The sequence below is a fragment of the Symsagittifera roscoffensis genome, chromosome 4 (assembly GCF_963678635.1).
Source record: "Symsagittifera roscoffensis chromosome 4, txSymRosc1.1, whole genome shotgun sequence".
Lineage (NCBI taxonomy): Eukaryota > Metazoa > Xenacoelomorpha > Acoela > Convolutidae > Symsagittifera > Symsagittifera roscoffensis.
The window spans coordinates 75,609,742-75,681,830 of NC_087065.1; the positions used below are offsets into that span (position 1 = coordinate 75,609,742).

Here is a 72,089-nt window from a genome sequence, read left to right on the forward strand (position 1 = left end):
TTTCTGATATAACCAATATGTACTAATTTGAGGGGGAAGCGCGCGCCGAAAAAACGCAATTTTTTGGTCAACATTTTCCAAAAAGTGCCTAAAAACGCCTTTTTTGGCCTGCTGTTTCAAAAAAATTGCCTGAGCGCAGACAATTTTGCCAAATTAGGGTCTTAACAGTAATTTGTGATCAATTTGGTCTATCTAAAAAAAGAAAAATCAAGTCAAGTGAAATTATAAGTTGCAGGAGTAAGTCAACGCACTAAAAGCAACTACATGAAAATTGCGTACAGAAAAAAATCTGAAGACTAGGCAACAAAGCCGAGAAAAGATAAGCAGATAAAATATAGGCAGACAATTTTGTTTTGAAACGGAGTTTAGCCTTTGAAAAAAACAAATCCTGGTCAAATTCAAACCCACGACTTTTGTCGTCCCACGTGTGTTCGTTTCCTCAAGACTACGTGTGCGGGAGACGCTTGTAGGGTTGAATTCATAATGAATCAAAGTACCAAGTGAATCGGTTTAACAAGTTAAGCAGAAAAAAGTCTATCACGTCTTGATAAGTCAAGCATTAAAAAACTTTAACGCTAAATCGTTCTTGTGAAGTGGTTTGAGTTTGTTAATGCTCTGTACTACTCAATTGTCGAATACACACAACCCCTATACAAATCAACTTCTTCGTTGGCCCAACCCCCTAGAAATTTCTACCTCTGAAAACTTTCGCAAATGTCAATTCTTCTGGGAACTATTCATTATACGGCTCCTTTCAAGGATTATTGAAAATCAATGCACACAGTGAAGACGTTTGTTAAGGTCGACTTGATTTTTTTAGGTTTTTTCAGGAAAAAGGTAGTTTGCAGTGTAGAAATTTAATACATCTTTAAAATTAATGAATCCGTTTTTTTTGTCACGGTCTTATCGCAAAATATTGGAGGAACTGCGAGCGAGAATTAATTGTCATTGTCTGTGCTAGCTTTTTTCGATAGAAGCAAGCCAAAAATCATGCGAGTAGATAAAGGCTTGAAAGGCTCTAGTGCAAGGCACTATTTATGCTGGTCATAAAATAACTCTTTCACTATCGTAGAAAATAGTATCAATCTTAGTCTATGGATTGATTTTACAATATCTTTATAGTACTGCAAGCTATTATCACGGCAATTTTTTCCAAGAGAAAGGACCAACATATGAGCAGTTCGGCTCGTAACGGATAGCCGCTGCTGTGCCACTGCTTTAGAACTAATTGCATTTTTGTGTTTATTTTCTGCGCTCAGAATTAAAGAACAATGCTTGGGTGGAATGAGGGAAGGGATCGAACAAGTAGCGTGTTTCGAACAAGTAGCTTTTAATTCGATTGAGCTGTTGCCAGCTACAGCCAATGTGTCCGTCAACTTCCTATACTACCCCGCAGGCAGTGGGTTGTTCCGAGAGGGATCTGTGGATGTGCTTCGAAGCTATTTCTTGTGCTGGAAGGGTAAGCAACAGCGAGAAAATCATCGAACCAGGACTACAAACATTGAAATGTTCGTCAAATGAGAAAAAAATATCCTTTTAATCCATGGGAGTTGAGTTATTCTTTTGTCTTGTCCGAGAAGAGCATTTTTAAACAAGCATAGCTTGTGTTATAGTATGAACTTTCTTTTTTTTCCATTCTAAATCGCAAATATTGTTGCGATGCAATTGTTGCGACAAGATGTGTTCATTTTGAAAGTGTTCATTTGATACAGCTATTAAGTACAGCCAATGCCAAGGACATTAACACAGATTATTATATTACAAATAGCATTTCAGCTTCAAGGTATCATGGCTCTAGAGCGAGATGTAGGGAAGGCGACCAGCAGCAAAATAAGAGGGCTCGAACCTGGGTAGGTTCGGATGTTTTTAATGAACTTTTTCGTATACTAGTTAAAATGCGATACGAAAGTAACGGAATATTTGTGCTCGGGGTGGGTTTTTTCTTCAGACAAATTTAACTAGCCATTTTTGACGGAATTTTTTTTATCATTGAAAAAGTATTGTTGTTCTGAGCTCAAATTTGAAAAGATATTTCACCTGTGATCATTTTTTGTTAAGTTATGGGGGTTTAAAGATTGCCATTTTGGGACAATTAACGCGCGATATATTTCGCGCTATTAACGCGTAAGCGGAAAGTTAATCCCTCTTAAAATCGTTCCAAATTGGTCGAAAGAAGCTTATTTGCTATAATTGATTTGTAACAAGGAGCTAAATCTATCTTTTTGTACTTTAAATTGGCTTGTGGGGGGATAATTTCTATTAAAAATTTCAAAATTATTTTATTTTTTTTTACATTTAATTTTTTAATGTTATTACTGCTCCATAAAATCTTAAAAGGCAGTCGGAACCTTCAGGGCTTCGCCCTGATACGAGCAGTCTTGTTTAGTTTCCCCAGTAGCATTATCGGTCATATTTTTGCTTGAGTATGCGAAGTACAACTTCGCCTCTGTGTAGAAAATTACGAATTCCTTGTCTGTTTTTTTTTGCGTATAATAATTTTGCGTAAAATCTAGAGCAAATTATCATATTGATGGACTGTCTCTACGTAGGAAGTACACAGAGGGAAGCCGCGCTTCGAAAATACTAGCGATAACACGACAAAATCAGCTCTAAAATGCAAGGTAAAGTAGAAATTAGCCTCAAATTAGTTAAAATTCGGCTAGGTGTCGGATTCGATCTGCGACATACGGCGACTATGAGGGTATGAGTCTCACGCAACCACGGAAGCTTAGTTAATCACAATCACTAGCCTGAAATAAAGCAGAGAACAGTTGCTATGAAATTTCCAATGCTACTGATCGTGATTACAGCAAAAGTGCCAACAAATAATGAACACTTTGGCACCAAATAATGAACACTTTTATTTGCGAGTTAGGTTAGAAAAAAAGAAGGTTCGTTCTAACTTACTAACGCTAGCAAGTGAACTAAAATTGTACTAAAGTCGACATACTTAATTTTTTTTTTACTGATACAGGATTGCCGCCAACTGAGTCAACTTTTTTGTTTTAGACTATCAGTGTCAACTGTTTCCTTTATCCAATCTCAGACATTTTTTGTTCTAAACTGCGCCTTCGCTACTTTCGATGTGTCTTTGAGAAATACTAATATCGTCTGCAAACATAGTTATTTTACCTGAAGGCGTTACATTTGGTGGATCACTAATAATAAAAAAAATTGAGAGACCAAGAACTGATCTTTGTGGTACGCCCCATTAGTAAAATAGATCATTTTCTTTTTACTGGTCGGCTTAAAATTTCCCGCAGCTATAATTGGGACAATTCAAGTATTCGCGAATTTCATCCGCAACCGGACCACTCACAAGTTATTTCGTTTGCAAACCTTGAACAATAGTCTATAATTTAGACACACTGAGCAAACTTTCATACACAAAAGTCAAATCTCAACACTAAATTTTATTCAGTTTAAATTACTGGCGTACTGTGACAAAGAAAGAAATCAAAAACTAAATCGACACAAATATCAAGTACAAAAGGAAAGCATTGAAAAATACACTTAAGAATAAGTTTGATTAAGAACTATATTTGTTTTCAACTTGAAATGACTTCAATCAACTCTTGTCGAATTTTCCTCTCTTGATTTTTTGATCAGCATATCTAAATAAGTTAGAAAACTCAGTATTATAATTAATTAAGATTACGTTTCAACCTTGAAAGACACAATTACCTGCTTTTCGAAAAACAGACTAATTGCTACGACTTGGTAGCGATTTAGAAATTTTCTTTCCCACCATAGAACGTTATTCTTAATAATTGGTTGCCGTCCATTATGATGAAAAATTTTCACTGGCATCAACTGCCAAAATCCAGGGTAGAGGGTGGTGATCCAAAATGCCCTGCAAAAAAGACGCCTCTTGATGAGGAAAAAGAGGGTCGTTTTTTGACCTCTGTGTAAAGTGTTGCAGTAAAAAAAGTACGGGAGAGGGAGTCTTATTCAAGACCTCAGAGTAGATTGATACTCACGGATTCATGTCAGCTGGCGAGTGTGATTGGGGCGCGACGAGGGGTTGTCCAACTGGGCGCTTGTGGGGCGAAGAGGAAGAAGGGGCCATGAGGGAGTCCCTGGAGGCATCTTGCAGCCACCTCACTTGTGTTGCAGGACCATAGCTAGACATACATAAATAGCCGTAAAAACATTAACACGGGGAGCGGCCTACTTGAAAGCGTGTCGCTTAGCATGCGGCTATTATCGCAATTAGAATTGAGATTGCTTGCTCACCTTTGCGGGGAACGTAACTTAAGCATATACATACATACATACATATACACAAACTTAAATGAAAAATCTGGCAAGTAGCTTTGACCGATTTTCAGCCAATCAGATTTGAGATAATAATATCAGCTAAAACTTGAAATTTTCACATTATAAGACATGAGAAACTTTGAATTAATTAAGCGTGGAAAAGGAACAAACTTAGTATTTAATGACTTTTCAAACGCTATAGCAAAAATTCAAAAATATATACTTTGTTGCTCAGAAAAAATGTTCTTTTCGTCTTTCTACCAATGTAAATGTTACCCACATTCTTTATGACGAAAACAGTCACAACCATGAACCACAATGGGAAAAAATTGCAAACGAAAAATTCCACCAACAACTGTACGAGGCTATTGAAAGAGATTCAACACAATCTCTCAAAAACTTTACGATAAAATAATCAGAGAAAATTCATTAACAATTCATCTGCCGCCTAAAAATGAAAAAAAACTCAAAAAAAAAACGCGTATTTTTAGTAAAAAGAAGAAAAAAAGCAGCTTTCCGCAGTACTGAAAAGCATAAGAGAACTTAAACCAGATAAACAAAGTTGGAGTTGAATTTTGGAACGTTTTTGACCGCCCAAACGATCTCCGAACTACGAATACATGCGAAACTTGGCATTCAACCTGGAATCGGCAAATTGGCAGAGTCATACCATCCTTGTGGACCGTAATTTAAAACCTAAAATCTCAAGAAAAATCATCTCGATGTTCTTTTCGTCGATTGGAACAGAGTGAGCCAAAACCGGATAAAAAAATCAAGTGGAAACAATTAAATGCAAAAAATGACCGACTGAATTATCTTTATCAACTGGGAGTCATCAATCTGGAAACATACTGGACCAATATGGGCTTAATTTATTGAAAACTTTGAAAACAGAGCCTATTTAGTTATATTATGATGATAAATTTTTATTTTCAGTTTTGGTAATGTATTATTCTGCACTATGTTCATTATAACTTATTCAATTGAAAAATTTCTCCGATTAAACGATCCGTTTTTGTTTTGCATGTATATTATGACAAACACTTCCTGAATAAATTATTCAATTCGTGTTTTGTTTGTTTGACAAAATTTTGTTTGTTTGACAAAATTTTGTTTGTTTGACAAGCGGCATCAGTTAAAATGGCCGTTTTCGACTTCTCAACTTCCGTCGATTTGAACTAATTATGTTTTCTGAGATTTGCGATGAGTAAAAACAGTATTCAAAATATTTGTCGGCACTAATGTACTGCCCCATTCGGATGCACAAAAAAAATCAAAATTTGCATGTAATAAATTAGAACATAAATTATGCATTTCAAAAATTAGAGATATATATTGAGTTGGAAAATTTCTGAAATGGGATTTTAATTATCATTATTTTGTATGAAATAAATTTCTTTTTCCGGTTCAATTGATGAAGTAAAAAAGCATCAGCTGTAATAACTTGTTACCAATCAAATGTCTAAGCGGTACAAACGTGATGAGGGGTCTGCGTCTGGCTAAAAACCAAATGTGAGAGAGGGGTCCCAAATCAAATTAATTTCAAGCAAACACAGTAATTAACTTAATCAATATGCGCCGGTCGGTCGTTTCAAGACTTTTTCTCAAGCGTAATTAACCTACCTCATTTGCGCTAACTTATTCCAGACTTTAGTTGATATTACCAAAGCAAAAAAACTGAACAGTTTTTAGTCAATTTTTTTTTAAACATAAGGGACCCGGTTAGTTTCTTGGGACCCCTCTATCACACTTTTACGGTCAAATCACATGTTACTAGGTGACTCCAAATAAACAACTATTTGGAAAAACTGTGCACCAGACCTGAGTGAGAACGTGTGCGCATTTGCGTGAATTTCGCAGTCAACATAAGATTGCATACAATTTTACATCACTCATTGTCTCTTTGCCAGATTTGAACATTGAAAAAGAAACATAGTCCCGTTAGCTTTTTTGCCGATGTTTCTTTTTCAATGTTCAAAATGGCGAAGAGACAATGAGTGCAGTTCTCCTAGGTCAAACCGCCAACCAAATGTCGAGAGTAAAATGGAAACTTACCCTTTTTCGTTTCTTGCTGCTATTCTGAAGATGATAGATGGCTTGGTGCTGTAGTCTATGTGGGCTGAAACCAGGTGTGAGTTGTGCACTGTACACGCAGGAGCAGCCCCACAATATACTCTTATGAAGGCCATCTGCTGGCCGGTTCCTGATCCAGCCCCTCCTCTCGACTGGTCGGCAGATCCAGGAGTGGTGCCACTGTTTCGCACTGCGAGGTAGACAGAGTACTCGACGATTTTGCCGGCCGTGTTTTGAGGGGGCTCCCAGCTTAAGTTAGCTCCTTCGGGGCTCTGAAACGAACCAAATTAAAACTAACTTACATTTTGAGAAGCCTATTTTCAACAAGATCAAGATTTGAATAATCACTAGAAAATATAACGTTCACTTGAAATTCTTTAAAAATGAAAGCAGTGCAAATTGTTTAGTTTTTTTGAAAAATATGGACATTGACAAATGCCAAAGAATTGATAAATGATGAACTCTAAAACCCCATTATTCAGAAGAAATCATAGTTTCAAATTCTTATGGATCAACAATAACTGCTTCAATTGTCAACACAACGTTCCATTTTAAATTTATTTTCCTTGGTTGCGGATGCTCACGGTATCGTTAATTAGGAATTGCATTGCGTTTGTTAACAAACCTTGCTTATTTTGATGGAAGATGGGGCGCCGGGGAAACCAGGTACGCATGTTTTGAATGCTGCCACCTCGCTGAATGCGCCCCTGCCACATGCATTAATGCCTGCCACTCTCAGTTTGTAGGCAGTGCCTGGCTGCAGATCCACCTGCACACAGTTGCTCACATCCAGTCCCATCTCGTCCTGGATGCAATAAAACTTATTTCTATTTTGACTCAGTCAAAACGATAGACAGTTTCAAAAAACTCAATTACTATTTCGAACATACCGATTCAGAAAAAAAGCCAACTAATGAACGGCAAAAAGTCACACAGAAGAAAAATTTCTCTGGACGTCACATCTATACACCGAAAAAAAACAAACAAACCACTAAAACACACTTTAAATACTGTATAAGAGATCATTTCGAAAACCTGAACGAGGGACAAAAACTTCAGATGCCGGGAATTAACCACTGCGCTACATAATAAACACAGGGGCGAAGCTTGGCTTCGCAAACATTATTGAGAACACGATAAAAAAGCAGCTCTATAAAGTGCAATAAGAAAAACTAGAAATAAGCCTCGAATTAGCAAAAAATTCGGCTACGTCTGAGATTTGAACGTGCGACCTAGAGATTAGTTCGCCTAGACCACTCAGCCACGGAAGCTTAAAAAGCATTAGCCAAAAACTTGTCACAAATAAAGCAAACAACAGATGCTATGCAATTTCCAACGCTATATTGAAATTTTTAAATAAAAGAACACTTTTAATGAACACTTTATTTGCGAGTAAGGTTAGAAAAAAAGGCTCGTAACAATACACTAGGCTGACGCTGGTGTAAAAATAGCCAACAGACACTACATTTTTTAAACTCGAATTTCAAAGCAAAAAAAATAAATTTATCGAATTCCAAGAACAATTTATCATTCGCATTTTTTTGATTATTTCTTTATTCACACTTTTTTGACAAAGAGGCGAAGCTTCACTTCGCAAACACTAGACAAAAAGTAACTCTATGAAGTGCAATAAAACTAGAAATCAGCCACGAATTAGCAAAAATTCGGCTACGTCTGAGATTTGAACGTGCGACCTAGGGATTAGTTCGCCTAGACCACTCAGCACGGAAGTTTAAAAGGCAATAGCCAAAAACTTGTCACAAAAAAGCAAAAAACAGATGCTATGGAATTTCCAACGCTACATTGAAATTTTCAAATTTAAGAACACTTTTAATGCACACATTTATTTGCGAGTTAGTTTAGAAAAAAATGCTCGTAACAATACACTAGGCTGACGCTTGTGTAAAAATAGCCAACAGAACTGCATTTTTTCAACTCGAATTTTAAAGCAAAAAAAGAAGTTTATCGAATTCCAAGAACAATTTATCATTCGCATTTTTTTGATTATTTCTTTATTCACACTTTTTTGACAAAGAAGCGAAGCTTCACTTCGCAAACACTAGACAAAAAGTAACTCTATGAAGTGCAATAAAACTAGAAATAAGCCACGAATTAGCAAAAATTCGGCTACGTCTGAGATTTGAACGTGCGACCAGGGATTAGTTCGCCTAGACCACTCAGCACGGAAGTTTAAAAGGCAATAGCCAAAAACTTGTCACAAAAAAGCAAAAAACAGATGCTATGGAATTTCCAACGCTACATTGAAATTTTCAAATTTAAGAACACTTTTAATGCACACATTTATTTGCGAGTTAGGTTAGAAAAAAATGCTCGTAACAATACACTAGGCTAACGCTTGTGTAAAAATAGCCAACAGACACTACATTTTTTAAACTCGAATTTTAAAGCAAAAAAAGAAGTTTATCGAATTCCAAGAACAATTTATCATTCGCATTTTTTTGATTATTTCTTTATTCACACTTTTTTGACAAAGAGGCGAAGCTTCACTTCGCAAACACTAGACAAAAAGTAACTCTATGAAGTGCAATAAAACTAGAAATAAGCCACGAATTAGCAAAAATTGGGCTACGTCTGAGATTTTAACGTGCGACCTAGGGATTAGTTCGCCTAGACCACTCAGCACGGAAGATTAAAAGGCAATAGCCAAAAACTTGTCACAAAAAAGCAAAAAACAGATGCTATGGAATTTCCAACGCTACATTGAAATTTTCAAATTTAAGAACACTTTTAATGCACACATTTATTTGCGAGTTAGGTTAGAAAAAAATGCTCGTAACAATAAATACACTAGGCTGACGCTTGTGTAAAAATAGCCAACAGACACTACATTTTTTAAACTCGAATTTCAAAGCAAAAAAAAATAAGTTTATCGAATTCCAAGAACAATTTATCTTTCGCATTTTTTTATTATTTCTTTATTCACACTTTTTTGACAAAGAGGCGAAGCTTCACTTCGCAAACACTAGACAAAAAGTAACTCTATGAAGTGCAATAAAACTAGAAATAAGCCACGAATTAGCAAAAATTCGGCTACGTCTGAGATTTGAACGTGCGACCTAGGGATTAGTTCGCCTACACCACTCAGCACGGAAGTTTAAAAGGCAATAGCCAAAAACTTGTCACAAAAAAGCAAAAAACAGATGCTATGGAATTTCCAACGCTACATTGAAATTTTCAAATTTAAGAACACTTTTAATGCACACATTTATTTGCGAGTTAGGTTAGAAAAAAATGCTCGTAACAATACACTAGGCTAACGCTTGTGTAAAAATAGCCAACAGACACTACATTTTTTAAACTCGAATTTTAAAGCAAAAAAAGAAGTTTATCGAATTCCAAGAACAATTTATCATTCGCATTTTTTTGATTATTTCTTTATTCACACTTTTTTGACAAAGAGGCGAAGCTTCACTTCGCAAACACTAGACAAAAAGTAACTCTATGAAGTGCAATAAAACTAGAAATAAGCCACGAATTAGCAAAAATTGGGCTACGTCTGAGATTTTAACGTGCGACCTAGGGATTAGTTCGCCTAGACCACTCAGCACGGAAGATTAAAAGGCAATAGCCAAAAACTTGTCACAAAAAAGCAAAAAACAGATGCTATGGAATTTCCAACGCTACATTGAAATTTTCAAATTTAAGAACACTTTTAATGCACACATTTATTTGCGAGTTAGGTTAGAAAAAAATGCTCGTAACAATAAATACATTAGGCTGACGCTTGTGTAAAAGTAGCCAACAGACACTACATTTTTTAAACTCGAATTTCAAAGCAAAAAAAAATAAGTTTATCGAATTCCAAGAACAATTTATCATTCGCATTTTTTTATTATTTCTTTATTCACACTTTTTTGACAAAGAGGCGAAGCTTCACTTCGCAAACACTAGACAAAAAGTAACTCTATGAAGTGCAATAAAACTAGAAATAAGCCACGAATTAGCAAAAATTCGGCTACGTCTGAGATTTGAACGTGCGACCTAGGGATTAGTTCGCCTACACCACTCAGCACGGAAGTTTAAAAGGCAATAGCCAAAAACTTGTCACAAAAAAGCAAAAAACAGATGCTATGGAATTTCCAACGCTACATTGAAATTTTCAAATTTAAGAACACTTTTAATGCACACATTTACTTGCGAGTTACGTTAGAAAAAAAGGCTCGTAACAATACACTAGGCTGACGCTTGTGTAAAAATAGCCAAAAGACACTACATTTTTTAAACTCGAATTTCAAAGCAAAAAAAATAAATTTATCGAATTCCAAGAACAATTTATCATTCGCATTTTTTTGATTATTTCTTTATTCACACTTTTTTGACAAAGAGGCGAAGCTTCACTTCGCAAACACTAGACAAAAAGTAACTCTATGAAGTGCAATAAAACTAGAAATCAGCCACGAATTAGCAAAAATTCGGCTACGTCTGAGATTTGAACGTGCGACCTAGGGATTAGTTCGCCTAGACCACTCAGCACGGAAGTTTAAAAGGCAATAGCCAAAAACTTGTCACAAAAAAGCAAAAAACAGATGCTATGGAATTTCCAACGCTACATTGAAATTTTCAAATTTAAGAGCACTTTTTGATGCACACATTTATTTGCGAGTTAGTTTAGAAAAAAATGCTCGTAACAATACACTAGGCTGACGCTTGTGTAAAAATAGCCAAAAGACACTACATTTTTTAAACTCGAATTTTAAAGCAAAAAAAGAAGTTTATCGAATTCCAAGAACAGTTTATCATTCGCATTTTTTAAAATTTTTCTTTATTCACACTTTTTTGACAAAGAGGCGAAGCTTCACTTCGCAAACACTAGACAAAAAGTAACTCTATGAAGTGCAATAAAACTAGAAATGAGCCACCAATTAGCAAAAATTGGGCTACGTCTGAGATTTTAACGTGCGACCTAGGGATTAGTTCGCCTAGACCACTCAGCACGGAAGATTAAAAGGCAATAGCCAAAAACTTGTCACAAAAAAGCAAAAAACAGATGCTATGGAATTTCCAACGCTACATTGAAACTTTCAAATTTAAGAACACTTTTAATGCACACATTTATTTGCGAGTTAGGTTAGAAAAAAATGCTCGAAACAATAAATACACTAGGCTGACGCTTGTGTAGAAATAGCCAACAGACACTACATTTTTTAAACTCGAATTTCAAAGCAAAAAAAAAATAAGTTTATCGAATTCCAAGAACAATTTATCATTCGCATTTTTTTTATTATTTCTTTATTCACACTTTTTTGACAAAGAGGCGAAGCTTCACTTCGCAAACACTAGACAAAAAGTAACTCTATGAAGTGCAATAATACTAGAAATAAGCCACGAATTAGCAAAAATTCGGCTACGTCTGAGATTTGAACGTGCGACCTAGGGATTAGTTCGCCTAGACCACTCAGCACGGAAGTTTAAAAGGCAATAGCCAAAAACTTGTCACAAAAAAGCAAAAAACAGATGCTATGGAATTTCCAACGCTACATTGAAACTTTCAAATTTAAGAACACATTTAATGCACACATTTATTTGCGAGTTAGGTTAGAAAAAAATGCTCGTAACAATACACTAGGCTGACGCTGGTGTAAAAATAGCCAAAAGACACTATTTTAAACTCGAATTTTAAAGCAAAAAAAGAAGTTTATCGAATTCCAAGAACAATTTATCATTCGCATTTTTTTGAATTTTTCTTTATTCGCACTTTTTTAGAAAGAGTCGAAGCTTCACTTCGCAAACACTAGACAAAAAGTAGCTCTATAAAGTGCAATAAAACTAGAAATAAGCCTCGAATTAGCAAAAAATTCGGCTACGCCTGAGATTTGAACGTGCGACCTAAATATTAGTTCGCCTAGACCACTCAGCCACGGAAGCTTAAAAAGCATTAGCCAAAAACTTTTCACAAATAAAGCAAACAACAGATGCTATGCAATTTCCAATGCTACATTGAAATTTTCAGATAAAAGAACACTTTTAATGAACCCTTTATTTGCGAGTTAGGTTAGAAAAAAAGGCTCGTAACAATACACTAAGCTGACGCTTGTGTAAACATAGCCAACAGACACTACATTTTTTAAACTCGAATTTTAAAGCAAAAAAAGAAGTTTATCGAATTCCACGAACAATTTATCATTCGCATTTTTTTTTTATTATTTCTTTATTCACACTTTTTTTACAACGAGGCGAAGCTTCACTTCGCAAACACTAGACAAAAAGTAGCTCTATAAAGTGCAAAAAAAAACTAGAAATAAGCCTCGAATTAGCAAAAAAATTCGGGTACGTATGAGATTTGAACATGCGACCTAAAGATTAGTTCGCCTAGACCACTCAGCCACGGAAGCTTAAAAAGCATTAGCCAAAAACTTCTCACAAATAAAGCAAACAACAGATGCTATGCAATTTCCAATGCTACATTGAAATTTTCAAATAAAAGAACACTTTTAATGAACACTTTATTTTCGAGTAAGGTTAGAAAAAAAGGCTCGTAACAATACACTAGGCTGACGCTGGTGTAAAAATAGCCAACAGACACTACTTTTTTTAAACTCGAATTTTAAAGCAAAAAAAGAAGTTTATCGAATTCCACGAACAATTTATTATTCGCATTTTTTTTGATTATTTCTTTATTCACACTTTTTTACACAGAGGCGAAGCTTCACTTCGCAAACACTAGACAAAAAGTAACTCTATGAAGTGCAATAAAACTAGAAATCAGCCACGAAATAGCAAAAATTCGGCTACGTCTGAGATTTGAACGTGCGACCTAGGGATTAGTTCGCCTAGACCACTCAGCACGGAAGTTTAAAAGGCATTAGCCAAAAACTTGTCACAAATAAAGCAAACAACAGATGCTATGCAATTTCCAATGCTATATTGAATTTTTCAAATAAAAGAACACTTTTAATGAACACTTTATTTGCGAGTAAGGTTAGAAAAAAAGGCTCGTAACAATACACTAGGCTGACGCTGGTGTAAAAATAGCCAACAGACACTACTTTTTTTAAACTCGAATTTTAAAGCAAAAAAAGAAGTTTATCGAATTCCACGAACAATTTATTATTCGCATTTTTTTTGATTATTTCTTTATTCACACTTTTTTACACAGAGGCGAAGCTTCACTTCGCAAACAGTAGACAAAAATAGCTCTATAAAGTGCAATAAAACTAGAAATAAGCCTCGAATTAGTAAAAATTCGGCTAGGACTTGGATTCGATCTGCGACCTCCTCCGACCTGGAGATTACGATTCTAACGCACTAACCACACGCTTATTACGTCACAAAAACTAGCCACAAATAAATCACAGAACAGATGCAATGAAGTTTCCAATGCTAGATCGTGATTATAGCAAAATTAGCGCCAAACAAGTGAACACTTTCTACTTTTAATGAACACTGTTATTTGCGAGTTAGGCTAATGATAAAAGAAGGTTCGTGCTAATACACTACGCTGATCGCTATTGTAGAAACTTTCGACTTTCGAAGAAAAAAATCAACCGTTATAGCTCTTTGAATTTCAACAACAATTCATTATTCCCACTTTGCTAAAACTAACCCAATATGAGAAAACTGGGTCATTAGATATTCTTTTAATTTCGCTGGGAAACATATAAAATTAAAGTCCACTTGGAAAACTAGTAGTCGATCACGTTTATTGTGATCTTACTCTTTCGCTGCTCGATAGTTAAGTTTGCCTCCCTACCCAAAGAAAATGAACTTAACTTGGAAAACTATTGCAGCAAAACATTCGACTAAGAAACACCAATATTAAACCAGGTTTAAAAATTTACCGAGCGGTCATTAAGCAGAAAATACGTGGGCAGAGGTCAATTGAGCCAAAAACAAAAAATTCCAAAAGAAATTGTCGCCACAATTGTTTTAGCGATTAAGTTTTAAAACTTTAATAAACTTCAGACAACAACCAACCTGAATTAAATTGTTGCCTTCAAAAGACCAAAAAAAAAGCTGAATAATCCGATAAAACACAACTTGAAACTCAGTTAGATAGAATAAAGCTATTTAAGCGGGAAAAAAATGCTCAGTCAGGGCTATTTGGACAGCTAACCAATAGGAGTAAACCAACAACACTTCGTAAATCAGCAGCCAGCAATTACAATGAATATTGCTTACAGCACCAGAAAAATCTATATGCGGCAACTAAGCCGACAAAACATAAGCAGACAAACGAAAGGCCGACCTTTCAATTTTCCTGAATTTTTTTTTCACTTTCATACATACTGACCTTATCATACCACGTTACATCTCGACCAAATGTAAGAAAATTTTTTACAGGAAAAAACTGTAGTTCCCGATCACAAGACAATTGTAACAACGAATTAGCATTCTGCAAATATTAGGCGATCAACTGTATCTTTGAAGTAAAAGCAACGCAACACTCTTACATCGACATGAGGCGAGTGGCTGTTGTGTCCTCCTGAGCCTAGTCCCGCCTGTGGTAGGAGATAATGAGTGACAACAGTAGTAGTGCCCTTGATGATTCCCACGTCCATCCAGTTGGGGTCCCTCTTCTGATGCAGAGGCACCACACCCTGCTGAATAGCAGCGGCAGATACCAACCCTGTTACAATTCCTGAGGAGTTAGGAGCAGCAGATGCCATCAAGAGGTCCGTTGGCACCGGATGAGCTACTGGTCCAGAATTTGATGAGAAGGATGAAGATACCAGAGATGAGTTGTAATTGGTTCCTAGTTGTGAGTTGGAAACACGGGTAGCCATGGTGCTGTTCACGCGGGTAGTTCCATTCGAAATGTCTCCTTCAAGAGTCTGATAAGAGTCAAAATAAAAATACAAATTATAAGCAAATAATTTAAGTAAACCGAAGAATTCTTCAATGGAAACACTAAACCTTCGCAAAACTAATAGCAAAGAAAACAATAATCTCCGTACGACATAACTTTTAAGATCGGAAAAACAAATAACGTTTCAAAAATGTCAAAACGAGATAAAAAGGCGATTTTTTTAGCAAATTATACAAGTTACAATGATCATTAATCAATTGATTTTCACTTACATTTTGATGTTGGTAATGAGCGATAGGACCTGCCGACACAGTCGGAAGACTCTGTGGGTGTACTGCACTGTTCATATTAGAGCCCACCACTGTGGGGTTAAGTGTGTGGGGAAGGGAGGGGGGCGCTGCAGATGATTGGTCAATGAAGTTGAGTGCTTCCTGCAGCAGTGCACTCTCGGGATCCCCCACCCTACCACTGGAGGTGGACGAAGGGGGTGCAGTTGTTACCAAGTGGTGGTGATGATGTGAAGAAACGTTGGCCAAATTGGCCAAAGCACTGGCTGCCTCTGAGTCATCCATGCTCTTCGCATATTGCACCTAAACCGTAAAAATCATCCCGACATTTTAAAAAAAAATCAGATAACACGCATATTAAAAATTTTAAACCATCTCAAATTATCAGCCAGGTCTTAATTTGTACTTCTTCTATTGCTGCTTCCTTGACAATATTCTCCTGTTATGGACTCGTAGTATGCTTAACATAGCATGTTTTAAAAAGTACGTAATAAGCCGGTAAACGGGTACCACTGTTGCTGATACGGGAGAGGAATCAAAAACTTCGCATCTACTAGACTAGGATTACCTTTTTTTTGTTTTATTTCAAAAACATATCTCATTATAGAGGGAGTTAGCCATTATAGATAGTTGGAAAATGAAATTATTTTTAATCGTCTAGTCGTTTTTAAAAAGGTACTCTACTCTTCATTTACCATTGAATGCTGAAACTCTGCCAACGCTGCTGCGTCCATCGTGTCTTGCTCCTGGTGAGAATGACTGGACACAATAGGGACCGAGACCACCTCGTCCATCGCCTCATTTTCACTTCTTTTCAAATGACCACTGCTGCTTCCCTAAATGGAAGGAAAGTTGTTAGTCCTACGAAATCAAGTATCGTACAACAAGTAGAGAAAGCTAAATAAGTAATGAACCACTTCTATCAATAGCACTTAAAACATAGCCAACTAACAGTTGGAAAAGAGTAATGAACGCAAGGAAACTGACGTGTTTTTTCAAGAGCCTTCAACTTTTGAATTTCGAAGAAAAAATAGATGGCCCTAAAGCTCTTTGAATTTGCAGAACAATTTTTGGTGGACACTTTTTTGTTACAATTAACCCAATTTGGGAAAACTGGATCAATGCGTAAAACTTTTATTTCGCTGTGAAATCTGATAATATATTTAACCCAATTTGGGAAAACTGGATCAATGCGTAAAACTTTTATTTCGCTGTGAAATCTGATAATATATTTCCATTTTCGAAGTCAGAAGTCGATCACGTTTTTCGTGACCTTTACACTTTTGCTGTTCAATGCTGGAGTTTGCCTTACTTTTAACAATGGAAATGCACTGAACTTAAAAAGAAATCCCACGAGAAAAAGCGAAAAATCAAAATTGAGCGAGAGCAAATTTTACACAGAGGCGAAGTTGCACTTCGCATACACAAGCAAAAATATGACCGATAACGCTACTGGGAAAAACTGAATGAGTAAAACTTCGACTGTACAAAATTTCTTAAGTGACGCACGCCAATTATGACGCATTAGCAGTACTAGTCAATTTGAAAAAAAAAATCTACCAACTAACATGCCTTATAGAGCGGACGCATTTTAACTAGTATACGAAAAAGTTCGTTAAAAACATTCGCCCCTGCCCAGGTTCGAACCCTCTTATTATGTTGCTGGTCTCCTTCCTTACCTCTACGCTACAGATCCATGATACTTTGAAGCTTAAGTGCTATTTGTAATATAACAGCCAGTGTTAATATCTGTAGCATTGGCTGTACTTAATAGCTGGATCAAAATGAACATTTTGTCGCAACAATATTTGCGATTTAGGTTGAAAAAAAAGAAAGTTCATACTATAACACAAGCTATGCTTGTGTAAAGACTTTTTCCTGAAAAAAAAGTAAACAAAAAAATCAGCAAGACCTATATAAGATCCTTCACTACGTTCATTACTCTTAAACACAATGAGTAAGGACTCAACAAAACAAATCATATTCAATCTCAACATTTTGAGTAATGATTTCTGCAAGAAATCAGAATGATTATTGACAGACAATTAGATATAAAACATGTTTTCATTCCAACCTCGCCCGTCGGCAGCAGAAACTGTTCAACTCCTTCCTGGACTGCCGATGACGTCACATCGTCGTTAATTTGAGACCTAAACTGAACTAATCTTGATGATTCAGGGTTAGTTTCAAACATGTCACCAATACCATTGGAGTTTTCTTCTTTGTAATCTTCATTAAGGTCTTGTTGTTGTCGGTTATCTGGTTGCTGGTCCAGTTCATTCTTTAGTTCATCTGCCTGATTAGACGTTGTTCCTAACTCCATGAACTCTGACTGGTCTAATATATCACCCTCAGCCTCTCGTTTCTCATCAACGTTATCTTCTTTCTTGGGGATCTCCAGTTTGTTCTCAAATTGGTCTAAGATGTCAGATGATACTGCAGGCTGGAAACCAGAAGCACTTCCAAATTGATCCAAAAAATCCTTTTGTTCTTCTTCCTTAGAATCTGTATGTTCCATTTTACTGGGCGATACTTGCGTTGCGTGAATGGAAGTTGCTTCAGTTCCTAACACGGGTTTTTCCTCTTTTACATCCCCGTCGCCACCTAGATTCTCTTCCGTTTTCAAATCTGACTCAACCCCTTGCGAGACATGCGATGCGTCTTGTTCGCTCTTCACTGGCGAGCCATCGAGTTGTTCGCTTGTTACAGGAACATCGGCGCCCAGCTGGTTTTCCGGAGCTGCTGCTTCCACTGCACTCTCCACAGGAGTCACTTCGCCCGTCTCCTCGGCACCCTGGTTCACTTCGGGAGCACCCCCAATATCGGGCTCATCTCTACTTCCCCCTTGTTCATCTCCTTCACCTTCTTCGAAACCTCCCCCGTCCGCATGGAAATCAGGCGAAAGTGGAGCAACTGCGCCTACAATTTAAAACACTTAATTATGACGAAGAACAGCATTGTAAAATCTAATGAGATCACTTTATTTCAGTTATTGAAAAAATGGTCCATAAATTTTAAGAAAATGGACAATTCTTGGTGACCTGTTTTGAACTGTTTTTGCTGCTGATGATGAGAAGTTGGGATATGTTCTGTCATCGGGTTCTCAGGGGGCATTTCTTCATCTAGATTTGTCAGCACTAAACATTGTCAGCACTAAACTAGATTTGTCAGCACTTACATTTAACTATTTGACAATAAAAACAATTCGTTTCAAGCAGAAACATTCCGTTCAATGAAGAAGAAGAATTTATTTCTCCATAAGTTACAACAAACAACACCAGCATACAACAAATATACATTTACTAGAAATTAAAAAACTTATGCCAACATTATGAGCACCAGACTTTGGAGTATATAGACAAAGGGCAGAGATTGCCCAATTAGAGTCTACCCATTAAGCATTTCCATGAAATTTTTTTGTATATTATCAGTTATCGAAACTATTTTAGTTATTATTAAAATTTTCGCGAAAACTACAAGGATTTGAGATAACAAGTTTTCATCCGTGATTTGCAAGCCTAGTGCAATTGTCTAACAGCATTATACCAAACGGTCAAAAATTTCACATCAATAAAAAAAACTTTCAAATTTTAAGTATCCAGAATTTCTTGAAAAGTTATAAAAAACCGCGATATCTCGAAAACTTCAAGGATTTGAGACCGCAATTTTCAACCAAGATTCGCAAATGTTTAAGAGCATTTAACTAAATGGTTAAAAATTTCACTGATAAATGAAATTGTTGTTGTTGTTTTTAGCCTTGAGGGGGCGATTCTGGCATGCTCAAACCAAGCCCCAGAAATTTCGGTCGGACGATGCTACAAGTCTATTGGGGTTTAAAAAGTGGTGTTCTGGGAACAGTTAAAAATGCGGAGAGCGGTATCATAGAAACACAAAGGTGGCAATTTGAGGGGACGTTGCGGGTCAATACGGTTCAGGTACATATTGAGGAAGGGGCTGTATCCGGATCTCAATTTCCTAACCCGATATGTGGATTTGCTTTTGAGCGGCGCCGGTTAAGGGTGAAAATCAAGGAGTATAGAAGTCCCGCCCTCAAGTGGTGAACGCGACGCTGTGTGTATACAGCCGCAAATGGCACAACCATACCCTCCCCACAAAAGGGCCAGTCTCTTTCGTAACTAAGAATCGCAGTCCCTACCTTCAGGAGTGGATCTTTACAATTTAAAATGCGTTCGCAACGAAGTTTCGTTAGATAATAAGTCAAGGTACACACACGAAAGCGTCGAAAAAAATATATTATTGAAAATGCCGCATGTTGAAAAAAATAGGTTTTCCATCCAATTCTTGCAGCCATGCATTCTAATCGATAAAAAATCAGAAATTGATATAATATGATATTGATAAATAATCGCAAACAGAAATAGCCGCATTTTATCTCAATTTCATGTCGAATTTTTTGCGATACAGAACAAATATAACATAGCCAACAGGCAGTTGGAAGAGCAAGTAAACAAAAATACTGACTTAATTTTTGAAATATCAACTTTCACAATTCCAAAAAAACCGATAAACAAAAAATACTGACTTATTTTTTGAAATCTCAGCTTTCAAAAGTCAAAGGAAGATTAAGAGTCAATGAACTACGTTCATCGACTCTAATCAAGGCAAGCTATCCGACAGAAAATTAGACTAAATCGGAAAATTAGTTTGCAAAAGTGTCGAAAAAAAATGGATGCACTTAAAGTTTCACACATTAAAACATTTCAATTGCCAGCTATAATAAGCATTGAAACAAAAATACGAAACCGATAATACTTAGGCAAACACCTGTTCAGCCGAACAAAACTGCCATGAAAAAACTTCAGCGTAGAAACAGTTTGAAACTCAAAATTAGAGTACCCCTCGAATCACACAAATATAACGAAACATACATTTTTTAAAAGCCGAAACCCTTTAGGTCTAATAAACCTTTTACGCAAAAAACTATAACTATACATCATCGGAGTTGTTGGTTTCATAGCAAAGGTAAGAGAAAACAAATTTCGAATAGATTGGATATTTATAATGCTCAAAATAAGCCTGTTGGTGGACAATAGAACAGAGCTCACGGAACAGCCGCAAAATCATTTAGTGAGTTTGTTTAAAATTGTTTGCATAAAACATAATCGCATAGTGTGAAAAGGATGCTAAATGACAACTTAATCAATTACAATCTTGTTCACGCCACTTCACTCTTTCGGTACTTATTGCAGCATTTCATGTCTTTTTCTAAAGATGAAATAAAACGACCTCTATTAATGTCTTTACTACGTTCATTGACATATGAGCTGAACAGAAAATGTAGGCAAAACATTTTAAAACAATTAACTTTTTTTTGATTTTTCGTTTTGTGATTTTTTCAGTGAGATCGGAACATTCTGTGCTACTGACTCAGCAACTGTCTACTTTTTTAAACACAAAGACCAAGCAGACTTTCGCATCAGTGCGACACAACGCAATCAAAGCATTGCAAGCTAGCGAACAGAGACGGAAACAACTAAGTCAAAAACCGTTGGAAACATTTAATTTTTTTAAAGATTTTTTTAAACCGAAAAATGAGAGATTAAACGACCGTTGAGCCGAAAATCTAAAAAAAAAACATCATAAAAACGTTGAGCAGTTAAAATTCAAAACTCTCAACTTTCGCAAGACCGACCTGAATTAATTAAATTGACTAAGCCAATTCAACAAAGTCGAAACCAAGTAGGCCGAATGAAACTTTAAAGTGAAAAACAGGCCAGGGCTAGTAAATTTTGTAGAATTTGTAAAATTTAAAATCAACAATACTTGCAGCCGCAGGAAAAGTTGCCAAGAGCAAAAGAACAATCCGTAATGTGGCAAGTAAGCCGACAAAACAAGCAGACAACCAATAGGCGGACAAAGCAAATTATCCCGAAAAAAAAATCAGATGGATGCATACCGAAAAAAACAAGGTCCGGCGGGACTCAAACCCCAGAACGTACAATGCCGAGGCAACCGAATTACCCGCAGACCAAGTAGGAAGGATACTGGAAGTTATCGAGTTTCAATAATAAAGCAAATTCAATTTCTAACATATTTGTAAGAAAAATTGTTTAGGGGGAAACGTCTAGTTCCCAATTAAAAGAAATTCGCACTCTCAAAAATTATTAAAAACTTGAAATTCAAAAAGCTTGAACCAATAACGGAATGCAAACTATTTGTCGTTCAAAAATTCCATTCCGCGGCTTCCAACCTTGTAGTTTAAGAAATATGGTCAATTTTGATATTAAAGAAAATCTTAAAAAACAAAACTTTTTTGATTTATCTTCAATTGAGCTACTCGTATGTCTTATTTCTTTGCTATTCTGTGGCTTAAGTAGGACTTTACAATACATCGTAGTTTAAGAGATAACCCAATTGCGAATTGAGAAAAGAGAGAAAATCTTGGAAAAAAAACTTTTTGTTTACTCTCCTGACAGGGTATAGGAAGCGTGACCTAGTAAAACACTTTAACCTATTCCGGTCCCGTTTTCAGTTCTTTCCGAGTCTCATTTCTAGCGTAAAATCTAACTTTAAATTGATTATGTCATTTTAACACATGCGAAGCGGAGCTTCGCATCACTTGCGATACAAAAATGTATGACTATGATTATCAGCAACTAAAAAGACAAATCAAAAATTGAAAAAAAAACCTTCAAATATCGCATCCTTCAAAAAAGTAAAAAAAAAATGCCTAACAGGATAAAATGCCTGAAACAAAATTACCTGCACAATTAGAAACTTTACAAAGAGCTTTCAAAGTGTTAAAACGAAGCCGAGCCTTTCTGCGGGACCCAAACTGACAAAAACTAACAGACACGAAAGTCTAGACAGAGGCGAAGCCGAGCTTCGGAACACTTGCGATACAACACAAACACAAAAAAAACACAAACCGAAAAAAAATTCTAAGTGTTGAAAAAACCTAGGCGAACCAAAATTTTCGTATGTTTAGATCGAAAACAAGCAGGCATCCAGCGAAAGCTGGAGGTATGTGTTTTATATTGAATGAATTTGCTATACTGATGCGGCACGACACATGTGTTTTCAAAAATTGGCCCAAAACCTTTAGTTGTTTCTCTACTAAAATAAGTGAGAAGAGGAAAAAAAGTTTTGATATAATCAATTTTTGAAAGGAGATAAAATTTCTCTTATAAGAAATAAAGAAGCCGCCGCTTCTGCAGAAACCATTATCGCAACCAGTTCTCTTAGATGAATCTTTCATCTCAGATTTGATTGTGTAAATTTTAAGAATTCAAAAAGTTTCTATAAAACGGTCAGAAGTTCTAAACTGTCAAAAGAATTTCCAAAAACCCTGACATTTTCCTCCAAATTGCAGGTTGTGGCCGCTGAAGCAGAGATGATTCCCAAAACCGGGTTACTCGATTGAAAATAACCTGAGAATTGGCACGGTAGTTTTCGCGTAGTCAAAAAGTTGGCAAAAACCTGCTAAAGTTTCAAAACTTCGACTTGTTTGAAGGCCATAACTTTTTCTCAAACAAACTGGTCAAAACCAGCTAAAATGTTGGTTTTCAACAACCTGTTGTTTAGATTATACCTATGATATCAGTTTTGGCAGGATATTTAGCGCGAAAAGTCCAAAAACGGTCAACTAATCAAAGATTTGACATTTCCGAGATCATTGCTTTTTAAGTGATAAAATAGGTCGTAGCCGCTTATACAAAAGGAATTCACTCAACCTGTATTTTAGATTGAACCCAAAATCGTAGATTTGGGAGGGTAGTTCTCGAGATGATATTTTGATTTTTCCGAGGGCCATAACTTTTGGTGTCAGAAAAATTTGGGAGTAGACGCATAAGCAAATGACCTTCCCACAACCCGTTCTTTGAATTTAACCAAAAAATCTCAAATATGGCAAGGTACTTTTCGAGAAAATTATTTGTAAAATTATATGGAAAAAAATTGCAGGGAACTTTTTGAAACCGTTCTACTCATTGAAGCTAAAAACTCAGATTTGAGAGCGTATTTTTTGAGAAAACGAATCAAAATAGCGGTCAAATATTCCCCCACAGACTTATTTGAAAGTAAAGAAAAAAGAAACTCAAGGGGAGTATACAGGCACACAGTTAGAGTAGGCTGTTTTTCAATTAATACCTTTTTTTGAAAACAGTAGAAGTTTCTAAGAAAAACTAAAATTTTTCAAATGAATTTGGAAATTATTTCTTCCTTACCCAAAATTAGGTCATTATGCCGATAAAAAATAGGCTGAAATGAATGATTTGGGCCGAGGAATGTTTTTAAGCGAAACAAAAACAAACAAACAAGGAAATACGAAGTCAAGGTAAGTAAAATTACAAATTGTAGGAGTAAATCAAACACTACGAGCAACATTAAAGAAAAATGCGCGCAGCTAAAAACTATTTCAAGATTTGACTACTAAGCCGACAACAGATAGCAAACAAATAATTGACCGACAATTTTATTTGAAACAGAATATTTACCGTTTGAAAAAAAAACAGGTCCTAGTCAGATTCGAACCCAGGACCTTTGCCGTCCCAGGCATATTTGTTACCTCCAGGCTAAGTTGTTCGAGAATGCTTAGAAGTTAGAATACATGATGAACCAAGATACAAAAGATTCTGTTAAACAAGTTGTAAACCCGAAAAATAGCATAGGTGTTATCACTGCACTAAATGCACAGAAAACTCCTTGAAATTATAAGAAATCAACTCCCAAAATTTTTTAATGAACAGCATGAAACAAACTCAAAAAAAAAAATAGGCCGAAATTGTTGGAACTCAATTACTTGCCCGAAACCGGAGTACACTAAAAAGTTTTTTGTAATTAGACTAAGAAAATCCCAACCTTTAGGCAAATGTGGCGCGGCGGTAACAAAGCCGACAAAAAAAGCAGACAAACAGAAATCCGACAAAGATTTTTTGACCAGCGGACAATTTTCCACCACAAAAAAAAACAGGTCCTGGCGGGATTCCAACCATTGACCTTTGTCTTTGAAGACAGGTGCGTTACCTCTTCGCCACATACGTGAATTTACACCTGAGTTTTGATTTGATATAAGCCAAAGATAAAATGATTCAAGTGATTCCGTTAAATTAGTGGTTAAACCGAAAAAAGTCTATATTCCGGTTTGGTAACGTTTGCCTATCGCAAGCTTAACTATACTTTCATTGAAATGGCTTATAAATATATATGCGATTGATCTGAAAAAAATACGTGGCGGAGGTTCGCTCTTCAGACACTACTGTCTGTTAAATTGCAATTAGACAATACAAGAGCACTAACAGAATATCTCATCCGAATCGAATGATAACGGAAGCCTCGTCTAACAAAATGTTCTCAGGTAACGCATCCTGAGAAACTAATTGTACATAATTTGCTAACCGTTGTCATCCATGGAGGGCAGAGGATTCATGATCTGAGATGGTCCCCCCACGTTAATTGTGGCTCCTGCTGGGATCCGGATGATGTTTGCAGAGCCACTTCCCACTACACTGCTGCTCGCAACAGAGGAAGACGAGGCCAGAGAAGTGCCGGAGGAAGAAGCACCTCCCAAAACGACCTACACACATCACCAGCAGTTTCAACCAAACATTTATCTCATCCGAATCGAATGATAACGGAAGCCTTTTTAATTGAGTCACAATAAACATAATGGCCACACAAAATTCCTCGAATATAATCATCTCATGTTTTAAAATTGAGGACACGTAATACAAGGGTAAAAATAGCCACCGCAGCTGAAGTGTTCCTGAACAAAAACGATCAAAATTTTCGTCAATTTTTCAACTTTCGAGTTTCATGTAACTCACGCGGTGCGGTTGTTGATTTGACTGTAGGACAACTGGGCTTCGATTGGCTCCCAATTGGCCCACTCCAGCGACCCCAGTCTGTATGCCTCCACTCAGGGGTCTCACAGCCCGAATGATGGTGGGCGCTGAGCCGCCGGCACCTGCGAGTCCAGAGGCTGCCCGCACCACTGTTGGACCTGCAGTGCCAGTTGTCACTCCTGACGCGCCACTTTTGATCACTTTGATCACAGTTCCAGGGGGGAGGGAGCCGCGTGCCTACATTCAATTTACCTTTTGATGCCAAATTACATTCATAACATGATTTCTAAGCAATTAAACAAAAAACGTTCGAACTCCTAAGAAAAAACACATGGCCTTGAAACTCTTTGAAATTCAGGAACATTTATTATTGACACTTGTTTGCTAAAACTAACCCAGTTTGAGAGAACTGGATCAATTGGTAAAAGTTTTATTTCGCTGGGAACAAAAACGAAATCTGAAAATTAAATTCCATTTTCGAAACGAGAGGTCGATAACGCTTTTCGTGACTTTCACGTTTTTGCTGTTCGATAGTGACATTTACCTTCCTTTCAACAAAGGAAATGAAGTGAACTTAAAAAAAAATCAGAATTCAAACCAGGAAAAATCAAACTTGAGCGTGAACAAATTCAGCGACATTCGTGAAAAAAATCATCACGACCTATATAAGTCTTCACTACGTTCATTGACTCTTCCAAAAACTTGTCATTAACTTGCATATACTAACTGATTAATAATGTCTCCCTAATTTCATATATTGGACTGTTTTGACATCACACAGCCTCTTTATTTGTAACCATAACTGTAAGGGAGCTACAGAACGTGAAACTTAAGCTTGAATTTTGATTTTGGTAATGACAAAAGATGCACTTTGATAAGACGAGGAAAACTTTTGTTGCCACTGCATGTATGCCCAACCAATGATTGAAGCCCCTTTTGCAATTAACAAACTTTTCAACAAATAAGCTCCCTTTTAAAAGTCAATTTTGGCAGATTTGCCAACTTCGTTCCTTGAGATTTTTAAATAGTAAACTTTGATTGAATTTTCAGGCATTTTGTCCTTGTGACATGAGGCATTTCACGATAGGTAAACATAGAACAACAACTCACTTTGATTTGTCCGGCTGTAATGGGCTGTTTGTTTCCACCAAGTGTCACAATCTGGGCCGGCTTCACCAGAACTCCTCCTGCACCACCCACGGAAGACGAGGACACTGCCACTTTCGGCACCACTTTGGTCATCATCGGCTGAGAGATCTAAAGCACTAAGACTCAGTTAGCTGACAAAGCAGAGAACAAATCAGACTCATATAATTTGGAGCTCTTTTTCTGTTCTTCTTTTTTTCATAACAAAATTCGATATCAAATTTTTTTTCGGGCTATCCAAATGTAATACATTAAAACATGATATCGATGTAATGAACGACAAAATGAAAAAGAATCTAGTTTGTTGGTATTATCACTGTTAAATTTAAACGAAGACATTGCACCCAAGAATCTATTAATCAGATATATTTTGATTTGAAATAGAAAGACTTGAAAATTTTACGTAATTAGGGAACTTGTTTAGACCATATTTTGAAAAACGTCAGGGTATTGATAGTCTACACAAATTTCTCCCCTCATTCATTGCATGACTTGGTGCGTGAAATATACGGTAATTGAAGGAGCGGCGAAATGTACTACATTTGAAGTTGATATCATGTGGCCGATGCCTGAAAATAGTTCAACTAGCCTGCTGCTGCTGAAGATGAGCGGATGAGATGATTGCGGGCTTCACCAGCGTCACTGGTTTAGATTGCAATGCTCCTCCTGTATGGCTCTAAAAATAAAAGAGGAGACAATTTTCTTAAATTGCGTACATATTGACAAAACAATCATTAAAAAATGTTTCGCCTATTTCAAGGCCCCGAATGAACTTTTTTCTAGCTGAATTGAATCTTGTAAATAAAATAGAAACATATAGGGGAAGTTTTAGGTGATGAACAAAGTACACATCAACTATTGACAGATAGATTGAATTGGTTCCAGTTCATTTTTCAGACTCTCCGACTTTGAGATAAAGGGTCCGAAAAAGCACCATGTAAAATACATTTCAACCAATGATATGCTCGCATTTCGACTGTTTTTACTTAGGGTCATAATATCATTATAAAAACGACGTAGGCGAAAATAGAAAGAAACTTAAACCGACAGACATATAAAAAAAATTGAAAAATATTTCGCGCGAATTAATTATCAAAAATTGTCAAATCGCAACCCCCATATCCTTACGAAAAATGGTCCCAGCTTAAATATTTTCTCAATCTTAAGCTCAGAGGCAGAGCATCCATTTGTTTCAAATTGCATGAAAAATTCCGTCATGCACGGATAGGTGAAAAGTCGATATTTGTCCCCACTTTGTACTATTTTGAGATATCCATTTTCGACTGACGGACCCTAAAATTTTTCAATATACTAATTTTGAGGGGGGAGCGCGCGCCGAAAAACCGCGATTTTTTTGGTTAAAAAATTCCAATAAGTGCCTAAAAACGCATTTTTTGGCCTGTTTTTTCCTCGAAGTTTTGCCTGCGGCATAAAAAACTTGGCCGAAACAGGGTCTTTTTAGTGCTCTAGAAGAGCTCGGAAAATCATATTGGTCGACCTAAAAAAAAGGTCAAGAAAATGTTCGAAAATCCGCCCCCTACGAGAAAATACTAGATCCGCCCCTGACTTAGCTTATTAAAAGTTAACTCATATTATGACAGAACCATTTCTTGAGAATCGTTCTCTTACCTCGACAGAGATTGCGGCTGCATTGGCGGGAGTGGTAGAAAGTCGGTTCGAGACCAAATCTGACACTTCTGAAACAATTTCAACAAAAAAACCGAAAACTCTTTAAAATGCATCCTTAAACACAAATGCAAAAACGATTTATTTTATGCAAAACTATAAATAAAAAACTTTCATTGCCAGTCAACTGCCCTGAAAAACTTCGGCTATAGCTATAGTTGATTCCTGTTTACATAACTTTTCAACGACTCCAAGCATATGGTAAACTTTTCACTCAGTGTCAGGTGCTCATGAAAACAAGCTCGGATTCCGAAAAAAACTTCTAGATAGTTCAATAAATTTAGTTTTCAGCTCAATTTAGCAAAGATCGGATGAACATGCAAGTCTCTAACGAAAATGACATTTTTCATTGCTCTATTTTTATGGCATTCAAAACAAGTTAAAATCTTCCGTTGAGCTTGCACATTGACTGTCTACACTTCAAATCTTTTTTAAATCTAAAACCACTAAATATAACCAACTCAGAAATACTAAAAAGTAGCAATTCTCTTAGCTTTCAGATATTTACCAGCTTTGCTGTTGCTGTACAAAGCAGACAAGGCCAATCTCTGTTTCTCGTTGAGCTGTGCCTCTCCAACTGGAGTCCCCACCCCCACTGGAGTGACCGCCGGGAGGGGAAGGGGGGTTTGGTCGTACTTCTGGATCTGGAGTATGTAGGCATCTGCCGTGGGAACTGGACTCCAGCTGATCTCCAGACTGTGTGTGCTCGCTCTCACCAGATGCACTTTTCCAGGGGCCACTGGACGCTCTGTCTCCAAGTACCACAGATCTTTGCAGCACACCTGCAGAAACAGTCGAAAAGGTTTCCAAACGTTCCAGTTATTTTTAAAATTGAAATCTGGCAAACCTTGAAAGATGAGCACGAAAACTCTCGATTTACCCGCTAAGCATCAGGCCTTTCCAAACATTTCGAGAAAAAAAAACAGTATAAAATTTCAAGTTTTTGGACCAATTCAGGTCAAATGACAATTTTGAGTAAAAAGTCACAATTAATACGACTAAAACAAAATGTTAAACTCGAAAGGTTTTCAAATAAGCAAGTGCAGCTGAACTGCGTTCCGAACGTTCTCTGATGCTTGAACGATAATTACATAGTCTTGATTAATTAGTTTCTTTTTTCACCTGGTTGTTCCATGCCTTCCTGTAGCCATCTCGTCCACTCCACACGTATAGTCTGGAGTTGATGCCCACAGCGCAGTGTCCTGCCCTTGCTCTAGGAGCCACATCTGCCTCGTGGTAGCCCCCGCCCCCAACCATCTCTCCCACACTGACACTCTCCCACCGCATAGTCTCTGAAATGAACACACCCACCACTATTAACCACAAAGTAAACAGACAATTTGAAAAAAATATATATAAAAGTTAAGGAGACTAAAAAACATTTATTCTTTCCCCTTTTATTTGCCACTTTTCTAAATTTACCGAATAAATTTCATAACTCTCACTTTTAAAATTTTCAACGTCAAGAATATTTGAGGGTTAACCCTTTTCGGGTGAATTACACCGTTTTGAGACCAAACCTTTCTCGGAATAGGGGCACTCTCAAATGCCTCAAACACGCTTAAATACTTTTTTTTGGCTTTTTTGCTCTCGAAGGCGTCGTTCTGTCAGCCTTTCCAGGATTTTTTAATTGTTAATTCCAAATTGTTGGTATATCGGTGAACTTGAGCAGTTAAATCGGTCAAAAACTATAGCATTTTAGGTTAATTAGTTTTTCGGAAACCATTTTTATGTGTGGAAATCAGTAATAAGATGAAATTCGACGTCTAAATGAGCAGTTTTAGGTCAATGAACTTCGATCAGATTCGCTGACCGAAAAGATATTGCCATCAATTTTGGCACTGACTATAATTTGAACGATGCAGCTTTAAAACCTGTGAGAACCCAGTTGCATTTGGAGGCGATAGCATTGAGCTTCAAAATAATGCGGGTACTCACTTTTCAGTACCATGAACAGAATTTTAACTTAAAATTATAGAAAAGACAATTGCGTTCTTTTGGTAAATAAATCATTTCTTTATTTTTTACTTAGGAAGTTGTAGCCATTTTGTTACATATATTCAGATATTCGTCTTCAAAGAAAAAAATCATACAGAAGAGGGTAAACATAATTTCATATTCCCAAGTTTTTCAATTAAGTTCAAATTAAGAGAATTTTAAAGCAGTAGCGAGTTTAGGATGCAGATTTTTGGTCAAGCGCTTCAAAAACTTTCAAAAAAATTCGAAGCGTCATAAAACTCATTTGTTTGCCGGAAAAAAAGATAGACGCCAAAAAACTCAACATTTTTGAGTAATCCGCCCCTCCTTCGAGGAATAAAACAATAAACTCACTTATGTTGAGCCTTGCCAGCGTGTTAGTACACTTCCACTCCTTCTCTTGAGCAGTCGCAGATGGGCCAGCGGATCCTCCATTTCCACTCGGACTGTTCTGCTCCTCCGACGACGAGAGTGGCATGTATAGAGGCACCCATCCTCCGAACACGTACATGTAGTCGCCTATCAAGGTCGCCGTGTGCAGACTACGGGGGGAGGGACATATGCCCTGGATCACTGGTCGACTCCAAACGTAGTTCTCTAGATGGCAAAATAAATTCATTATTTTTGAAACAAATTGTCCATTTTGAGTTATATTGCGAGTCATTTACTGAGCTTAACAAACACGCAATCAATCTGTCTATTTGGTACTTTTTAAGAAATCCATTTTTGGCCGACTGACATTAAAACTTTCCAAAAAGTGCCCAAAAACTTTTTTTAACCTATTTTTTCAAAAATTTGCCTGCGGCGCCGAAAATTTGGCCAAAACATAGTCATTTTAGTGCTCTTTAGGAGAGCTCGGAAAATCAATTTGGTCGACCTATAAAAAGTCGAAAAAATTTTGAAAATCCGCCCCCCCCCCCCCCCCTCGAGAAAACCCTAGATCCGCCCCTGAAAAGTTGTTTGTTACACACACAATTGATTTAGAGGCGAAACCCACACGCACATAAAAAAATTTCGCTCATCAAACAACCCAATCAGTGGCTACTAAGCCGATATAACATAAGCCGAAAAAAAAATTGAAAATGAAATTTTAACAAACCGAGTTGGTAAAATTATAACCAATATAAAAATGAGGAGGGGAGCAAAAAATTGTATTTCCCTTTATACGACCCAAAAATTCTTGACTACGCCGATAAAAAATAGGCCGTAATAAATTGGGGCGATTAATATTTTTAAGCGAAACAAAAAAACAAAAACAGGAAATACGAAACACTACAAACAAATTGAATAACAATTGCGGCAGCAAAAAAAAAATCGATTCTAATATGTGGCAACTAAGCCGATAAAACACAAGCAGATAATTAAAAGGCCGAAAATTTTACTTGAAACAGAATATTTCCCGTTTGAAAAAAAAAACATTCTGATCAGATTCGAACTCTTGACCTTTGCCGTCCCAGCCGTATTCGTTACCTCCAGACTAAATGTGCCGGGAATTCATTGAATATGAAAACTGAATATATTATGAACCACGGTAGATGAGTCGTGTGAACAAAGTTATTTACGGGAAAAAGTCTAGTACTCGATTGCAATACCCTTGCTGATCGCACGGGTAAAAAAATGTAACCGAGTATATCTCATCGTTGTCCTCACCTATGTCGAGTACCCACAAATCGCCCAGTCTGACTCCACTCATACCGCCGTAGATGAATATCTTGGTGCTGTTGTTGGCCTCGTCCCAGTGCACCACCCCCGAGTGTGATTCCCGGGCGGGGGGAGGCTGGCCGGTGACGTACGGCAACTCCCATGAAGTGGCTCCACTACTGGGTCGCAATTCCAGTACATACAGATCATTCAAGTAGCTAAAAAAACCTTCGCTCAAGTTTCAATCACGTGGACTTCGCTCAAGATTAAACAACGTGGAATCTATAACTTTGCCATGAAACTAGTTTATTTTTGGAAAATATAGACACAGATACCTGGATCTGACAAGATGGATAACTGTTTTCATTTTCATTGCTTATTAGATTATTAAATTGCAGTTTCTTTATTCGCAGTTTCTCTATTCGAAGCGTGCAACCAACTATACACGATATATTGACATTTTCTAGATAATAAACAAAAAAGGCCTCACCGAGGTATGTTATTCTTGGGATCGTCGCTTTCGTTAGACAGTCCGCCGAATAGAAAGCATTTGTGGCTGTGAATGTTGAAGCTGTGGCCCAGCCGGGCACAGGGAGAGGGCGCATTCCTCGGTGGTCTGGGTTTGAGTCGCTTCCACTCCCATCTGCTTGCCTGCAGTTCGTAGAGGTCATTTGAGTACTTTCCAAACTCCACCATACCTTCAGAGAATGCAGCAAAAGTCAATTTTCTTGCAGACAAAGATCACCATGATGTTACGGATCTCAAATTTCAGCAAAAAGAATAAAAACTATCATTTTTGTAGGTCTACTAAATTGACGTCGCAATCTTCAAAATGCAACTAAGACATATTCAAACAAGACTTTTTGCAACATTTTTGCATATTCATTTTTGTAGGTCTACTAAATTGACGTCGCAATCTTCAAAATGCAAACAAGACATATTCAAACAAGACTTTTTGCCAACATATTCGAGCCGCGGGCAAGTTCCCGAAAATTTTGCAGAAAATGCTGTTTTCAAGTTCTCCAAACATCATCGAATGATAATTAAACACAAGATCATGTTCCCAATTGGCAGCCCTGCTGGTGTGCAAATGTTTATCGACTCTATTATATCTGAACAGGATTACTCACCTCCAAAAATGAGAAGTCTGGTCCCTTCTACAACAAATCCATAAGCGGCACATCCTGGGGGAATTTCGCCTCTCACGGCAGGAACAAACCACTGGTTAGACACTAAAACAAACAGTTTCCATTTAACAGACCAGGATAGCAGGTCGCTGTGCAAGTAGCACGTAATTTACCGACCACTCTGATTTCCGAAACAAAATTCAAAAAAAAAACTGCAAACATAGCCGACTGACAGTTGGAAAAGAGTTATGAATGCAAAGAAACAGAAAAAAAACTGACTTATATTTTAAAAAACAGCCTTCGAACTTCGAAGAAAAAAATAGATGTCCTTCAACATCATTGGATTTCTTGAGCAATTTATGAGTCACAATTTTTTCATAAAATTAACCCAATTTGAGAAAACTGGATCAATGCGTAAAGATTACAAAAATTTGATCACACTTTTTAAGATCTTTACATTTTTACTGTTCGATAGTGGAGTTTGCTCTCCTTTTAACAAAGGAAATGAAATGAACTTTAAAAAAAAACATGTCAATCTGCAAAAGTGAAGTATGAGCGTGAACAATTTTTAAAGTATATTTCCAGAAAAAAAATTGGCAAGACATATATGAGAGTAAAGACTACGCTCATTACCCTTAATAACTTAAGAAAATCGAGAAAATTTTTTCTTTTTTCAAATAATTATTTGTCCGAATTTCCGGTTAATTTTTTTTCTCGGTTTGTGGACTAAATTTGACTCAAAAATGTAGTTGGAAAAGGCTCTAAAATGTAGTTGGAAAAAGTGAAGAAATGCTGAATGAGTGTTACCAAAAACTAAATTAACGTTAAACTTGCAAGTCGAATTCAAATAGTTGGAGGTCAGCGTCTATTCAAATTTAGTCCACAAGCCGAAAAAAGATAAATTTTCCTTGACACAGACAGCCATCAATGCTACCCCTCTTAAATAAAAAAATAAGGCACACTAAAACGGCGAAAGCTGGCTGCACCATCAAACAAAACCCGCGCTTTGAAATTAAGTCGACAGAAAATAAGCAGATAAGATTTCCAGACAGACAATTCATGTTTTCTCAGTCAAAATTTCAAACTTCAGATATGAAAAACAAGGTTCAACCGGAACTCGAGCCCCAGACTTTAGGCGCACAAGCCAATCCTTTCACTACTGGTACCAAAAAGAAGTTCTGGGAAAATACTGGGGTTTCATAATATAGCGAATTTACTTTTCCAGATTTCTACGAATAGTTGTTTATGGGATAAAGTCTAGTGAACGATAGTCTTTAAAGACAAATAAAAATCAATAAGATAGATTTTGAAGTTTCTCATCAATACCGTTCCGATTTACAAATGGTCGCATCAATCTTCTTGCTAACAATGCAATTCAATGCATTGCAGGCAGGCAGAAAACCAGCCTGCCTGCTATAATTCTTCTATAATTACTTTCGAATCTTTATTTATTTATATGTTAAAACGTAGCCAACAGTCAGTTGGAAAAAGTCAAGAAACGCAAGTAATAGTGACTTCTTTTTCTGAAAAAATCTCAACTTTCGAATTTCAAAGAAGAAGGATGGCTTTAAAGAACATGTATGGTGACCAGTGGATTTGCACTCAGTGCCAAGAAGAGGAGACTGTTCCGGCCATTAGGGAAAAAGCAAAAAACTGTAGACGATATCTTGAGATCGGCGCAGAGTGACTATCGACAGCATCTTAGACAGGGTCAACACGCTTTATCACAACTTGGAATTTACTATCGAAAGGTCGAGAGACAACGGTATCCCTTTTCTGGACATGTTCGTAAAATGCCAAGATGCATGTGTGAGTTGGTATCAGAAACCCACAGATACTGGACTGATCCTTTCCTTCAGAGCCTTTGCACCGAGTGGTTACAAACGCAATATGATTTAGGGCTGTATTCACCGCATCTTTAATGCCACATCGACATGGAACAATTTCCATACCGGTACTCAAAAGGCAAAGAAGATATGGGAAGCAAACCAGTATCCACCCCAATTCTACGAACCCATCGTCAGAGAAACTATTGATAAACTGTTGGGGCCGAAAATCAACATCACGGACAGGCAGAAGAAAGACAAAGGCCTGTCAACAAGGTTCACTTTGCAATACAGAGGCACTGTGAGTGACACGTTTATAAGACATTTGAACAATATGTCTTATATCCGAGCTTCATAACTTTTTGTGTAAAAAACATTGTGCGTAACTTGTTCTACCCATTAAAGCTAAAATCTGAGACTTTGGGGGGTAGTTTTCGAGAAAATGTAAAAAGTCCAAAAATATGGGTAAAAAATTCCCCCACAAACTTTTTCAAAGGCTGTAGAAAATGGGGTAAGGTAAAAAGAGACTAGGGATTTATGCAGGGACCTAGATTAGTGGGCGCACTTCACATTGTAACCACTTTTTTTAAAAAAAATCGGTTGAGTAGTTTTTGAGAAAACTAATTTTTTTGAAAGTGAAAAATTTTTGCAAAGCGCCTGAAAAAAAATTAAGACCCGATCCCAATAATTTTTTAATTATACCTGCTTTTATCAAACGTAAATCTTTTCAGTTTTCAGGGTGTTGCAAACTGCACAAGTGCATAGCACTTGCCACATGCATAAGTAAGCCTCGTTGATTTTTCTCAGAAAACGTTTGATATAGATTGGTGGTTGTGATTTTGTCGATTACACATCTGTTTTAAACTCCTCTGTACAATATTCACTAGTTTGGGGGCTCAGATCCAAAATTTTAAGACTATTCCTGGAAAAAAAAAACGAAATAAAAATCACGACCTATATAAGAGGCTGAACTTCGTACATCGACTCGTAAAAACAGGGGAAACAAGAGGGGACATGATTGTAAAATGTCTGTTAGTTGACAAAAGAGGTCTACAGAAATATCTGATTGATAAACAAGTTGTGTACCTGGAAAAAAAATAATTAAGAGCTTTCCCATACTTAAAAATTCAATTAAAATTGCCCTTTTTTTTTTTTTACCATTTTTGGGCAATCGGCTGATAAAAAATGATTTTTGTCAACTGATGCGATGTAAAAAAAAAAATTCTCTACAACCCAAAGGCATTTTCAGTCGTGATGCAAGTTAAATTTATTTTCAGTCGTGATGCAAGTTAAATTTATTTTTAATCGACTTGATCAAAAATTCACTGAAACAGTTCAAAAAGTTTTGCAGTAATTTCAGATTGATTGCCATTGAACGTCATCTTCCCAAAATGAAAAATCCTACAGCAGTGAGGTTGAACTTTTTTTAAAACTGAAACACCTATTGGAAAAAATCTATATTGGTTCATCCATTTGTGCTACAGCAAAAAGGTCAAATCTTTCTTTCCTAATTGCAGGGGAAATGGGTTGAGGAATTTCTTCAGTTTCGTTTAATTGAAGCTACCATACCTAGGACAGCCGGGTGAGGAATTGGTCTTGTTTCGTTTAAATAAAGCTACCATGGCGTGGATAGCCGGCTGCTATGCAACTAAAACAAACTTTCCGACGAAACTGATTTTCAGGAAAATCAAAAACAAAAAAAATTAATTTTCAAAATTCGAAAAACTTATATTTTATGCGTTTTGCAACTAACTACATTTCCTAATTTTTTTTCGAAAAAAAATATAGAAAAAAATGATCAATGCAAGAAAAAGCGGTAGCCAAAATAACGATATCATAAAAGAAGAATTAGAAATTTTGTGCACCATTGAAACAATTTCAGTCGTGATGCAATTAATATTTATTCTGTAAAACAGCGAATCGGCATCGCCGTCCAACTGGGAAATGCTGCATGCGTTGCCGAGGCGCTCGAAATATCAAAGTTCAACTCTTAACTTTTTATTTTATTTTGTTTATACAAACCCTTTTTTTAACTTTTGTAATTTACTTCCATATTTGATTGAAAAAAAAATTCTGTATCTATTTTATCACATAATTACTCAAACTGTTTACTGAAAATTACGAGGATTTCAAGATACTTGCCTTTAACTGACCACTTTAACGCATTTGATAATTTCACTGCCTGAGTTAATAACTTTGCTAAAGGTCATCGAAATCATAGATACAATTGAAAAAAAAAACTATTCTCTATCGGATCCTCCCCCCACGCAAAGTATAGATCCTCACAATACAAACTGGTGGGGACTGAATATCGTTTTCTTAGTTGAATAAAGTTTGTCTATAAAAAATCATTTCAAGCAAAAACTGAATAAAAGTTACGCTATCTACCTGTATTGTAGACATGCAATTCGTCCACAATTCCCTCATTTCCTCCACCAAAAACTATCATTAATTCCTTTATAGCAACTGCTCGGTGTCCATGTCGCGGTCGTGGTTGTGGTCCTGAAGTATTCGCTACTCTTCTCCATTTTAGTGCCGTATTTGATTCGAGTGTCATTTTAACTCATAACTCCCAAAAAAAATAAAAAACGATCACTTTAATTGCCGATAATTGGTTTGTTTATATTGATAAGTAAATCTAAAATGCTGATCGCTTTTTTCGCTCTAACATCAACCTCCCGGATGAAAAAGGATTAAGTCGCGCGTGATCAAGTGTCCAAAAATAAAAAGAATCTAAAAAGATAGAGAGATTGCGTCAGGTAGTTGATTGATCTGAATTTTTTTTCTTGAAGAAATCAGTCGGGATTCCAAAAAACAAAGAAAAAGAAACACTGAATAAGAATTCGTTTGTTTCTTTTTCAGTTAAGCATGACGAAAAACCGAAATTTATGGGAAACGGACTTTATCCTCCACGGTCATTATCCTCCAGGCGATATCCTCAACCATTATCCTCCATTTCTCAAACAGGGACTTTTTCCTCCATTTTATCCCCCAATTTTATGAATTTGGATGTTTTCCTCCAATTAGTAAATTCAGTCAAATTATTAGATTATATCCAATATTTGATCATTTCAGACAATAAATGGAACTTCCTGATCATTCCGCGTACGGGCAGCCCAATTATATGGAACAAGTTGACTTCGGAACATCTGGAGGATAAAGTCCGTTTCCCTTGAAAGAAAGAGTAAATTAAGTATCCAATAAATGGACAAATGTGTAATAAAATAATAACCGCGTGTATATTGTATAAATAAAAAGCACGTGCAAAAAAAAGGTGGAGAATTGATAACTTGTTTTACGCTTGTCGTGTCGCCTTCAATAACTTCTCCACAGTGTTAGAGCATTCTGTGAAGCCATGACATGTGTCTAAATGTCTGAAATCAATATTATTGTTACAATATCTGCAAATACAGTCCAGTTGGGACTCAAAACACCTTTCGACTAAGCAAATAAGATGATGGGCCTCATGTAACATTCGCCCGGAAGATACATATCGACGGATAACAAAACTAAGTCTTAAGACGACTGGCTAGCGTCTAAACAGAGCTTTGCATGTTTTTCACCGTCTCTACCAAGCCAGTACTTTTCGGTGGTCTTTCTTACATCAGGTCGACAAAAACGTTACTGTTCTCCGGCTTCGACCAGAACGCTCAAATTAACTGAATTACATGCAAAAATAGTGAGCTCATGGCTGGGTCTCAGTATCCCCAGACCACGAGGTCACTCCTAAAAACAGGGCTACTACTTATCATATTACTATTGTTTTTGTTCAGTAGATAAAAATCATCATCTCCATCGAAGATGGATCAACCCTTTCCCCCAACTCCTAGCACCTCATCCTTGTCAAAACTAATCAAAATATCAGTTAAATTCAAGTCAGGACATGACAGGATGCTAAAAGTTTATGTGAGTTAATAAAAGTTTCCGTCCCGAGACCCCTCCGGATTCTCGAATCCGCCGAATCAAGCTCCTTACTCTTGATTTCTTGCTAACCCGGAAGGCTGGTTCTCACCCTTCACCGTTGTTGGCAACGGCCTTGCAACTATTGTAGCAGCACAATAGTTGCAACTCGGAACGTTCTCTGCTATTCTGTAGTTTGTTGTCGTTCTCCAATCTCGATTTTCGTACTGTTCGCAATCGCAGATAAAAGTTGTTCTGTTTTTCACTCGCTTTTTGTTAAAATGGCCGTTTCAGCATTTCTCAGAAATGTGACGTCATCATTCGAATTTTTGAAAATTTAAAATACTAGAATATTCCAGCCTTCACCGTTTGGCTAAACGTTCCAATAACGCCCTTAGTTCATAAAAATCACCAATCCGGAAGGCTTACTGCTAAAATTCCGAATTCTGCAGAGATTGCATTTTGGCCATTCTGGTCGAATGTCACATACTCCCCGGACAGTCCGGTCAATGTCCTCATTGAATCGCGCAATGTTCTAAATGATTACAGTGTCATCGAACAGAATTTACAAAATGCACGAAATTACTTTTATCTACGTCACATCGACTCACTGCAGAATATAAATGGCATCATACTACATCACTATAGCCTTCAAATTCTTTCATTAATCTGCACATTGAGGATATGACTTAAGATAAAACATATTTTCTGACTTCCAGTGTCAATGTCCCGATTGAAACTTTTTCTCCTAGATTTAAAAGGTGTTGGCTTGCAGGACAGTCCTGCCAACCAACAAGCTAAAATTATCCTACTATGCTCCTTCCCTTCGGAAATCTTGCTTGTTTATTGTCCTGAATATTAAAACTAAGAAACTTTGTGGTTAGAAGGAACAATGCAACAACCTCCCTCCTCAAGAAGTTACTCAAGTTTTTCATGTCACCACAAAGTGACCAGTCTTCCTAAGTGATTAAAAACAATCATGCAGGCTGGAATATTTAAATATACTCTTCCCTCAAGCCTTTCTAAATAAATAATAAGTGAGTGTCTCTAAAGCCACTTCAACTAAAACCAAAATGCAAATTTATAAATGCAACAATTTCAAAACTCAACTAAATGTTTCAGTTTTCAATTACAACTTGGTTGCTTGGTTTCTCACTTGAGTTTTTCACACACATAAAACAATTCTGAGTTTTAACTTTTCTTCATCATCCCTTTGTTCTCTTCTTTTTTCGTCGTTTAGAAGTTCTAAAACTTCTAAATTCTTCTAATTTTCTTTCTTGCTGCCTCTTGTTTTCTCGACCATTCGTCAATGCTCCATTTCCTCCTCCTGTGACACTGACTCCGCACTTTCGGTTTCCGTGTCTTGTAGCACGTCATTGACTATCCTGACGCTGTTGGAAGCCGTCCTCCAACACTTCTGCTCTTCCACCCTCTGTTTACAGCAAGGTAGGGGATCCACGTTTGATTCTCTGTTTCTACAGAAGCTGTTGTGGAGACACAACGTCACATTTCTCTCCAAGTCTTCTTTCAGCATCTCTGCCTTCTCATTTCCACTACGCTCGCTCGTCCTGGAAACTCTTTTCACAGCGGTGGTCACTGCATTCCGATGGGTCACGAAAGCTCGCTTGAAAGCTCCTGCCTCAATGTCCAGCTGATATTCACTGTACACTCTGCCATGTTTCGACATATGTTTTTTCGCATACTCGTACAACCATGCAGTCATGTAAGCTCTGAACCATGGCATCAATCGTTTTCTTGCCCATATCTTCTTCACTTCCATTGGAATGTTTAGAACTTTGCACATTGTCTCAAAAAGATCTAAATCTTTTAGACAATCTAATTTCTGCAATTGTTCTCTCGTCGGTGCCTCCTGTCTATTATTTTCTCTCACATGAGCTTCCAGCCATCGTATCGCCATCATAACTCCCACTATCACTATTGTTATGGGCTGTGATGAATCTGGTAAACCCATGGAGAGCAGCTCTCCAGAGTCCCAGATCAACACCAGATTACTACGCTTGGGATACCACCAGGTCTGCAGCAAGCAGTGGCAAGGAAACTCGTCATGTGTCAACATGATGCTCCTCCAATTCCGTTTTCCCGAAGCTTCCAGCAATGGTTCCACTTCCATCATCACTCGGTGGATCTCATCATTCTCATCTACTGCATTGTAATCTGTGACAGTTGATCCTCTCTGTTTCTGTTTTTCAAAGTCACTGAAGTTCCCGCTCACATATCCCATGAACTTCTTTCCTAGTATTGACTCCAACTCCTCTTTGGTTCTCTCTGGAACTGCTGAGAACATCTTACATAGTAACTCGTAAGACTTTTCAGACATTCTCGCCAATCTCACGCACTTTGGCACTGAGAAAGCTTGATCCACGATCGTTCTTGTACTCTTCACGTCCACAGCCACGAAATGTACAGGGTATCTGCTCTTGCACATTGGAGCCAACGTTGAACCCACCAAATATCGTGCTCCTGATGGTCTACAATAAGTTTCGCTGTGTCTGATGTTCATCTCCGTTTCGATTGCTTCCCTCCATTTTCCTATATACTTCTGCTCAGTCTACAGAACTCCTGGGAATACTTCTACGCTGATGGCTGTGACCATCTCATGTTTCTGTTCTAGATTCAATAGTGACTCTAAAGAACCAAACATGCTGTAGAATCCTAGTGCTGTCACTAGATTCACATCGGTTCCTCCATGGCAATCTGCTATCAGTTCCGTTTCCGTTCTTGCTTTCATCACTACATTTCCAAACAATACTGTCAACTGCTTGTGTTGTTTCTCCAGGGTTTTCACACAGTCTAGACTTCCACAAACGTGACCCTCTAGTCCACAGACTTCCGCCAGACAGCTACCAGGTTTGACCCAGTCTTCTGGTCCCCAGCCAGGCAACTCCACTCTATCTTCTCCGTTGCTCTTAGAGGCTGTTATCATCACATTATATATGATGTTGAGGTCACGCAGGTTACAGTCCGCATTCAGTTCCCTCTGTATGTCTTGTGTCGCCCGTAATATTGAGTCAGCGTTGGGACTAGGACACCACGATGGCTTCATCAATTCCCACACTGCCATCAAGCTCGTTCTCAGTAATTCATCTGAGAATCCCAACCCAAATTCCACTCTCTTGTCGGATTTTGGTACTGAAGGTGCAGTCACCTCTTCTTCCAAGACCAATCCCAATTTGGCCTGTGGATTGTTAACGCTCTTAGTCGTTACAATTCTGGACGTCCAGAACCTTAGTAACACCGCCTGCTCATAATCAAAGAAGCAATCACGTATGTCTTCACTCAGGAAAGGATTGTATGCTATCCCTATAATCCCGGACACATAGCTATATGACTTCTTCTTGATCGGTGCACAGTATTCACTGGATTTCGGCAATGCTCCCATAGATTCTTTAGTGAGCCTCAACTCCTTGTTTGAGAATCTCCTGATCTCGTCTATCTTTTTCATGGGTTCCAATTCTTCAGGTTCTTTCATGTTCACCCTCATCGGTTTACTTTGCTGCATATCCAGCATTGCTAGTAAGAACATGGCTTTCGTTCGCTCATCGCCTTCCTTCAACATTTTAACACAAGTGCTTAATGCAGGTACTGAGATCTGCTCTATCAGGAATCGAATGAAACAGAGAGCGTCTCTCCGCTTTGCACACGCTACTGCTGCTCCCTCCTGGACTATCAGATCCCTCAGATTCGTCATAAGGAAAACTTTTTCCTCCTTTGATCTCTTCCTTTCTTCCGAATCATATTCTTCGCGAGTCAGTCCCATCATGCACCAGGCGAGCCTGAGTTGTAATTCTGTCCTTACGTAAGGTACTGCCACGAGAGCATGTATTCTTGGCGTAGTCCTCATTTCTTCTTCGAAATACCTCAATACTACTGCTTTCCATGGAAGGCTCACTAACTGCTCGATCGTCTCCGCCTCTACGTCAGACGACGCCAAAGTTCCATACGCCTTCTGCTTGAGGGTGGTGCCTTGCAACATCATTTCTAGATAACCCTCCATGGCTTTTTCGTCTTCCAGGGCCACTACATACCCTCTAGCCGAGTTCCGGTATTCCAACATCTCCATGTATCCACCGGTGGGTTCATCTATCGACACTGTCTCCGACACTGTTAGTCGGTTGTATTCCACTGATGTCAGTTGTCCTGCAACACTTCCTTTTCCATGATTCATGGGAGATGGTTTGAAGTCCCTCATTTTACTCTCTCCACATTGACTGAGTATTTCCATTTCTAAAGTTGCTCCAGTCAGAGTGCGGTCACTCCTTTTGGATTTATAACCGGTTGACTTTATCCCCGCCATGAGAATGGGTGGCACCATCGCTATATCAGTTAATATTCTATCTGTGCCAGACAATTGATAATCACCTTGCCCCAAATCCATGACTTCCTCGACTCGTTTTCTTTTCGCTGAGTTACCAGCTTTCATCGATATTTCCGAATCCACTTTCGTCTTTCCAATCCTCCTCGGCATCACTCTGCTGCCTAACTTCATTTTCATCGCATTGATTTTATCAATCACCATTTTCGATCGCATCGTTCCTCTCCTGGTCCTTGACAGGTACACCACCTCTCCTTCATTGTCCTGCGGTGTCATCTTGATGGGAGAATTCGCTTCACTCTCATCAGTGGCTGAGTCGATCAATAACTCACTCAGTCTCCCTTCACACTCATCAAGCTTGTCAAGTACTTCTCTCATCAAGGGTTGATTGAGACCTGTTTTGAAAATGGACTGGGTCCCATAGCTCTGAATCACAGTCCAGACTTCTTCCATGAACGCCACTCTGTCCAGCTTACATCCCGTCCTACTCTCGTGGTCTCGGTGATGTACTTCCCATTCTTCTTCGGGTAGCGTTCCCAAGAAAGGTACTCTGGCTGAGGCCTCTATTCTTCTCCTCCGAGGTGATTCCATGAGGATTCTCTGATCGTTATTTCTTGTATTGCCAGGAGAGCTGCTCTCCGGCAAATTCCGTTTCATCTCCTCAAAGGCTGACGGAGGTTCCAGTGTCGAGATGCCTTCATCCGCTGGCTCAGTCGTTTCCAACGTGTCTGCATTATTCTCAAGATCACTGAAGATATTGAAATCTAGGCTGGATGTTCCTCCTGTCGATGCCCTGTCGTCCTCCCCACCAGCTTGATCTTGTTGCATGGGTTCTTCAGTCTGACGGTTTCCACCCTGTCCGTCATCTCCTTCTGACTTGTCCCTATTCGAGTTCGATGGTCCTTGTTTGTCATTGTCAGCTTCTTCCTGGAATCTCGGTATGAGCAATGTACCGGCTGATTTATCTTCCTCTTCTCCATGGACCACTTTGATTTCTTCGCAGCCGAAGGGTGCTAGGAAAGTTCTCGTCTGCAATACCCCCGCAGCTTTCATCTCTTTTCTCACACTGGTCAGGATTACTGAGGCTTCAGGCAATTCAGTCCTGCCTCTCATCCTCATTGGAGCTAAGCCTAGTCCCCTCCATTCCTCATCAAATCCTTCAGGCTTGGGAGTAGCAGCGTTGCTTATTCGCCTTCTCGTCGCTTGATCCGTGTAGGCAAATCGTGTGTACTGTAACACGGCGGCATTTCTCCCCACGAAGTATGGATCCATCGTCGCCGAGAAATTCCCTACTCTCCTTTCATTGGTTTCGAATGCTCTCAACCTAGGAGTTTGTACTACGGAGACTGCTCCGAGCAACATCCTTCTTATCAGAGGGAATTCAGGGATTGCCTCGGGTAGCTTCTTGTAATCGCCCCAGTCCTTCGTCTCTTCTCTCACCTTGTGATACGCTGCTGTGAGACGAGGCACTCTGGCCATTTCACCATTCGTTTTGTCATAGGGCCTCAGATTCCAAAGCTTTGGAAACACCTCGATGTGCCCTCTTTCTACTTCTCCCATGCGGTCACAGAAGTGATCGTCAAAATTGATGACTGTCATCTCTGGCTCTTCAGATCTTCACTCATGAGCTCTCGCAATGCGTGCTGCTCACACCAGTTCAGTGTACTACCGTCCACTGCCGATATGAGGTTCAGGTGCAACACCGACCTCCTATATGCTTCCACTTTAACGTCAGGGAACGCAAATGTGACTGCTGGTCCATAGATCACTGTCACGAACTCCGTGACTCCTCTGATCAGCGCCAAGGGATCGATTCTCATAGCTAAGCTCAAATCTGTTAACAGCGGCATGCCTCCAACATGTCGTCTAACATCTTCCTCTCTTTCAATTGTCTCGTCTTCTCCGGTTCCAAAGCGATTTTGCTGCAAGAGATACTGGATAAGAGTGTGTCTCAGGTCTCTTATTTTGTTCCACGAATCTGTGGATTTCTTCATATCCAGATTCCTCACTCTCTCTTTCATCTGCTCTGGACAACGTGCCAGTTTCATCAGTCCTCCCAAGTTTCCGTGGGTTATTGCGATCAATGTCAGAAGTCCATCTAGTCGCAGGTTCTGTATTCCATCCGTAAGCAGTATCACCGGTCCTTTCACGAAATTCTCCGCTCCAAATGTCACGAACAGGGCTATTAATTCCACTATCGATACTTTCACTACCGCTTGGAGGAATTCCTTTATCAAGTAGTGCGAGACTTTCGGGTAGACTTTTGCCAAGAAGGACGCGGTCCATCCGGCTCCCAACCCTTCTAGCATGCTGTCTGTCCTTTCAAATCCCTCCTGTCCTTTCACTTCCTGGGTCCAGAAGGTTTCCAGAGTAATCTGACACATTCTGTTCACGAACTCAGCTGTCTTTTCTCCGTTATTTTCCGCCAGGTGCACCTCCTTCAACAAGTAGGCGTGTATCTTAGTGATCATTACTGGGCCTTGCTGAAAAGCATCTGCACCCAATGCCGCTACTCTCGGATTCAGGTGTAGCCACTGGTTTGCTTCCGGCTTGGTTCTCAGCACCATCGCTTCCAGATGAGCTCTTGTCTCCAGTGAATTCTTTCTTCTCGTGTCTTCACTCGCCACTTCCATTGCTCGGAACCACAAGTCGTTGGACATCGCCGTGATCACTCGATGGTCGTCATCTATTCCTGGTTTCAGTTTGAGTTGCCGACTGAAGTTGGACAGTTCCAACCCCAGCACCTCGTCCAACACCAACATGTGTAGCGCGTGGTCCTTGAACCCTCTCATCGCGTTTGAGATATCTGACCATACTGCAGGCAGTTCAGCCTTAAGTGGCCTCAGGTTCTCCATTTCTATCATGCGATTCGGGGCTGATATGATCACATCATATTTTCCCTCCGAAAGTAAGGCTACCATTGCATACACAAATTTCAGTCCATCCGGGAGATATGCATATCCCGGAGACAACGCAAATACTACTCTCAATGTCACTTTGTTGAATGATCCCTCCTTTGTCGCGTCTACCACTTCACCCATTGACTCCAGGATGTCTTTTATCGCGGGCCATACTGCGTTTTCTGCTGTTGCAGGATCTCTGAGCCTGCTCAGAAAACCTCTACTGTGTAGATGGTCATTGATGCCAGCAAACACAATCGTTATCGGGTTCATTTCTGTCTGCCTTTGTACCCCTATAGCCAATGACACTGATTGCGATAGGTCTAGGTCAACTGCGGCCAGCATTATGACGTCCGGCCAAAACAAAGACTTAGAGGTGTACACGAACTCTGAATTCGCTACTACCATGATTTTGGCCTTTCTCATCTCTGCTTTGTCGTAGGCGGCGAAGATGGTCTCATCTTTCTTTATCGCTGTCAATCCGCCATATATCTGGGCATCACCATCTTGGTTCACTAGTTTTGGGTACACTCTCTCCTTCACATGACCAGGTGGTGTCGTCAATTGCCTAAATATCTTCACGTGTTGTCCAATCGGCGCTCTCGCCGTCAGGAATCTTCCTGGCCTTTCTTCACGATTCCTCTCACCATGGTTCAATCTCACATCTTGCAACGGTCTTGCATTCACAGGTCCTATCGTGTTGTTGGAGGGCAGTCCCTCCAAGTCGGCAAATCTCAAGGCCGTCGTGGAGCTGAAATTTATGCTAGCGGCTATCAACCAGTCTACGCCGGTTATCGAGTACAATCTGCTGACGGATAGCGTCGCTCCATTCAGCATCCTCCTTGCATCTTCGATGAAGCTCACTCTCTGTAGGTCCAGCTTCATTAGTTCTTCTTTGTATATATGCCAAGGAGACGGTATGGATCGCGACCACATCAATGAGCCTCTGCTCGGTCTCTCCTCTCGACTGGTACTCGTCGTCTCCGATCTAGTGTCCGATCTAGATGTGCCGGCTACTTCTTCGATTGGTTGGTTGACAGGTCCTATCCTTCTCCTAGGATGAATTGTTCTCCTCATCGGTGCTTCTCCCAACCGATCCTGCACGTCAGTTCTTCGACCTGGTTCACTGGAGCTTTGTTGCCGGTAATTTATGGCGGCTGGGACCGTACCCAAGCGTGTTTCCAGGTTAGGAGGTACAAAGGTGGTGATCACCGTATCACTCACCGTTCCCTCTTCCTTCAGCACTCCTGTGTCAAAGAGTTCTGCTTCCAGCTCATCCAACCGTTCTTGGAAGACTCGATTCAACCAAGCTTGTCCTTCGACACTGTCGAAGTGGATGCCATCTGTGGTCAGTCTGGCTTGATCCATGGCTCTCAATTCATGTTCAATGTCCATGAGGATCATTCTTCCGGCATTTCGATTTGCTAGGTTTCTCAAGATGTTGTTCCATCTCATGACTCCCTCGTTGTGCCTTCTTCCTGATGCTGTCAGGCTTCTTGTGTTCATTGGCACCGTGCAAACGGTCAGTACCGCGCAACTGAACTTCTGCCAGAGAGTAGTAAACAAACACACCATCATTGCTTCCCACAGTGCTTCCTGCTCATCTGATCCTCTGGAGATATCATTCGTCCCAACTAAGATCATCACATTGGGTATCTTCCCTGGATTCATCAGCTCCACCATGCGATATAATTGGGCAATCGTCGCGCCTCCAAAGGCCATCACCGTGGTGACCCATGAGGTCCTCAAATTCGACAGCACTCTGACTAAGCTGTCTCCCAATATCAGGTGAGATGTCCCGAGTGGTGGTTGCTGCAGGTTCACAGCCGGGCTCCAGGTAGCTCGATTGAAGCAGGCTCTCGGATCTGTCTCCGGAACTCCCGTGAAATTATACTTCAATTGATTATTCTTCTGCACGTCTATTACACGAGACACTTTCTTCGCTGGCATCTTCCTTACTTTCCTCTCTGGGATTCTCGAGTTCCCCATGAGTGGTGTCACGTTACTCATCCTTTGTCTGATTACTGTCTGGGAGAGTTTTACTCTGCCCGTATCGTCAATCGTTCCATAGGGTGCAGTCACCCCGGAACCTGGTGCATTCTTGTTAGCGACCAATCGTCCAGCGGTCTCTATCAGTTTTCTCACTGTCTGTTCTACGACGGGATCACCCAAGGTGTCACTAGGATCCGGGATTGTTACTCGGTTCGTCTCTGCTGGAAGCCGTGTCTCCGTTGTTTGACTCATTTCTCGAGGTGTCAAGAGCTCCATCGGGGACTGCCCACGAGGAATATCCCTTGCAGGTATCACTTTCTCAATGGACGTCCTCAACGCCACCTGCTCCGATCGCTCTTTGTATTCCTGCCTTAAGCGTTCGATCTCCTGACCCTGCTTTTTGTTGCAGTCTTCAAACAACTTTCTCCACATGTCCCGGTCTTCCTCCATCGCCAGCATGGTCTTCGTCATCTCGTCTAACTCCTTCTTCGTACTTCTCAACTGATCGTTCATCTCGTCCAGATCTTGTATGGTTTGGTTCGTCTGAACCTTCTGTGTTACTTTCGCCCCTTTTGGTGGCACAGCTGCTCTCAGTGGTGAACCAGACGAGGTCGCCTCGCTGTTCATCTCCCGATGCATTCTCGTCAGCCCAGGTTTGGGCTTGGAGGGCATTGGCATCTCACCTGGTTGGTAAGTCCTAGAACTTCCCAACCCAGGCTCATTCGCCAAGTCACTCCCTGAGAGAGCCCCGTTTCTCCACCTCATCACTCTCATGTTCGGGCGGTCTAGTACTCCTCTTTCTCCATATGCTGCCATCAACAGGACTTCCGTGGGGCGGTCCCCACGGTTGTCGTGCCCCAAGATGTTAATCAGGGCGGTCAGCAACATGACCACCTCTGGGTCCTCCAGAGCGAAGTCTCGTTCGATCAGCCGACGATAGATCGCATCTACCATCGGTCCTACATATGCCTCTGCCAGGTCCATCAATTCATCCAGGTTGAAATTGTCCATACTGTTCTTTCCAAGTTTGATTTGATTTCGATCTCAAGTTTTGACTCAAGTGAGCAATTAAATGATCAATCAGGATCTAGAAAAGGAATCACGACTGTCACACCTGTCAGTTTCACCTTAATATATATCGTTAAAATTTGCTTAAAGACAGTTCAGATAAAAAGATATTTATCCTAAAATTTATTAAAATCAATTGGTTTCTAAAATTTTGGAATTCGACCTAAGATTGGACAGTCCAAACTTTGGATCTATTCCCAAGATCGTCATTTAGTTGTTCATGGTCACTAACCCCTACTTACCCATGATCTTAATAACCTAACACATAACATAACATAACATAACATAACATAACACACTTATCACATATTACATGCAACTTGGTCTTTGGCCTAACACCCTCTCGCTCATCACTCAGCCTATACTTAAATAATATTTCTTATGTAGATACACTTGTATGTTCGTATCAGAGAATATCACGTGTACAAGCGCGTACAATTCCCGAGGATGCAGTCTTCCTCTATTTGGATCGTACACTGGAAGCGAAAGCTCCTTCACGTCCATTTCCACAAGGAAGTCCCTCAGCCTCGTCAAAGACAAGACTAGGTTTTCTGGGTCCACGTGCTGCTTCTCTGTCGCCCTCGTTACCAAGAAGCATAAGTACTTTCCCGGTATCTGCGACACCGCCGGGGGTAAGGCTGCTACGCCCCCTATCCCTGGTCTTTGCTTCCAAAGGAATTCCACGTTTTTGTATTCCCTCTTAAAATCTGCCGCTAGCGCCGTCCTAAAACTCATGTCTGCTGTGATTGCTATCGCACATGTTCTGTTTGTGAGTATGAAATCACTATCTGTTAGTACTATGTTACTTGAATATTCATTTGGTAAGTTAAAATATGACTCAACTACCCTGCCTATGTCAGGTTTTTTAGGTTCTTCGCCTGTTTCTGCTTCTAAGTCTCCTGTTTCTCTTGCTATTCTCAATTTTTTTATTATCAAGTTTTCAGTGTGGGTAAGTCCTACCCCCACTCCCCGGACAAAAATATCCATCGGCGTCCCCGTCGATCGCATACCGGGTATTAAGTCAAGATTAGAAGCTGGAATGAGAAGTTGTCCTTCCTGGGCAGCCCAGGAAGGATCATCTCGTTCGGTCTTAATGTATTTCGCGCTTTCGCGATCTACGTCTTGAATCGTAACGCTGGTCTCTTTAGGGTCTGATGTCATTTCATTCAGCCACTCTAAGACACGCAGGTTCGTCAGGTCTTGTTCGTTTGACTGCTGTTGCTCATCGTCGAACTCCACCTCGGGTTTCGACCAGTCGTCAACCCATTCATCGTTGTGATCATCGACTATGTCAATGTCCTGTGACACGGTTATTTCCTCTAAACCCACTACTTCCTCCACTATTTTCTTTAGATCTATCCTATCCACTACAAAGTCGTCACCGTAAGGATTGTATTTCTTTCCTAGTCTCGTCCCGTCTTTCTGACGAGTCTGCATCGTGAACGGAAGATCTGGTTCCATGTTCTTGGGAACCTCTGTCTGTTCGGAATCCTGCCAATCTTCCTCTGCGTAGGGCAAGGTTTCATCGTCCGCTTCGATCTGTTCGTTTGGATCCAGGTCCAATGGTGTATCCGTACCCTCCTCTACGACTTCGTTTCCATCGTTCTTCTCCCTGGTGCCTTTTTCATTGACCTCACAAGCAGGATCCATCATAAGATAATCCCCTTCCTCCATGTCTGCAGGTATACACCAGTCTTCTGTCGATGGATTGTGTGGCTTGATGTTCTCGTAGTGGGCGGCTCGGCCAGTACTCAGTCTATAAAAGCGTCCCTCTTGGTGCACCTCTGTAATCATGAAGGGTCCCCTCCACTTCTTCAGAAGCTTTTTTGTCCCTTTCGGTGGTATAACGTTCTGAAATACCCATACGTAGTCTCCCACCGAGTAAGCCTTTGCACCAGCTGCTTTCTTGTCGAATCTTTTCCTCTGCCTTGCCTGTGCCTGCTGAGTGTTTCGTCTACACAAGTCGTTCAACTCCTGTTGGCGTCTGATCACATCCCTCACGTAGACCTGTGGGGATGTTTTCTTTCCCTCATACTCTGGGTAGAAGAATGTCAAGGGTAAAGACTTCTCGTGTCCCGTCAGCATCATGTGTGGACTGACTCCAGTGGTGGAGTGTTGCGTGCTATTATAAGCTCCCATCACCTGTGGAAGGTATCTGTCCCAATCGGTCATGTACCTGGAACAATATACCCTCAGCATCGACACTAACGTCCTATTCTGTCTTTCCACTAAGCCATTCGTCTGAGGGTGGTATGTCGTGGAGTGAGCCTGAGCGACTTGTGACCGTCTCATAAGCTCTTTCGTAAGCTCGCCTACGAAAGCCGTTCCATTGTCCGATTGAAACGTCATTGGACATCCGTGTCTTGCTATCCACGTATTGATCAGGTGGTCGCATGTCTCTTCCGCCGAGGCAGTTATGCAGGGCACGGCCTCTGCATACTTCGTGAAGTGATCTATCATGACCAAGACTTGGTTGTAACCACTGTCTGTCATGCATATCTTCTGGTGATCTATCTGCACCACCTCGTTGAATTCAGACGACTCAATTGATTGTAAAGGAAATCGCAACTTCCTAGGATCCTTGACCTGTTGGCGTGACAGACATGCTGTCACCCATTTCTCGCATGCCTTTTTCATCCCAGGCCACTCAAAGCGCTTCAGAATCCTCTGATACACTTTGTCGATCCCTTGATGGCCCATCTGATCATGCGACCTGAATAATAGTTCTGTCTGATAGAGTTGCGGCAACACTATCGCGTTATATTTGTATAAGACCTTGTCTTCTTCTCTTCTCCTGCAAGCCACGATCCCGTCCTTGTTCAGATATAATCTCCCCTCCTTCTGCATGAAGTATTGTCTCAGGATCCTATAGCTGTCTTCTTCCAGGTCACCTTTGTCAGGTGCACCGTTTTCTATCCACCTTTTTAGGTTGCTTGTCATGCGATCATTTCTCTGCGCCCTTAGAAGGTCCGAGAGTCTGTATCTCGCCTTCAAGTACGTCTTCATGACTCTCATCTGACTGTTCAGCTCGTCGGGCTGATGTGTGTCTTCTTCCATCTTAACGCACCAAATCTTCGCCAACGGTTGTGTTTCTTGTTGAAACGGCTGAAGATCAGTCCTGACTACCTCTTTCTGCGGCAACAGGCTTATCGAACGTTTCGATACCGCTATCGTTTCTAAGTCATCCGCTGCGTTGTCAAAGACTCTTTCGCTTGGTATTAGGTAGCGATCACTGTCAGGATCCTGGTACACCTCTCTGTCCAGGTCTCTCGCCCGAGTTTCCACTAGTAGCGTGTGTATCGCCAGTTCTGACAGCTCGGATCCTGAACTCGAGTTCCTGTCTGAATAGGTGTCCATTCCTGAGTTTCGGGAATCATCATCTGTCGAAGAGGTTGTGCTGTAGACTGCACGCTCCTCCAGATCATGTCTGTGCCTTCTTCGCATCCATCTGAACTCCCCGGACAAAACCTTGTTCTCTCGGTCCTGTTTCTCATCAGGAATTTCCTCGTTTATCTCAGACTCCCCGGACAAATTTCCTTGTCCCGGGTGTTGATCTTGTGATCGCCGGTTTTTCTCCTCATTCTTCTCCCCGGACAAATAGTCTTGCAGCAGATTTTGTTCTACCTCTTCACCCTCTTTTTCCCGGTCTACAAAGGTGACGGTTTTCTTTCGCTTGCTGCTCCCCTGTTCTTTCTGTCCATAAGAAGTACTGGTTAAAATCTCTTGGGATATTGAGGATACTAGTTGCTGAACTATTGTCCTACAATCCCTCTCGTTTTCTTCGTGCTGTCGTCTGGACGGCATGATCTTCACCTTCTCACTGACTGTTAGCGATGCCACTGTTGCTGTCCACTCGGGGTCATCTCTGGTCACTTCTCTTTCTAACAATCCACCCAGTATCCGCATCACTTGTGGTGTGACTTGCACCGTTTTATCCAATAATGAGAGGCTGTTTATATTCATGCGAGAGAGTTCTTGCTGGACCAGGTTCGAGCGCAGCAACAATTCCAAGGGGACCGGGTCCTCCCTTGACAGGATCTTTATCTCGGCTGCTTTCTCTACAGGTAACTCAGGATGCCCCGGAATTGGATGTCCCGACTTATCCAACCATCTCGTTAAGGGAAGCGCTTCATAAGTTTCTTTGTCCAGAAACGAGAATCCCTCCTTTACTTCCGCCTGATTGGCCTGCTTCTGCTCCAATCTTTCATAGAACTCAGTTTTCTTGCTGAGACTGTCAGCATTCTGATGTTTATCACGCATCCTGTGTTCGATTATCATATGGTAGCCATCCAGTCTTACTATCCATCTACCAATATAACTCTGATCCATCGAGTAGGTCTTCAACCAGGATAACGCTCTGTTGTCCACGCGTAACTTGAAGGGAGCGCTCCCCAAGTATGCACGGTACTTCTCCACGAAGGTAACTACTGCAAACATTTCGGCTTTTGGTGCGCCATATTTCATCTCTGTGTCACTCAAGACTTTGCTGCCGTATGCAATGGGACGGAGGACTGTTCTTCCGTTCCATTCTTGCTCTTGATGCAATATTCCTGAGATGGCCACCACCGATGCGTCTGTGTCAAGAACATACATGCCCTTTTCTGTAGGCATGCCCAGCACTGGCGCTTCGCACAGTTCCCGCTTTATGTTCTCGAAAGCAACTTGTGCCTCATCGTTCCATTCGAACTTTTTCCCTTTGTTGCGCATCAGCTTCTGCATCGGGTACACCTTGTCCGCGTATCCTTTTATGAATTCTCGGTAGTAATTGGCAAACCCTAGGAAGCTCATGAGCTGTGTGTCCGTTCTAGGAGCTTTCCATGTCAGCACAGCCTCTACTGCTTCTGGATCTGGCCTCACACCATGCCTGTCCACCATTCTTCCCAGGTACTTGATCGAATCCCTAAGGATTTCACATTTCGATGGTTTGCATTTCAAGCCTGCTCTTTTCATACATCCGAAGACCTCATCGAGCCGATCAATGTGATCCTCCAGGGTCGGTGTCGCTATGACTACATCATCCACGTAGCACATCAAGAGATTCCCGTACTTTTTGGTCACTCCTGTCAAAGCCTGAGCCATCAGCCTTTGAAAAGTTGCTGTTGCATTGCACAAGCCGAAGGGCATCCTCTTCCACTGGTACAACCCCAATTCGCACGCGAATCCGGTTTTCTCCCTGTCCTTCTTTCGCAGAGGAACCTGCCAGAAGGCAGAACCCAAGTCCAATGTGGTGAAGAACTTCGCATCACCAAGTTTGGATAGGCTCTCGTCTATTCGCGGTATCGGGTACGCATCTTTAATCGTTACCGCGTTCAAGTAACGAAAGTCGCAACAAAATCTAAGCTGCCCCCCTTTCTTTTTCGCCATTACTACTCCGCAAGCCCATGGTGATTTCGAGGGTTCTATCATGTCGTATTCAAGCAACATTTCTATTTCCTCTCGGTACGCTTCCGATTTATGTGGCGTCATTCGCCTTGCGCCTTCCCTATGGGGAACGGCGCCCTCTTCTAGTTCGATTTCGTGTTCGACGAAATTACAGCAACCGATGTCCGCCTTATGTTTTGAAAATACTTCGGCGTTCCGATCTAGGAGGTCCCGCAATTTTTCAAAATCTCCCTCACCTATTTTTCCTTTTAAATGTTCTATTTCTGGCAAAACCGGTTTGTCAGAATCTAGTTCATATGACGAGGGGCGTTCCGGAAAATTCGAGCAGCTTGATAAGCCGTCGTCCGTTTCGGATTTCATTGAAAACAATTCACGAATAGATTTTAATTCATCAATCCTCTTTAAAATTTTATCTTTATTGGCATGATAAGGACAGTCTTTCACACTATATTTCTTCAAGTTTTGTGTCTCTTCATAGTCGGTCCTCATCGGCAATGCGTAACCAAGCTTCTTTCCACGCTGGATTGAAACCGTTGTGTCCAGTGTGTTCAACAACACACTGACACACAGTCCGTTTCGCGTTACCGAGAAGCTCCGGCCTAAAATCACCGAACTCTGACTATTTGGATTCGGTACTAAGCAAACCTGTTTACTATCACTTAACGAATTTAAATTTCTCATTCTAAAAATCGCTACTACAGCTTGTCCTGGTTGTAATTTTACTTTTCTATCCAAAAAAACTGGTACCTTATTCTCGTCTGTTATTATCCTATTAATTGGTCTCTTAACATACTTTCGGTCCGGGTTTCTAATCCGTATTAGACCGTTGTTCAAGTCAATCATCACGTCAAAGTTCCTGACAAAATCTCTGCCCAAGATGAATTGGTCGGCGTCGTCCAGATTCTCTACCACCAGGAAGCTCATCCAAAGGTTCCGTCCTCCCATGTGAAGGACCGTCACCGGTGTTCTTCCGGCTACGTAGATAGCTCCTCGATTTGCAGCGACTAGTCGGAGATTCGTAGGAATCAAATCTTCCCGCGTGAAGCCCATTCTCTCCCAGGTTTTTATCGGCATCACACTCACCACCGCGCCCGTGTCCAGAAGCCCTGTGACTCCGATTTTTGTTCCGTTGGTGTCAAGCAGGTGTGCTGTCACATCTGCTTCATATCCAATATGTACCGCGTCTTGTTCCATCATGGCGTCATGGCCTATCCTGCGGACTTTGAGTTCCTCCTCACCCAAATAGATCTGCCCCAGTGTGTTTGCCTCTTTGCTTATCGTTGTCACTACACCAAATTTATCCATGGTTCCAGTCTCTCTTCCGACGTGTGCCTCACTCTCCTGGATCGAACTATTGAGACTGACTTGAGATCCAAAGTCCCCTTGCTCCTCTTCATCCTCTTCCTCCTGGGACTCCCCATCGTTTCCTGCTCCTCCTCCCATGCTGAATGGAAAGATGTTTCCGAAGGTGTTCTTCATTCTTTCTGAGAACGATGATGAGGTTGTTTGTCTTCCAGTTCCGCTTGCCATCATAGTGTTGTCTGTCGGAGATCTTCTAGTTGCCGTTACTTCAGTTGAGATGTCGGACAGTTCCGACATCTCCTCTCGATCCAATGTCCCGGTGGAAGTGGCAAAATCATGGCCTTGTTCTACCGGAGTAGATTCACTCGCCAGCCTTCTGCCTCTCCCTTCCAGTCCATTTACTCCCTGGTTGTCGTTCATGGTATGGTCCGTATTGACCTCCACTTCTAACAGTTCTCTTCGCTCTTCTGAGGTCTTTTGACTTCTCGTTTCAACCATTCTGCCTGAAACCGTCCCCTCTTTATCGGACCGGGTTCGCTTGATCCAATCCACAAAAGGATCGGTCATCGTTTTCCTTTGCTTTTCAGGTATGAATTTCCTAGAGCTATTACCTCGTTTTGGTATCCTTGACTTGTCTAAACTCATCCTTTATTTGTCACTTTCCTATGCCTACTCTTGACTCAATTGCTAGAGACCTTATAGTTTTATTAACAATAATAATGACACAACACAATAAATTTCACCAGATTCTATTAAATAGTGACCACGAATCCTTGTATGTTGTCAGAGTACAGTTTGTATAAAATTTATTCACACTAGCCGATTATTGGTCCAAAGATCTGGAAACTAGCACAATATGATGTTATCAGTCAATTTAAAAGATAGTGTAGTCACTACCCAATCAAGCACAGTTTAGGTTGATTTAAAATCAAAAACAAAAATATATATTGACACAATATGAATGTATATATAAAAAAAACGTATGTGTCTTGTACTCTTAGTCGGTCGCAGTACAATAGTCGAACCTGTCTTTTAAAGAAAAAGCTTTCCCTGCTTGGTGCTGCACCAAACAGACAAAACTTTGAAGGCAGTTATTTTCTCAAGTGGGCGTCTATTGCACCCACCGAGTATTGTGTTACCTATCTGCCTTCGGACTGCCCGAGCTAGACCTACTAAAATCCTCAGGGCAGTCACTTTTCCCAAAAACGTATTATGTTTCAATCCACACCAATGAGTCACGCTCTTTTTAATTTAGACTTAGTGTCGCGAATATCCGAGTTCGGACCTGTTTTGTATTAGTCTGGTTCTTTTTGAAAGGCAAGTTACCAGTGCAGTCACTGATACCTAGCCTGTGTATTAATAACCTAATACCTCTCGCTTTTTAGTCTTTCTTACGTTTACCTAAGTCCTTAATAAAATGATACCCCTCCGGATTGGCACAATTATGACCCTTCCGGACTGTCCGAATATGGACCCCTCCGGAATGGGACCCCTCCGAGTTAGTTAATAGTAGACCCCTCCGGATTTGGACCCCTCCGAATTAGCAACTATAAGACCCCTCCGGATTCGGACCCCTCTGACTTTGAAAAATTTCGACCCCTCCGGATTGGGAGCCCTTAGCTCTGTCAAAGTAGCTTTTCGTAGTTTTCTTAATTTCAGCTTATACCCCTCCGGATACGTTCTGCGTTGCTTTTATGCTGTTTGAATTAACTGGGAAGGGTATAGGGTCCTTTCCTAGACCCCTCCGGATTGAAGTTAAGGCACTTATTTGACAATTCACACTAACGGTGAAGGGTCTTATCACTTGCCTAATTTCGACTCTATTATGGTTGTCTTGTGCCTTCAGCCCTCCCTTTTTGTCTAGAACTGTCCTAAGTTACTTAGTTCAATCGCTATCAACTTTTGGTAGGGGTATAAGAGTTTTTTAGGAAAATTTATAAAACGTGAAGGGTGTACCCCTCCGGATTTGTGTAATTTGCTAAAAACAATCTCAAAAAATTTTCTCGCTCGCTTTTCCGAGTAATTCTCTTTCCTACTAGTAAGTTCTGCTAATTTCTGATCTATTGGTACCAAGATCAACTCAATATGCTCAGTAGTTCCAAAGTTATTAACTAAAACGTCTTTCTTCCAAACTCAAAAATTTTCTCTCTTATAGGTTCCGCCTAACTTTTTCCGCAAATCCGGTCCTTTCGACCTAAAAATTACTGATCCGAGCTCAGAAGGCCTATACTCTTCTAGTTCAATGCAAAAGACCCGATCTAAAACGCTTTTGTAGAAAAATTTTGCGAAAAACTATGCTACCTGGACCCCTCCGGATTGATGAATCCACCAAATCAAACACGTTATGTTCGATTTCTCTGCAACCCGGAAGGCTTTCGGGTAGCGGGTTTTAAAACTCGTAGATTCACTAGTGGACGTTGTCCGAACAACTATTTTTACTGTCCTGACTCAAAGATTTCAAAAAATTTTCTGATTTTATAGTGTTTCTTACTATCAAAAATTGGGAAAATTTGGTTTTTGGTACCAAACTAGTTCCAACCACTTCCGAACTCAAGTTAACCGGTTCTATTTATTACAGTAGTGCAGTTACGATGTAACACACTAACTTAGCGCTTTTTTCCGTTTCAAAAAATATCGATATCTCAAAAATCGCGACTTATGGGGGGATCAAAATATCGCTATTTTGACCCTAAAAACCGGTCTGTTTTCGTTGTTTTTCACTGAAAAACGATATAAGACTATTAATATAGGCTATATAAATAATAATATTAATAATACTATACCCCTCCGGGTTTGTTTATTATCCGAATTAAGGTGCTTAACTCGGATATTCGCAGTTCGGTGAAGGGTCACTACAGTGCAGCACTGTCGAGCCCCCCACAGATTACTATCTTACTTTTTGTACCAAAAGGGATACAAAACTTGTTAACGATACCCAACAGTCGATTGTTGTTGTCGTTGAGCCCCTTCTTGTTGCTCCTTGTACTGCTTGCCGGATCGGTCTTCACCCAAGACCCTTCCGAATTGAGCGCAAATCAGCTGACCCTTCCGGATTGAGCGCAATTTATCATTAACGTGCTTAAATGCTCAAATAACCCTACAGTACAAGCCTCACAAACGGGCCACAAAATTGATCGTAACGATCCTGACTGATATAAATGCCTGTAACAACAATATATCTATCAACAACAAACGGGGGGGTTTAATCACATCTTGTCTGGGGGGATGATTTCTACTGATTTTTTACTTTTTTACTGTTTTTGGTTTTTTCTGTTATTTTTTATGTTTTTTGTTTTTCTTGGGTACTATACTACTTTTTGTTTGGTTTTGCTTATATCTTTAAGTGTTTTTGGTCACAAACCACTCAGGGGATGAGGGGTTCATGATTCCCCCCACCCTTCCTGGTTCGTGAATTTTCGGTCTTAACTAGGTTAAAAAACTATTCACGGTAATCCGGAAGGCTTCCGCGTTCCGAACTACCCTTCCGCCCCGGCAGTTTAGGCCTATTAAGGGCGTTAATGTGAGCATCCGCTCGGCGCGGAGTGCTCGTTAACGGTTCCGCCGGTCATGATGTTATGAAAAAATAACACCCAGGAGCGCCATAAAAACATACATGTAACATTCGCCCGGAAGATACATATCGACGGATAACAAAACTAAGTCTTAAGACGACTGGCTAGCGTCTAAACAGAGCTTTGCATGTTTTTCACCGTCTCTACCAAGCCACTACTTTTCGGTGGTCTTTCTTACATCAGGTCGACAAAAACGTTACTGTTCTCCGGCTTCGACCAGAACGCTCAAATTAACTGAATTACATGCAAAAATAGTGAGCTCATGGCTGGGTCTCAGTATCCCCAGACCACGAGGTCACTCCTAAAAACAGGGCTACTACTTATCATATTAGTATTGTTTTTGTTCAGTAGATAAAAATCATCATCTCCATCGAAGATGGATCAACCCTTTCCCCCAACTCCTAGCACCTCATCCTTGTCAAAACTAATCAAAATATCAGTTAAATTCAAGTCAGGACATGACAGGATGCTAAAAGTTTATGTGAGTTAATAAAAGTTTCCGTCCCGAGACCCCTCCGGATTCTCGAATCCGCCGAATCAAGCTCCTTACTCTTGATTTCTTGCTAACCCGGAAGGCTGGTTCTCACCCTTCACCGTTGTTGGCAACGGCCTTGCAACTATTGTAGCAGCACAATAGTTGCAACTCGGAACGTTCTCTGCTATTCTGTAGTTTGTTGTCGTTCTCCAATCTCGATTTTCGTACTGTTCGCAATCGCAGATAAAAGTTGTTCTGTTTTTCACTCGCTTTTTGTTAAAATGGCCGTTTCAGCATTTCTCAGAAATGTGACGTCATCATTCGAATTTTTGAAAATTTAAAATACTAGAATATTCCAGCCTTCACCGTTTGGCTAAACGTTCCAATAACGCCCTTAGTTCATAAAAATCACCAATCCGGAAGGCTTACTGCTAAAATTCCGAATTCTGCAGAGATTGCATTTTGGCCATTCTGGTCGAATGTCACATTTTGGCCATTCTGGTCGAAGGTGACGGTTTTCTTTCGCTTGCTGCTCCCCTGTTCTTTCTGTCCATAAGAAGTACTGGTTAAAATCTCTTGGGATATTGAGGATACTAGTTGCTGAACTATTGTCCTACAATTGATAACTTGTTTTACGCTTGTCGTGTCGCCTTCAATAACTTCTCCACAGTGTTAGAGCATTCTGTGAAGCCATGACATGTGTCTAAATGTCTGAAATCAATATTATTGTTACAATATCTGCAAATACAGTCCAGTTGGGACTCAAAACACCTTTCGACTAAGCAAATAAGATGATGGGCCTCATTTGCATAATATTGAGCAATAATTCTTCTTTTTAAGGGGCTCGCGCGATCTATTCTTAGGAAGTCGTCTCCAAGAATATGATGCAAGAGGGATGTGTTCCTGGTGTAAACGCTAAGTCCACACCATTTTTTCCAGAAGATTCCTTGGATTTGTTTGACATGGGAGTCTGTTTGAGCGGAAAACACGCCATGATCGATTGTTTGGATTCCATACATCGCCGCCGGATACACTATTGATTCGAATAGTCTTTTGGCCGACGTAAAATTAATTTTTGAGAACGGTAATTTCTGTTGGAGCGCAAACGTTGACCTTATAGCTGATCTGACCAAGTGCTTTAGGTGGGTTGTGATGGTAAGGGACGGTGATAAGTTGTAGCCAAGATAGCAAAATGAGTTTGTAAACCCGATTTCTTCGTATCCGTAGAAAACTTTGTCTGACTTTTTCAGAGGTCCACCTTTTCTGAATTTCATCATACTGGTTTTCTGGACATTGACAGTGAGCTTGTTAATTCTGCAGTACTCGTGGAGGTCATTCAGCGATCTTTTAACATCTAGAAGGAAAGGACTGGCTATGATTAGATCATCTGCATATAAAATGATCAAGCATTGATTGGAATCGATAAAATCCGGGAGATCAGCTATAAATAACGAAAAAAGCAAAGGTGAGAGCTTATCGCCTTGGGTCACGCCAATTAATTGGGAAATTTTGTTTGAAAGATTACAGCCGTCGGCAACCTGTTGAAAATTCTTTGAGCATATTTCACCTAGCGCATGGATAATTTCACCATGCAGGCCAAGTCGGATGAGCTTTTGAATCAGGGTACTGCGGCCAACCGTATCAAACGCTTTCTTGAAATCCACAAAGCAGACATAATATTGTGCATATGTGTCTATACCACTTTGAATATTGCATTTGAGCTCGTTTATTGCGTGAATCGTGGATAGCCCTTTTCGGAAACCATATTGATTTCGCGGGAGTATGGAATTTCCTTCAGCCCATTGATAGATTCTGTCATGAATAATTCCGGAGTAGATTTTATAGCAGCATGATAATAAACTGATGCCTCTATAGTTTGAAGGGGAGTCTTTTGGACCTTTTCCCTTGTAAAGAGGCAGAATGTACGACGTCTTCCACACGTCTGGCAAAGTTGAATATCTGAAACACGTCTGAAATAGGGTTGTCAAAAATAAATAGCTGACTCCAAAAGAAGATTTAAGCAGCTCATTTGAAATACCGTCAGGCCCTGTAGCTTTTCTGCCTGGTGTTTTCGACAAGACCCTCACAATCTCGGCCGTACTAATAGCTCGGTTGATAAAATCACAGTTCGGGGGATCGTCATCGGCGTAATTGTGCTGACTAAGGTTCACATATTCGTTGATCTCTATGGAGCTGGAGACTTGAACATTGTATAACTCGTCAAAATGGGATTCCCAATCAGACATTGAGACTGAGCTCTGACTTTTTTTCGACGAACTAGCTTTGAGAATACCCCAGAATTTCGATTTGTCCGACTGAGCAAGCTCGATGATTTCGAATTCTCTGTTTTGAATATGAGTCGCCTTTTTTTGTCTACAGAGTCGCTTGAATATTCTTTTTGACGAATTGTACTCCAGTAGGTTAGTTTGCTTGTTTTTGTATGAAAATTTTAACTGATTATGCAAATTGTAAAGGGTTTTGTCAAACCACGGAGGTGATTTTCTGGGCTTTCTCAATATGGCGGCGGATTTGCAGGCTTCAACAAAGCTCTCGTAATATCTGTTTACGTCACCGACATAATCTATTTGTGCGATTTTTTCTTCGAGTTGATTCAGGTCAACCGACCGAATTGAGCCGGCTCTTGAAGAATATTTCGAATTCTTAATCGATATTTCGGATTTAACCAGGTTGTGCTTGGTGAAATGGGAAGGTAATACAGATAGTGGTCCGACTATTGCGGAAGAGTTGTGGAACATAAAATCAATTGTGCTCGCTCCGTTATGGCAGATATAGGTGAGGACATCTGGTTCATTCAGGCACGTGAATCCGAGTTCAATCATTTCGTCTATAAGCTCGCAACCTCGAGGTTGTGATTTGTCAATTCTGCAATTGAAATCGCCGCCAATTATTGTTGGCTTCCCAAGATCAAAATAGGAGAGGGCATTGGTCAGCTTGAATAGTATTTCGTCAATCCGCGTGTCGGGAGGAAAATATGAGACAATGACGTTCATGTCGGATTTGCGTAGTCTCAAGCCAAGTGATTCTTTACTTTTGAAGAGTACGTCACAAATCTCATCCAATTTCTTGTTAATGGCGATTGTTAAACCTGCAATGGGTCTGCCACGACCTCGTTTTTGTGCTAGTTGGTTGTAGCATATGAAATTGGCCAACTCTAAGCCAGCAGTGTCAAAAGTTTCAGTTAGTAAGAGTAAGTTGTAGCGCATATGCAAGTCACAAATAGCGAAGGTGGACTTTGCTCCTTCAATATTCCACAGGCAAAGGGATAGTCATTTCTTGACTTGGATGACTTGATTGCGCTTTATCATGAACTCGTTTTCTGGGTCGTCTTGCCTTTTTTTCTTCAGCTCCATTCTCAAAGAATAGCGCATTTTAACTTCAGCTTTCGTCATGTCGGCGTTTATGTATAGATCTTTCGTAGTAGGTTTATCCCGTAACTTTTTGGCGTTTTTCAGTATTTTATTTGTTGTAGCCTCGTCTTTGCACACGACGTGGAGTAGTTGTTGACCTTCCGAGTTGATACCTCCGATACGTTTTGTAGAGAATGTGGTAGGTACTCCTATGACATCAAGCATGTTGTTTACAAGTGTTTCGTCGTTTTCAGTAGGTTGGCTTCCGTAAATAACGAAATTTTTTGTTCGTCTCGCTCTGTCAGATTCTTCATCCATAACCTTCTGAACAATGTTTGCGTAGCTGACTGGTGCAGTTTTGGTAGGTTCTGGATTGTGGGTGGGTTGATTGAGCTTTTCGTCTAACTTTTCGATTTTTTCTTCTACCTTTTCTATTTTTTCTTGTGCGCAGAAGCCACAGAGAAATTTTTTGTCCCGAAAATTTCGGGGAATACGTGTAGGCACCCAGATATCCGTCCAAATGCCACAATCACATTCAGTTTGATGGTTTTTACCCTCCATATTGGAGGTACCGTTGTCTTGCGGCTGCTTCTTGTTAGAGCCTGGTCTATTTAGTAAGTTTATCACAACAATTAGTGATCATGATTTCTCAAATTATAGAACTTTACAATCTCTTTAAAAGAAACTTTCCCTTGAGAAACCATGAAATTTGCCATGCTCAACAAAAACCAACGAAATCGAAAACTTCAATTACGATTTAATTGAAATTATTAATTTTTGTTCTTCAATTTCATCGCAGTTTTAATTGTCAGTTAATTTCTCCTATCTGCTTTGTTTTTTTTTCCGTTTCATTCTTCTCAATAAATGAAAAAGGCGCTTTTATACTCGGAGGACTTTATCCGCCATGGAGGATATCGCCTGGAGGATAATTACCCTGGAGGATAAAGTCCTGTACCCAAATTTATTCCTTCAGAAAAAACAGCTACAGAATTCGAACCCAAACTACAAGCAACTAGTTACTGAATTATTATAACTAATTGAGTTTCATTCATATTGATATTAGTGAAATAGGTCTCTTCCACTTTTGGTGTCTATATTTTTCAAACATTTAAATGATGAAGCACAAAAGAATTGATTTGAACCCACATTAAAAACATTCTGCCCCCCCCCCCCCCCACGAGTAAAACTAAGACATGAGTCAACAACAACTGGAGAAAAATATGAATAAAAGCAGAACAACAGTAGTTGCGACGACGACAACAACGAGAAAATTGAGAATCAGAATCGGAGAAAAGCAGAAGTAGCAGAGAGCGTTCCGAATTGCAACTATTGTGTCGCTTCAATAGTTGCAAGGCCGTTGCAAACAACGGTGAAGGGTGGAAAACCAGCCTTCCGGAAGGAAAATAAGGGTCTTATTTCCCCGGATTCAAGAATCCGGAGGGGTCTCGGGACTGGAACTCATCTCATTTTATACAAATTTTTAGCTTCCCTATTATGTCCTGAATTGAATCTAATTAACATCTGAATTCATTTTACGAGGATGAGAAGCTAGGAGTTGGGGGAAAGGGTTGATCAATCTTCGATGGAGATGATGATTTTTATCTACTGAACAAAAACAATAATAATTCAATAAATAGTAGTAGCCCTGATTTTAGGAGTGACCTCGTGGTCTGGGTATACTGAGACTCACAGAGCTCACTGTTTCTGCATGTATTTTAGTTAATTTGAGTGTTTTGACCGAAGCCGAAAGCAGTAACGTTTTTGTCGACCCGATGTTAGAAAGACCACCAAAAACACTGGCTTTGGCAAAGAGGGTTAAAAGCACGTAGAGCTTTGTTTAGACGCTAGCCAGTCGTTTTATAGCTTGGCTCTATTTTCCACCGGCCAAATGTTACATAGATGTTTTTATGGCGCTCCTGGGTGTTATTCTTTTTTAACATCATGACCGGCAGAACCGTTAACGAGCACTCCGCGCCGAGCGGATGCTCACATTAACGCCCTTAATAGGTCTAAACCGCCGGTGCGGAAGGGTAGTTCGGAACGCGGAAGCCTTCCGGATTACCGTGAATAGCTTTTTAACCTAGTTGAGACCGAAAATTCACGAACCAGGAAGGGTGGGGGGATTCGCGGTCCCGTCATTTCCTGAGTGGTCTGTGACCAAAAACACTTAAAGATATACAAGAAACCAAACAAAAAGTAGTATAGTACCCAAGAAAAACAAAAATCATAAAAAATAACCGAAAAAACCAAAAAAAGTAAAAAAGTATAAAATCAGTAGAAGTCATCCCCACAGACAAGATGTGATCCGACCCCCCCCGTTCGTTGCTGATAGATATATTGTTGTTACAGGCAGTTATATCAGTCAGGATCGTTACGATCAATTCTGTGGCCCGTTTGTGAGGCTTGTACTGTAGGGTTATTTGAGTATTTAAGCAAGTTAATGCTAAATTGCGCTCAATCCGGAAGGGTCTGCTGGTTTGCGCTCAATCCGGAAGGGTCATGGGAGAAGACTGATCCGGCAAGCAGTACAAGGAGCAACAAGAAGGGGCTCAACGACAACAACAATCGACTGTTGGGTATCGTTAACAAGTTTTGTATCCCTTTTGGTACAAAAAGTAAGATAGTAATCTGTGGGTGGCTCGACAGTGCTGCACTGTAGTGACTCTTTACCGAACTGCGAATATCCGAGTTAAGCACCTTAATTCGGATATTGAACGAACCCGGAGGGGTAAAGCAATACTAATATTCTTACTTATATAGCCCATATTAATACTCCTATATCGTTTTTCAGTGAAAAACAAAGAAAACAGACCGGTTTTAGGGTCAAAATAGCGATATTTTGATCCACCCACAAGTCGCGATTTTTGACATATCGATATTTTTTGAAACGGAAAAAAGCGCTAAATTAGTGAGTTACATCGTAAATGTGCTAGTATAATAAGTAGAACCGGTTGAGTTTAGTTCAGAAGTGGTTGGAACTATTTTGGTACCAAAAACCGAATTTTTGTGATTTTTGAGAAAACGGAACACTATAAAATCAGAAATTTGTTTTAAATTTTTGAGTTAGGACAGTAAAAATAGTTGTTCGGATAACGTCCCCTAGTGAATCTACAGGTTTTAAGACCCGTTTACCGAAAGCTTTCCGGACTACAGAGAAATCGAACTTAACGTGTTTGATTCATTGGATTCACCAATTCGGAGGGGTCCAGGTAGCATAGTTTTTCGCAAATTTTTTCAACTAAAGCATTTTAGATCTGGTTTATTGCCTTGAACTAGAAGAGTATAGGCCTTCTGAGCTCGGATCAATAATTTTTAGAACGAAAAGAACAGAATTGCGGAAAAAGTGAATAATTTTGGAACGACTGGACAAATCCAGTTGATCTTGGTACCATTAGATCAGAAATTAGCTGAGCTTACTATTAGGAACAAAAATTATTCGAAAAACTAAGCGTGAAAATTTTTTGAGATTGTTTTTAGCAAATTCACCAATTTAGGAGGGTAGACCCTTCACGTTTTATGAAAAAAAAATTTTTTTTTGAAAAGCCCTCTCACCCGTACCAAAAGGTGATAACGGTTGAATTAAGCACGTTTAAGCTGTTCTAGACGAACAGGGAAGGCTAAAGGCTCAGGAAAACCTTAGTCGAGTTGAAATTGGGATAAGAGTGAATTAAACAACTGTTAGTGTGAATTGTCAAATAAGAGGCTTAACTTCAATCCGGAAGGGTCTAGGGAAGGACCACAAACCCTTCCTAGTTAATTCAAACAGCATAATAGCATCGGAGAACGTATCCCGAGGGGTATAGGTAGAAAATCAAGGAAGTCTCCGAAAAGCTATTTTTACAAAATCGGAGGGGTCCTAATCCGGAGGGGTCCAAGTTTTTTTTCTAATTCGGAGGGGTCCCAATCCGGAGGGGTCTTGTTTTCACAAAACCGGAGGGGTACCAATCCGGAGGGGTCTTATATTTACTATCCCAAAGGGGTCCCAATCCGGAGGGGTCTCAATTTTGCCAATCCGGAAGGGCCCTACTTTTGCCAATCCGGAGGGGTACTGTTTTTTGTCAACCCGGAGGGGTATTATTTTATTAAAGGTAAACAGAAGAAAAGATTAAAATGAGAGGTATTAGGTTATTAAGAGACAGGCTAGGAACCAATGACTGCACTGGTAACTTGCCTTTCGAAAAAGATCAGACCAAAACAAAAACAGGTCCAAACTCGGATATTCGCGACACTAAGTCTAAATTAAAAAAGAGTGTATAACTCATTGGTGTGGATTGAAATCCAAAACGTTTTTGAGAAAAGTGACTTCCCTGAGGATTTTAGTAGGTCTAGCTCTGGCAGTCCGAAGGCAGATAGGTAACACAGTACTCGGTGGGTGCAATAGACGCCCAGTTGAGAAAAGTACTGCCTTCAAAGTAATGCCTGTTTGGTGCAGCACCAAGCAGGGAAAGCTCTTTCTTTAAAATACAAGTTTGACCATTGTACTGCGACCGACTAAAAGTACAATACACATACGTTTTTCATAGAAATATTCTTATTTTGTTATTTTTGATTTTGAATCAATAAAATTTGTGCTTGATTGGGTAGTGAGTGCACTATCTTTTAAATTGACTGATATTATCATATTGTGCTAGCTCTAAAATCTTACGACCGATAATCGATTAGTGTGAATAAACTATACACACGCTGTACTTTGATAACATACAAGGATTCGTGGTCACATTTAATAGAATCTTGTGAAATTTATTGTGTTGTGTTATTATTATCAATAGTCAAACTAGAAGGTCACTAGCAATCGAATTGTGTGTATAGGCATTAAGAAGTAATAAATCAAGAACACCTAAACGAGGTAATAGCTCTAGGAAATTCATACCTGAAAAGCAAAGAAAAGCAATGACCGACTCTTTTGTGGAACGGATCACACGAACCCGGACCGACAAAGGGGAGACGGTTTCAGGCAGAATGGTTGAAACCAGGAGTCAGAAGTCCTCAGAAGAGCGAAAAGCTATGCTAGAAGTGGAATTCCATCCGGACCAAGCCATGAATGAGAACCAGGAAAAACATGGACCGGAGAGGAGAGACAGAAGGCTGGCGAGTGAATCTACTCCGGTAGAACAAGGCCAAGATTTTGTCACTTCCACCGAGACAATGGACCGAGAGGAGAGGTCGGACCTGTCCGACATCTCTACTGAAATTGTGGCAACTAGGAGATCTCTCACAGACAACACCATGATGGCAGGTGTGACGGAGAAACAGACCACGTCCTCATCATTCTCAGAAAGAATGAAGAACACTTTCGGAAACATCTTTCCATTCACCATGGGAGTGGGTACAGGAAATGAAGGTGAATCCCAGGAGGAAGAACAGGACGATGAGGAGCAAGTGGACTTTGGATCTCAAGTCAGCCTCAATAGTTCGATCCAGGAGAAAGAGCCATACATCAACAGAGAGACTGGAACCATGGACAAATTTGGTGTGGTGAGAACGATAAGCAAAGACACAAACACATCAGGCCAGTCAAGAGACTTTGTGAGTATGACAAATTCGGAGACGCGAACTTGGGAGAATAGAAACATAGGGCTAGGCAACGCATCAGCGGAACCAGAGGTGGATGATGAAAAAACGTCGAGGCAGAGAATCAAAGCCCGAATCTCGACCAGCACAAAGCTACCTGGGATCGACATGGTGACACCGCCACTAGTGACGCCACTAGTAGAAAACGGGGCATCATTAGAAGAAGCCTGGAACAAAATAGTGAGCAGTATAGGGGAGCAAAATGGACAGATGTCCACAAGAATGAGTGAAATGGAGAGAGCAGTCCACGTTGAAAGAGAAAGTCTGCGGGAAGATATAAACCGCAATAAACAAGAAGCTGGTAGGAGCGAGAAACGTTCGAAGGAAAGAACGGACAAGCACATCGCGAAGAACTTGTCGCGAATGACAATAGAAGCGGAACAGAGAGAGTTACACTTAAGAGACGATATGGAAAAGTTAAGAAAGCAACAAGAGCAGACTCTTGGGACTCTTGACACAAAGACAGATGCGATGATGGAGAGGCGAACTTGGCGAGGTTATCATGGACAGGCGATGTTATCATGGACAGGTTGGACGGGCTACTAGGCAGCAGGAGTGGACCAAGAGAAGGGGAACCGAACTCGGGAGGTCCCAGCAGGGAACCGAAGGTGAACTTCAATGACCATCAAAGGAGGAGGACATATGGATCCACTAGAGGTAAGGGCAGTTCATCAGGCTATGCCACAAGGGATAATAGAACATGGGGCCCAAACAGTAGAGCAAGTTCAACAGGGAGCAAACAGACCTCAAACGAACGACCGACGCAAGGCACACATGCGACTGGGAGAGGTGATTCCAGCAACAGGAGACATGCCAGCCGAGGGAGGAGTCATGTGGGCCAAGGATGGAACAGTCACGGCGATTCGGATTGTAGGGATGCACCGAATACAGAACCCTTAATGGGGGGCGAAGATGCTGAGGCAGGGCACTCAAGCGATGCTTCGGCAATGGCCACAGCCTTTGAACCCCTAAACAGGTCTTTGGAAACGTCTTACGGGGTTATCCAGAACCAATGAACGCAGTGAGAAGTCCAGAAGAGTCTTTAAGAAACCAAGATGCTATAAAGACGAATCTGATGGCTGTATTGATACCTGGATAGAGGTAATGAAACTGCATTTCGAGGAAGAGGACTTGTCGAAAAGACAAGAATGCAGTGCGCTCACCAGTAACTTAGAAGGGACAGCCCTGAACTGTGTCACGGCCAAGAAGCAATATCAGCGAGACACAGCTGAGAACATCTTCGAAATCTTGTTAAATCTTTTAAGATCAGGGGTGCAGGGGCATCAGGCTATGATGCGCTTCGAGAAACGGAGGCAACGAGAAGATGAAACGATAGAAAAGTTCCTAGACGACTTGAAACTGCTGAGAAGACGCAGCCAACCGGATGAGTCAAACAGAAGGTTGAATCTGGCAGTAGCCTCGAAATTCATTGATCGTGTGAAGAATGATGAACTTCGAACAATGCTAGCAACGCATTACACACCACTATCAACCAATGCGCCAACACCAGAGGAGTTGAGGCTCAAGTCAAAAGAATATCTTTTGTTGAAACCTCCTTCGAGATCCGGATATTATAAGATTAATTACGGCAATTTTAACAACGGACCAACAAACCAAGGGAACAACTGGTACAAACCGAGGAATGATGTGGACAAGAGACGCTCTTGTGTCAATTGCAGTTCAACGGACCATCATGTGTCAGCATGCCTAACTTACAAACAGGGCATGAAAGCGCTAGGCTTTAGCCTCGAGGACGAAGATGCGTCAGAAGTTGACCATGAGGATTTCATGAGAGGAGTAATTGCAAAATTCGGCCCGAGGTGTTTCTTTTGCAACTTGGAAGGTCAATTTAAATCAGATTGTCCGCAATTCTGGGATGCTGTAGCAGACATCAAGCATCCAAGGCATGAGGAAGCTTTATCAGGAGTGAAAGCCAGCAAGGCCCGCCTATTGAGTGAAGAGTAGGCTCGCAGAAAAGACAAACCGCAAGAGCTGGCGACGAAGAAAATGCAAGCGGTAACTGAAGAGACATGTGAACCGGAACCAGTGACTGCGGCCGCTGACTTCAAGATTGATTATAGGGCAGCCACGAGGGATGCTCTAAATAGAGTGCAGCAGGAACTGGTGACAAAAGAGATCGAACAAAAAGTGAAACTCGAACTGGAAAATGAGAAACTACAGGAGCAACTGAATACCTTCGAGGCAACAGAAGTCGAAGAGACAAATGCACCAAGTAGTTTGAGAATGAAACTTAATGTGATCTCCGGTCAGAGGTTCAGCATGGTGCCGCAAGGAAGCAGAATACAGTCGATAATCTTGGTAGCAGGACACCAGGTAATCAGAAATCTGAGTGGACCATCAGAGTTCACTTTGATGCATTTGGACACATATGCAGATTATCTAAGGCAGGTGGAACCACGCACTGAGTCGAGGTCTGTGCCAGCACTAATAACAACGGGTGGCCCGCGAGTAAAGAAGCTTCATGGACGCTACGTGGAGGTCTCTGGGCCGTATCAAGTGATGCTGAACGTAGATGGAATCAGTATCTACACTAGGACTTATGTGACAACAGATAGTGACCAAATAGGGCACTGTTTGATTTTAGGATATTCACTTTCAAATGATAGAGTCAAGCATGATGATAGGCTTGTTGAGAAGAATCTTGGCACCAAGATAATCGCGAACCACAATCACTTTCAATCACTGGCCAACTTCTGCGGACAAATGAATCTGAACTTCGCCTCAAAGCTGCTCCCTCTCAAGGACTAACGGAGTCAAGACTTTGTGACATGCCAACACAAAAAAAGTTTTCAAAGTATCAACCAAGAACTCTGCTCAAAATCAGTCGTTGGTCTTGCTTCCTGGACAAAGAAGTAACTGACCACCGATGCTTCAGAGCAGGAATTTGGCAGGGTTCTCTTATGAGAAGGATTCAAGGGTCTTCGTTTAAATGAAGCTATCATCAGACGAGGGCAATTACTCCAACATTGAAGAAGAAGATTTAGCAATCGTGTTTGTGGACGCACGGCTGAAACGTATCCTACTTGGGTGCAAAATTCCACAGATCACAAACCCTTGCAGCACCTCTTTGCGCCAGGAGGGGAGATACTGAAAACAGCATCAGCTAGAATATCCAGATGGGTTACTACGCTGATGGAGTTTGACTATAAGTTGAACTATGTGCCAGGAGCTCAGATCCCACACGCGGACGCTCTAAGCAGGCTGCATTTTGACAACAAGACGCCAGAAGAGGAAGAAACTTGTTTCCTTAATGCTGACATCTTTTTCGCAAAAACTCAAAGAAAAAAGCTGAACAATGACAAAAGTAATCTAAAATTGAATCGAAAATTTTGGGACGGCTTCAAACGGAGACAGAGCGGTGATTGGATACAATTCTTAGTAGCTGAAAGCTTAGAAGCTGAAAACTAACACTTCAACTTAGAAACTGAAACCTTGACAACATAAGAAGGCGTCATCTACAGGGCGGTGTACCTTTCTTAATGCCAAAATTCAGAAGAAAAATTTTAGACGATGCCAACAAGACTCACTCAGGAAGACAAGTAACCAAAAACGCGCTGAGATTAGTTGCTTGGCATGTCACAAAATGTAGAACGACTTAACTCAATTTGTGAG

General features: G+C 40.2%; 1 protein-coding gene across 1 annotated transcript; it reads right to left on the minus strand.

Moving 5' to 3' along the window:
- Positions 1-3,393: 3,393 nt before the first annotated feature.
- Positions 3,394-37,264, minus strand: LOC134845023 (host cell factor 1-like). Its single transcript, XM_063861853.1, has 21 exons — positions 36,982-37,264; positions 32,771-32,872; positions 32,131-32,338; positions 31,650-31,858; positions 30,354-30,596; positions 29,145-29,314; positions 28,531-28,804; positions 27,966-28,033; positions 26,926-27,012; positions 26,301-26,447; positions 25,173-25,427; positions 24,745-24,922; positions 18,429-18,524; positions 17,462-18,306; positions 16,083-16,223; positions 15,373-15,690; positions 14,745-15,125; positions 6,959-7,138; positions 6,316-6,605; positions 3,981-4,124; positions 3,394-3,614 (listed from the first exon to the last, which is right to left on the minus strand). Exons 1-21 carry the CDS (start codon positions 37,148-37,150, stop codon positions 3,569-3,571), a joined length of 4,551 nt encoding a protein of 1,516 aa, XP_063717923.1. The 5' UTR covers positions 37,151-37,264; the 3' UTR covers positions 3,394-3,568.
- Between the last annotated feature and the right edge of the window lie 34,825 nt (positions 37,265-72,089).

Excerpts from the sequence above, each read along its gene's own strand:
- LOC134845023 (XM_063861853.1), bottom strand. The coding sequence starts at position 37,150 with ATGACACTCGAATCAAATACGGCACTAAAATGGAGAAGAGTAGCGAAT. Across the intron at positions 28,034-28,530 it reads GTACAGCAACAGCAAAGCTG|AAGTGTCAGATTTGGTCTCG; the intron begins GTAAATATCTGA and ends AAATTGTTTCAG. Across the intron at positions 3,615-3,980 it reads TCGCCAGCTGACATGAATCC|ATATGCTGATCAAAAAATCA; the intron begins GTGAGTATCAAT and ends TAACTTATTTAG.